The sequence below is a fragment of the Triturus cristatus genome, chromosome 9 (genome assembly GCF_964204655.1).
Source record: "Triturus cristatus chromosome 9, aTriCri1.1, whole genome shotgun sequence".
NCBI lineage: Eukaryota > Metazoa > Chordata > Amphibia > Caudata > Salamandridae > Triturus > Triturus cristatus.
This window is the reverse complement of record NC_140592.1, coordinates 1176349143-1176421231: the sequence shown is the minus strand read 5'-3', so window position 1 is coordinate 1176421231 and position 72089 is coordinate 1176349143.

Here is a 72089-nt window from a genome sequence, read left to right as displayed (position 1 = left end):
TCTTGAGAGCCAACCTGGGGCAAGGAGTGGATCTGAAATAGTCTGGAGGAACCTGGCTGAACCCAAGGCGAAAACCCTCGGAAACCACCCGAAGGACCCACTGATCTGCCACAGTCACCTTCCAGGATGCCAGGAAGAATCGAAGCCGCCCCCAACCGGACCCTTCCCCAGGGACACAGAGTCATGATTTGGAGGGAGCAGAAGCGGAGGACTGGACGTTGGAGAACCGGGACTTATCAGTGGAAGGGGCACCCCGGCCATGCCCCTACCACGAAAGGGCTGGTGAACACGGCCCCTACGAGAAGGCCCAAAGGCACGGGTAGCACCAAAAGAACGGAAACGGCCAGCCCAATCCGGAGCCAGCAGCTTCCTATCCTCCGCCGTCTTCTTCACCATATCCTCCAAAGGAGGACCAAAAAGCTTGACACCAGTAAACGGAATCTTCATAAGCAAAGATTTCTGTGCAGCATCAGCCTTCCAAGAGCGCAGCCACAACTGGCACTGAGCCGCCACAGAAGAACCAGCAGCAGAAGCCGCCGCACCCAAGGCATCAAAAGAGACGTCCGAAAGGAGACAAACCTGTTGTTCCATCATGGCCAACGTAGAGGAGACATCCTCGCCCTGGTCCAACAGTTCAGCCAAGGACTGAAAATCCTTCAGCAAGGACTGAATGGTATAAGACGAATACGTGGCAGCCCGGATGGAAAAATTCACAGCAGAAAAGGCGCGCTTCACCGCCCCATCCACCTTCCGATCCACAGGATCCGCCGGGGAAGAATCCTCAGAGACCACAGACCCTTGAGAGGACATAGCCGCCATCAACGAATCAACCTTCACAGAGGAAGGATACTTGGAAGAAAAATCCTGTAAAGGGTAATGTTTCGCCAAGTATCGAGGAAAAGCCCCTTTATCAACATCCTTCCACTCAGTCTCCAACACCTTCCCCACAGAAGAATGCAGCGGAAGATTATCAGGATCTGGACGCTGATACTGCGCAAACAAATCATCCTCCATCGGAGCCACCGATTCAGGAAACAGCAAGTTGGTGCGAATGTGCCCCAGGACGTCTTTAAGATCAGCACCCTGCACAAAGCGACCACGAACCTCCACATCCTCCTCAGCGTCAGAACCAACTTGGGAGTCAGGATCCAACCTGGGCTTTTTAGAAGGAGGCGCAGTCAACTTGCCACGCAATGCAGCAGCCACAGCAGAATCAATCATCTGCTGGAGTACAGACAATGAAAGCAAAGCCTCCTGAGACCCAGAAGCGACAGCCCCAAGGTCAGGAGCAACAGAATCATCAGCAACTTCCATCACAAAACCAAACGTAATGCAGCAAGGCGAGAATCAACCAGCAGCAAAATCAGCAAGCCAACAGCCCCTTAAATTGCCACCAGGTGCAACTAATCAAAAATGCAACACAGGACACGCCCCCAGCACTTAAAGAAAAGAGAGCCGGAAGCCCGCGCCCCTCAATGCATAAAAAAAAAACGCCACCGAGAAATCCCCAGAAACGGCGAGGAAATCCACAAACCAGCACCACAGCAAGTAAGCAAAACACCGAAGGAAGCAGGAAGTGCGATCCCTAAGAGAGCGCCGACCGCAGAAGTCCGCTGAAGCAGGACGCGCGGTCGGCAGACACCGAAAACGCGCCTCTGAAGTCCGCTAAAGCAGGACATAGAGGCATATTAACAGCAGGAGGCGGGACACAAAACGACCCGACCGCTGCCACTCCGGTTTCGCTAAAGCTGAAACCGGAGAGGCACGCTGCACAGGGGGACAATACACAATCTCAATGCATAAAAAACGCCATTATATTTCATAAAAGAAACAAAAGTCCCCCCAGCCAAGTGATCACGGGGCCCCATAGTCCGCTAAAGCAGGACCGCCGCCCCACACATACCTGACAAGCAGGAACACAGCACTCGGAGTAGTGCAGAAACAAAAAAACAGGTCGTACTGGTGGTTTATGTGTCCCTTTATGGGATTGGCTGTGTAGTCGGGGGCCATATTGGAGGGAGACTAGACTGTAAAATTATACTTGGAGTTTCTGTGGGAGCCGAAGGCTCATTAGTGATTACTGTGGCGAGGAAGACGGACGAGAAGGTAATGGAGTTTCCAAGTCTTCGTTTGCTTGGTGCCATCAGAGCTTTGGTAAAAAGCTGGGGGCATTTTAATGTTCTTACTTCTCCCTTGTTTGGACATTAAGCGGAGAAACTTAGCAGCACCACCTACAATACAGGGAAGGATGGAGAGAGGGTGCCCCCAACTGTTTCTTTCGCCTACCGCTATCGACCTGACAATGTTAGAAAACAGCAATAGCATCAGCTGTGTCTGAAGTGTGAATAGATAGATGTACACAGGTTGGCAGCATGGGTTTGAATTTGTTCCCGAGAAGGGATTGCTAGTATGCTGCATGCCTAAAGATCTTCGAACTATCATATGTGTATATATATATATATATATATATATATTCAGTAAAAAAAACATAGGTTTCACACACGTTATAGTTAAAAATTAGCATTTAAAAAACCTTGCAAATTCACTGAAAAAAAACAAGGTTTCACACATGTTATAGTTAGCTGGACATTTCACTCGTAAAAAACCATTGAAATTCCCCCGTTATAGTTAGTTCAGGTAAGTATAACTCGCGCGACCGCAATCCACTGCTGATGACGTCGCATATTACATCACTGTATTCACTAAGATACTGTTAATAAGTCAGTTATACAAATAATTTTACAAAAAAAAAATCCATTTAGATACTTATTTACCCGTTTATTCTTCCATTAACCTTTAGATATACATATATTAAAAATATTTATTTTACAGAAAGACACATATTCACTGGATGATGTCATCAGTGATGTAATATGTGACGTCATCGGCAGTGGATTGCGGTCGCGCGAGTTATAGTCACCTGAACTAACTATAACGGGGGAATTTCAATGGTTTTTTACGAGTGAAATGCCCAGCTAACTATAACATGTGTGAAACCTATGGTTTTTTCAGTGAATTTGCAAGGTTTTTTAAACGCAAATTCCTAACTATAACGTGTGTGAAACCTATGGTTTTTTAAGTGAATTTGCAAGGTTTTTTAAATGCTAATTTCTAACTATAACGTGTGTGAAACCTATGGTTTTTTTAGTGAATTTGTAAGGTTTTTTAAATGCTAACTTATGTATGTATTATTATATTTTTTATATATTTATTTTACAATAAACTACCTATGTATATAGTTATAGATTGACTGTATCCTGTAATTTGGAATGGCTCAGCTTTTTTATTTTGAATTTGGATAAAGTTGAACAGCATAGTTAATATCTTCTATAAACTTATAAACAGTTTAAAATGTTTTTTTTAAAGGGTTTTTCACCATGCGCGCACCCCGCGATTTTTTTAAAAAAAATTAAATGTTTTTTTCACCCTTCGGGGTCCTTCAGGGACCCACTGACAAAGGCTAGGGGGTCAGGAACTCTCCACCCTACCTCCTTTTCACGTTCTCCACCCTTCTTTTTCACTGTCACACACAAAATGGTGTCCGACACTTCCTGATTTCGACCGATTCGAATGTTGACTGACATCTAACCACCAATCAAAATTACGCTCGCGCACAGCATGGTGCGCGCACGGTGTGCGCACGGTGCGCGCATATAGATATTTATGTACTTTTAACTGCAATTTTCTCAGGGACTACTGAACAGATTGACACCATATATGCAAAAGGCACATGCCTGACCTGAGGGCTACCTCTTTGCCAAATTTCAAGTAATTCTGTTCAGCCGTTCGGGCTGTACCTTCGACTAAAGGTCCTATGGGAAAATGCGTTTTGGGACCCCCCTTTTTTCTCAGCCCCTGCTTGAGGAATCACCCCGAGACTTTCAGGGTAGGAGCTGAGCGGAGCGCCCTATTAGTTTTAAAAATTTCGCGAGGATTCGTCAACCGGCGCCAAAGTTATCCAAAATAGAATTTTCAGATTTCCAACGGGAACTCGGTCCTAACTATAACTATCTACTGGCGACCGCCAGTAGATAATATATATATGTATATATATATATATATGCATATATATATATATATATATACACACACACACACACACACACACACAGGAGCCTTTGGACGACTTACTTAAGGAATAAGACCAGCACACATTAAATATGACTTTTTAAAACCCATAAACAAGAATGCCCTCAGCAAGAGAGCTTTTTAAAATTCACATAAAAGACAACTACATTCAGAGTGAAGTTCAATGCTCGAAAATGTTGGGTTGTGGTGTTTCTGTAATGTTGACAGGGGGTTTCAGAACCTTTAACAAAGGCGGCCCAGTAACTCTTCTGTCGTCTTCACATTCTGCAAGGTTGAGGGGGTAAGGAAGTTGACCCTCAGCCGATTTGGATGCTGAGATAGCCGAGCCTCGGCCAGGTAGAATCGACTTTGGCGGCCATCTTGGTTTGGGGCAGCGTTTCCACGCTCTCTATTGGCCACTATAAAAACGGAAGGCAATGCCTCCGCGCAGCGGACGCGTTCAGCGGACGCGCCGAACCTGCGCCGGAGTCGTGCCTGAGTCCTGCCCGTCTGCGCCCGTCCGCGCTGAGGACGGGCTGGACGGCTGGACCACTGGCCATTACAAGGCAGGCGCCCCTGTCCTGAAATACTCTTTAAGGGAAATGCTGCGGCTTAAGCCCGCCCCTGCCCCTTGCTCACATCGCTACAGACCTGAGGATTATTTGACATGTCCTAGCTGTGCGTGCTTTCCGATTGATGCAGATGAGCCTCTGCTTTCTCTTTCCTCTGCTCCTCCGGAGTCTTGCTCTTTATCAACATCTAAAAATCCCAGCGAGTCCTGTCTTCTTCTCAATGCTCGCTCGCTCATTAAAAATAACATTGTATTCAAGGAACTGGTCTTAGATAAAACACCTTCTTGGGTTTTTATTACGGAGACCTGGGCCAAAGACTCCTCGGGTCCTGATCTGGTTGAAGCGGTCCCTGAGGGTTATTGCCTAACTCGATTTGACAGATTAGGCCGTGTTGGCGGTGGTCTGGCTATTTTATATCAGGACAAATTTCACTGCCACACTATACCCCTTTCTGACCCCAAGGACACATTCCAGGTCCTATATTTTTCCCTCTCCGATTCTGCTAATCCAGCATTTAATGGAATCTTGGTCTACCGCCCCCCTGGCCCAAGAGCAGGATTTGGGCTGAAATTGATGCAGGTTCTGGAACCCTATTTTGGCCGACAAAATCTGACCATTCTAGGTGATTTCAATTTCCATCTTGAGCTATTGGAGGCTCACGACACTATTTCCCTGGTAGAAATAATGTCAGCCTGCGGACTCACCCAGCTGGTGAACGGTCCCACCCACCGAGCGGGGCACACGCTCGATGGCATCTTTTCTAACGACCCTAGGCTGACAGCTGCCAGCCCCTTCCATCTCTCCTGGTCGGACCATCTGGCCGTTCCCTTTAATATGATGTATCCCTCACGGGGCTATATTAGAAGGGCCTCGAGCACCATGGTAGTGCGAAGGAACCTCAAAAAGATCAGGGAAGATTCCCTCCATCCATGGACAACCAGCCTGTCCATTCCTCAGGAGGCAGATACCTCCACTGCGGTCTCTATATTTGAAAATACCATTGCTGAGGCCTTAGAGGAACTTGCTCCTGCAAGGTCTTGCTATTCTGCTAGGAAAAGACCTTCAGCTCCCTGGTTCTCCGAACAGCTCCGGCTTCGGAGACAGGAAGTAAGAAGGCAGGAACGCTTATGGCACTCTAGTTGGGCCCCTAAGGATAGAGAAGCCCATAGGGTCCTGCTTAAAAATTACAAACTGGAAGTTATTAAGACCAAGCAGGAATACTTCACGGCACTCACCTCCTCATTGTCATCTCCTAGAGAACTCTTTAGGATTGTCGATTCCCTTACGACCCTTCAGACACCGGATCCTGTGGTTGCCTCTCAGGACCTGTGCAACAAGATAGCCGCCTTTTTCCAGTCAAAAATCGCCGACATCTATGCTGCTCTGGAGGTCCAAAAATCCCTGACCGCCGTTCCTTTGCTGCCTGCTCTCCCTGAGCCCAGTGTTGCTGAATCCTCTCAACATCAGGATTTGATTTCCTTTCCTCCCCTTTCCTGTCAGGATCTTGAAATCCTGCTTGATAAAACTAAATCTGGCTCTCCGTTGGATGTCTGCCCGCTAAAGATCCTCAAGCAGTGCAGAGAATCTCTCCTTCCTCCTCTGGTTGACATCATGAACAGAGCGATGAAGGAAGGCATTTTTCCCCAGCAGTGGAAGAATGCTGTTGTAAAACCTTTGCTTAAAAAGCCTTCTCTGGACCCCGGGGTGTTAAAGAACTTTCGCCCCATTTCACTGCTCCCGGCTCCCGCAAAGATGCTCGAAGCCCATCTAAATAAACATCTGGCTGCATTTGTGGAGAGCTCGGGCTGTTTGGATCTCTCCCAGCATGGTTTCAGGAGGGAACACAGCACTGAGTCTGCCCTCACCATAGTGCTGGATACCATCCGCACTAGAGTTGATGAGGGTCAGACCTCCCTCCTGATCCTTTTAGACCTCACAGCGGCCTTCGATACCCTGTCTCCTGTGGTGTTAACATCTCGCCTGAGGGAGATTGGGGTCCGCGGGCCTGCTCTGGGACTCCTTTCCTCTTTTCTCGACCATAGAGAACAAAGGATAATGCTGGGATCGTTTCTATCTCCATCCCTGTCTGTGCAATGTGGGGTCCCTCAAGGGTCAGCGCTCAGTCCTACCCTTTTTAATATCTATGTGACCCCCCTTGCCAGACTCATTAGATCTTTTGGGATGGAGGTAGTTTCCTACGCGGACGACACCCAGATCTTAGTCTCTCTCTCCCAGCCAGCTACATCAACTGCCGCCAATTTTAGATCTTGCATGGAGGCAGTTGGCCAGTGGATGATCCACAATTCACTAAAACTGAATGGGGAGAAGACGGAGGTGATGGTCTTTGGAGGAAAGGAACCGATCTGGTCGGCGGAGTGGTGGCCGAACTCGCTGGGCGTATGTCCCGAGCCCACCTTGTCAGCAAAAAACCTGGGAGTTATGATCGACCCCAACCTTAGTATGTGCCAACAGGTCAACAGGACTGTTTCGACCTGCTGGGGGATTATCCACATTCTGAGGAAAATCAGGCACTTTTTGTCACCCCAGGCAAGAAAGCAACTTGCTGTCGCTCTTTTGGGTTCGCGACTGGATTACTGCAATGCGCTGTATGCAGGGCTGAACAAGAGTCTTCTACAGCGCTTGCAGGTGGTCCAGAACGCGGCAGCGAGATTGGCTCTTGACCTACCAAAACGTGCCTCTGCCACCGAAGCCCGAAAACAACTGCACTGGCTCCCCGTTGAATACCGGATCCTTTTCAAATCCATGTGCCTGGTGTATAAAGCCTTAGCTAAACCCAGCCCTACAAGCATGGGATCCATTCTTTCTCGGCATAACCCCAGTAGAAATCTTCGCTCCAGTCACAAACTTCTCCTCTCTGTACCCCGTGTCAGAAAAGCAAGATGGGGAGGCAAGGCCTTTTCCTTCCTGGCACCTAAGTGGTGGAATGCCCTCCCTTTGGAAGTAAGATCCAGTCCCTCTCTGCAAACTTTTAGATCCGCGCTTAAGACTCACCTTTTTACACGTGCATTCCCGTAGTGGTGCTTTGTATATTCTGTTTATTGTTTATTGATTTTGATAGGCGCCTTGATACCTTCGGGTTTAGTCTGCGCGTTATAAGTTGCATAATAAATAAATAAATAAACTGGACTTTAAATAACCCATCTGTCTCGCCATTCCACAAACCTATGGCAAGATTCCTGTGCAGTAAAATGGAAGGCCGGCACTTGCAGAGGTAATCATCATTCCCAGCGTGGACTCGAGTTCACTTGGAGCAGGCAATCACAGGGTGAGTCATCTCATTGAAGTTCCTGGTGCTGCAGACTGCTTATTGCACGAGCTCGTGGTTTTACAGAACCTCTTACAGACAGCACTGAGTACCAGATACACAACGTGGACAGATGCACTCTCAACGACAGAATTCTTTGTTACTTCAAACTTTCTGGCTTATCCACACAGTATCCAATGTAAAATAGGGTAAAACACACAAATACACTGAGGTACATGCAGACACGTCTGTCTGTCCTCCAGACGCTAACAGTCTACTTTGCTAAGTAGATGGCTGCATGGAATGTTGCTCAATAATTGTGCATTACAACATGCTGATGGCAAGCCTGATAAGACACCTGCACATTTCTGCCTGCCTTTCCGCCCACCACAAAGATTGCATTCCGGCCGCAGCTGTGCTTTGACTTGTGGGAACTCAAGACAATAGGGTGTGCATCGAAAGAGACGAGGAAATTGCATTTAAAGAACCACCGTGAAGCGTGCTGAAAAAAACGGCACAGGACACGGAGACAATGGAGACCTCCGGGGGTGCATGCATTAGGGCGATACAACCCTGCACAGGGGCGATGCGCAAGCATGGTGTCCTCATTTCTACTGGTCAGCCACAGGATACGGTTGATGGTCTAAGGCCGTGACAGTAGCCAACTCAACCAGCAAGCACTAGACAGACAGTACGGGGATGGTCGAGGGGTTAGACTAAGACTGTACAATGCTGCTTGGACTGCATATGAAAAATACAAAGCACAGTGTGTCGGGGACTAGTGCAAGTATGTGCGCAAGGGACGGTGGTGGTCGTGTAGTCTCTAAAATTGCTATGGGAGCAGAGCGGTGTCCGTTATTGTGGCTAGTTACGCTGCTCAGTACTGGCAGCTTCGGGACAGTAACCAGGCAGCAAGAGGCAACCCGAGTACACAGCAAACATTAGAAGGACCGTAGGCCTCAGAACCAATGGACGTGGAGGGATAGAAAAACAACACACTTAATGGAGAACAAGCATCGGCCGCGCGGCCGTAAAAGTTACGGCCGCACAGCCGTGAAAGCGAAAGTAATCGCGATCGTGATCAAAGCGAAAGTGATCGCGAGGACGGGATGCGCTGTGTGGCAAGCACGCGAGTGGTGCATGCGTAGAAGTGATTGGCGGCTGTGCACGTGCAAGCTCGCGTGCACGCAAGCTTTAGGCCACAGGCATCACTTTGAAAATCCCACATACAAAATGTCTCTCCGAGCCAGCGCATGCGCTGGGCTCAGCGAGACCTAAAAACAGGAAGCAGTGAGGGCCAGGAAGGTGTTTATGGGGAGCTGCTGGGCCCTCAAAAAAACAAAGTTGAAATCAAAGATGGAAAGTAAGGCATGTACAGCCATAGCAAACAAACATCAAATGACAAATAAAGCACATATTGGCCCACCAGGCCATGCCAATGAAGGGGACTGTCTTCTGTGTGGTGGACGAGTTGGGCAGAATGCCTTCACCCACACAAAGGGAACCAATGGCTGTTGTGGGATAACTCATTGCCCCATATTGTAAGCTGTGAAGCATGGAAAGACAATGTGAGTGACACTACAACAGATCAATGGATGAAGAGGGCTGACTGAAAGCCGCTTTATGTATGTTTATGTATTAGTATTTCTTTTACACTGAAGGGAACTGTGTACTGTGTGGTGGACAATTTGGGGCAGAATGCCTCCACCCACAAAAGGGGAACAAATGGCTGATGTGGGATAACTCATGTCTCTATATTGTGTGCTGTGAATGGTGGAAAGAGAATGTGAATGACCCTAGAGCAGATCAATGGATGAAGACTGAAAGTCACCTTATGTATTTTTATGTATTATTATTTTTTGGACACAAAAGTCTTGTCTAACGCCAGTCTTAATAAACTATTCTCCTCATTGATTTTTGAAGTACTCAATGAACAAGAATAGACACTAAGGGGCTGATATGGATGGCAATATGCCCCAGTCCCGCCCGGCCGATAATCGTAACGATTGCCGACCAGCGGAAAAGCGGCTGCAGTATCCCCGCCATGGTAATGTGGCAGGGGTAAATCATGATGTGATGGCGGGCAGATCGCCACCGCTGGCCAGGCGGTGGCGATCTGCCCGCCATCATAATGACCCCCTAAGTTGTGGTTCATACAGACCACACAATTACACAAAATATACTTGAAAAGAACACAGAGTTGGGCTCTACTCAATTCAATCTGCACTGTACCTTTAGAGGTTCCAGATTATGCTTGTAATTTTTGGGGAAAAAAATACATTTTAGCTGCTCCTGGATAATAAGGGACAAACAATTAATTTCCTATTCACAGCGTCAGACGTTTATCTTTACACTTATCATATAGCACATTAATGGTATTTTTAAGAGCCTACTTAGCTATATCTCGCAGGACTGAGAAATTAATGGCAGCATCTGCATTAGAAGGAAAACAGACTGCAATGCATCCAAAGCACATAAGAACTCAATAGCCCTTAGCAAATCCCTTGGAAATAGAAAAGACAAATGTAGCTGTACGTCATTAGCAATGCATTGAAGGATCATTCAAAATCCCAGATCACACTATAGCAAGATTGTCATTTCTGCAGCCCGCATGGAGCCACAAATCTGCTGCTTTATGAGATGGGAAAAGAGCATGAGGTCAATCCTGTCTGTGACTCCCTGGCAGAACCTTCCTGGTACAGGGCAAGGTTGAGGTTCACATGTACCTGTTTATTTCTGTCTTTTGTGTTTTATCTTTCACGCAACTCTAAGAGCCTAGGGGCATATCAACAACAACCGGCGATAATTATCGCTGAGCGCACTTAGCGCCAGGATAATTATCGCCGGCTAGCGCCGATTTTTATCGCTGAGATAGCGTGCTATTAGCAACGCTTATCTCATCAGCGATAAAAATCCTGGCGCTAACTGGCTAACGTGAGATTATCGCTGGAAACCCAGCGATAATCTCACGTTAGCTAGTTGATAGGGACTCACAAACTTAGCCATGATATCCTCCTTCCATTGGATATCATGGCTAAGTCAGTCCTGAAGCAGGTGTTAGGAAAGTAGCGATTTCAGGGGTTATCGCTACTTTTCCTGACGCTATGCTTCATAGCGTTAGGCTTGCTGATAGGAGAAATGTCGCTTAGCGACATTTCTCCTGTCATGCCAGGTCAGGAACGCCCACTTTCCATCTCATTAGAGATGTAAAGCTGGGCGTTAGAAATCCTGACGCTAAAGCAAGGTTTCATGCGTTAGCGTGATCTTGCTGATTAGGCGATAAAGTTATCGCCTATTTTCGGCCGAAAACGGCCGCAAAAGCGGCGATAATTTTTTATCGCCTGCTTGTTGATATGCCCCCTAGTGTCTCCAGGCAAAGGCAGGAAGAGAAAATGGAGACACTGAAATGCTGAGGGTGCCAAAGTTTAAATATAAGAAATCAATTTGAAATAATGTGCAGATCTAAAGAAATCACGTGAGCACTGTACTGTATTGCATTGTCTGTTTCGAATCTCCTCCTCCCCATCACGTCAAGAAGTGGGTATTTACTCAGCCGCTGGTCAAACAGTATAACATCTCTGCTATTAACCAAGCGGCCAGCAAAACTGTACATTATTTCTGCCTGTTAGCCAGCCACAGGCTACATAGTAAAGATAATGTACAATTACATATTAGTGTAAAGGAGGATTTCATTTAGCCGGCAATGAAGAAAAAAGTCACAGCAGGCAATAGTAGGGTGGTGGTCAACCTTTAATGGGAATACAACATCTGTGAGGCATTTAAAAGGAAGTGCATATACATATGTACAATAGTTTGTACAAAGGTAGGTGCATGAAATAAGCCCAGCTGTTTACATATGAAAAAGCACTGAAATCTAATTTTCAATAAAACATTTATGTTATTTTTTTATTCAAATAGGAAATGCAGGAATCAAACTTGGATTTCAGGAGCTTCAGTATATGGCACACAGATATTTTGAGCTGCAGCCAAGGAGTATTTGGCTGCATGCAAAAAATAATGGATTCGGATTTAAAGCATGTTACATAAATATTGTATTCACTTATGAGAAAACATTGTTTTTTTAAATATTCATGATCTCATTTTGATGATGTTTCAGGGCTCAACACTCCTTGGGCTACTTATGAAAAATCTTGTACTAGCTTTAGTCTTCTTTTTAAATTTTGTTTGTGCATGGTGGTATTTCAAACCTAGCAACACAGCAGCACTCACAATCAGCAGCAAATAGGGAATGGAGACAGATAGACAATGCTTTAGGACACTTGCAGGAAGTAAAGTGAGTGACACACAGTAATGGGGCTTTTGTGGAATGTGGAAGTAAAAGCAGGAGACAGGTAAGTAATGCATCTGGGTAAACGACAGGAGGAGTTCACTCTCCTGCCTGTGAATAATTACACTTTTTCATACTATTCACCTAACAGAGCAAGTTTCAGGCATGGATGCTTGTTGGTCCTGTGTTATGAGTGTCCCCATCAGCCACACTAACATTTTAGTCATCTGCACGATGTTTCTTGAGAATGGTAGTTATGATTTTAAACATGCTAAGCAGTGTTTTACGTGAGCAAGGTCTTGTCTCTACTGAGCCCTCTTTGCTGTCTTAGCAAAAGAAGTCTAGAAGCCAAAAACAATATGAGCGACAGGCTTAGAGGTTGCACGTGGCTAAATTCATTGTGGAGGGGGTCTGGGGAAGGTTGGAGTAGGACTAGTAGTAGGAGGATGATGGCAAATGGGAGAACAAGGGGCAGGAGGGAGACCACCAGGATGGCTAGGATGACCAGAGACACTAGACTCAAGACAAAAAAAAACAGGCTCAGGGAGACCTAATCTACAAGGACATGGGATAACAATGCCAGAGGGGACCAGGAACAAATAGACAATGAGGAAAAGGACAACAAAAACCAGGACCAGTATAAGAAGGATCAGGATGGCCAGGAGAGTGTGGAGCAGGAGAATCTGGACCCAGTGGACAATGGCCCATAAGAACAGAAGGACAAGGGGTATAAGGAATTGACGGCTCTGGACCATTAAGACAAGTACGGCCAGTGAAGTACTGGGTATTTTAGACCCAGCGGTGCAGGGGCACACACCCTATGACTTCTGGGTTCACCCTGTTCCAGACCTACAGAAACACAGAGTCTTCTGGGTGAAGTCAAAGATTCGTTTATTGGCTGCAGACCAATTACAGGTATCCTAGAAGTACAACAGCGTGTATGTTCTCAGGAGACTGCTGAAAATCATAGGCATGGACTTCATCTTAAATACCCTTTTTCTTGCCTCAAGCATACATTCCTAGGTTTATGATATGGCCATTATAAGTATACATTACAAACGAAAAAGCAGAGTCATGATGACCATCCCACATTCCAGTTCGGCCAGCCCACAATGATTTACACAGTAAGGTTCAGATCCTACATCGGATGTCAATAGACCCCCCAATAAACATGAGCATCTCCTGTTTTGGGAAACAAGTCATAAAGCAGGAACAAGCAGGTGTGAAAGAGATTAGCCGGAGGATTGTGTAGAATGAAAGGGTTTTATAACGGGTCAAGCCCTGATGCTAATCACAGGTGGACGGAGGAAGGGGAGCTCGTGAGACCGGTTTGACCTGGGGCAGCAGAGCCAGCTGCCCAGGTCACAGAGAAGTCAGAGGAGAAGCCCATGTACTGTGAGGCCCGTATATACTCCATTATAGCCTATGTGAGGGCAATGACAAGATGGCCACTGCTTCCAAAATGGAACCCGCGTAGTGAAGCAGAATAACGTGTACACAGTGCATTCATAGCTAGAACGATATATAAAGCACTCGTACATGCCGCATTTACCATTTGCGGTTTGCTAATACCAAGATAGACAGGGGTAGGGCCCTGTTCCCTACGCGGTAACAAAGATTAAAGTACGACAGACCCTCCTTTTGCCCTTACATAGGCAATCACTATACTCATCTTAATCCGAGTCTAGGTCAATGTTCACAAAGTCATGGAGATGTTGCTGTAGCATCATCCTATTACTTAGCTCGTCCCTCGATACAGGTTTCCTTATACATAAGGTAGCACAGAGACCACATATCGCAGGAGCACACTGTATGCACAGACAGAACAGGAAAAGAATGGCTAAGATCATTCCAATGACCATCAGAACTTTCCAACCCCAGGCGGATATCAATTCCCAGAACCACCCCACCAGTGACCAATCTCCCTTATCCACGTGTATGGATTCAGATATTTTATGGAGTTTGGAGATGGCTTGATACACTGTTGGAGCATTATCTGGTATGAAAATGCAGCAACTGGATTGGATGACCTTGCATACCCCACCGCGGTCTGCAAGAATAACGTCTAGAACCATGCGGTTCTGTAAAGTCATAAGGCGATCCGCTTGGAGCTCAGCCGTCAGATTACTAAGGGCACCAGCCGTTACATTGACAGTGGATTCAACCACACGAGTCAGCTGTCTCAGGTTCCTACTATTGACCATAGGTCCCCAAAACGGCAGGAAACCCAAGAAGAAGTCTCCCGCTTCCTGACCCGCAGTGTCTTCCTTACTAATCACGCCTCTCACAACTCTGGTCTTGTGATAATCAGAGGCAGCAGTAAATGTTGGTGGTAGCAAGTTCGCAATATAACATGTGCCCGAGAAATCAAGGGGCAACCATGTATATGCTCGGTCATTACAGATGAAATATGTGCCCTTGGCAGCCAAAAACACAGGGGAAAACTGTGACGGGAAAGTGTACGTTTCAGTACAGTCACTTCTTCCCAGTTGAGCTCTAGGATTCTGACCATTACCCTGTAAGCAGAACCGACCCATGTGGGGTACGACCCAGATTGGAGATGAGATCTTTCGCTGTCTTTCACCCAGACTAATACTATACCCCGTCGCGTTCCATCCTACATAAGGTCTCAACTCTTCTTTGGGAATGGATGAGTATGCATCGATATCCCTACTCATATCGGCAACTCCTTTCATCAAAGCCTTATTATTGGTGATAGGTCTGATAGAACGCGGTTGGCGAGGGGAGTATGTGTCTAGAGCATAGAGAAACATGGTTTGGAATGCCCATGACGATCCATTGTAACTGTACGGCAGCACCAGGTAGGGAATACCCTTGTTAATGGTATGTGGCATTAACCCACACACCCAGCAATTGGTCGTATTCATTACTAGTTGGTGCTGGTGCAAGAGTTGGATAAACGAGTTATTTACGAACTCCGATCGTCTGGTCTGTTCGTGTTCAGGCAAAGGGTGAAAGGAGTGAGAGGAGGCGGTAGAAAGAGGTATAGGCTGTTCAGTGGGTTCAATGGGCTTTTGAGCGGAGAAAAACACAAATCCTACAATAAACATCATGATACTACACAGTGTAAAAAGGCACAAAAAGACAAAACATTTACTTTTTACAATTCTGCACATCCTTGCGTTAAAGTTCATTTCCTCAATCGGTCTCTCCATCTTAAAAAACTCCATCCTCTACTCGGGCCGCTCGCGGCGGATGAGTGTCTTCTGCTAAGGGGCACGCCTGTCAGTCCAGGGAAACGCCCTAGACCGACCAGAACCGTTGACCTAGCGTCTTCGGCCTGTACCCCAAAGTCTTAGCACCGCGACCCTGCGGCAGAACCCGGATGGTGGTTCGAAAAACAAAAATCAAGAAAGTCCTTCAGATGGGAGAGCAAAAATGTCAAAAAGGAAATAGTAAGGAAATCTTTATTTGTCCATGGGCCTTGGTCTCAAATTATAGCGGAGACGGCCAGGTGCTGTTTGGTCTTGAAACAAAAGTTCAGGCTCGGTGGTGTCCAGTCGATTTGATGGTGGCACAGCTTCCTGCAGAATATTGTCACTCTCTTGGTCTGAAACTGTGTCTCTTATGCGTGCGTCACTGAATGGTACAAAACGAGGTACAGTGTCTGCTTCAGAGTCGGCGATACCCTCCTTGACCCACTGGTCATATGGCAGAGGCAAGGGGACTACTTTGCAGTGGGTACCATGGATCCAGTGTTTCTTCCCTTTTACTCGTACCGCTGATCTTGTCGACAGGAGCACAAGGTGAGGGCCGATCCAGCGAGGCTCGTCGTTGCTCTTACGCTGGAAATTTCGGACCAGGACCCACGAGCCAGGGTTGATAGGGTGTCCAGGAGGTTCAGAAGCTTGGGGAAGAGTATCATGTACCTGTTGGTGCAAAACACGCAGTTTAACAGTCAAATCATACAGGTAATCGAGTAGTACTGGATGCTCAATCTCACTAAACTTCGTAGGCCTCGGTACACCCCATACGTTGGCCGGGCGGCCAAAAACGACCTCGTAAGGGCTAAGTCCCACTCGTGAGTGTATGGTCATTCTGGTGGACAGGAGTGCTAAAGGCAGAGCGTCAGGCCATTTAAGACCGGTGCTCGCCTGAATTTTGGCCAGCTTGAGCTTTAAGGCTCCATTGTAGCGTTCTACTAATCCAGCTGATTGGGGGTGATTTGCAGCATGGAACTTCTGCTTTATCCCTAGCCCTTCACATACATTCTTCATCACTTTACCCACAAACTCACTTCCATTATCACACCACACCATTCTTGGCATCCCAAACCTAGGGAAAAATTCCTTCACAAGGGCTTTGGCTGTGGATAGGGCAGTGTTATCTTTCAGAGGATAAGCCTCTATCCATTTTGAGAAAGCACAAACAACCACCAGTACATATTTCAGGTTGTTGCACCTTTCCATGTGAATAAAGTCCAGCTGCAAAACTTCAAATGGACATGATGGGGGTGCAAAGTGACCAGCTGGAGTTGGGGTTCCCCTACCAGGGTTGTACTTCAAGCATACTATGCAATTCTTGACCACATTCTCTGCACACTTGGGAATCCCAGCATTCTGCCATACTGGAGCCAACAACTTGCATATACCTTTCGTACTGATATGTGCCATTCCATGTGCCATAGTAACCACTGGAAGCACATATGCATCAGGCAACAACCATCGCCTATGTTCTGTCAGATCAATCCTGTTGGAAACAGCCCCACCCCCACTCCGCAGGGTGGTGGAGGGCCTTCCCGAACACACTGTGGTAGCTTGGCTCGAGTGGTCAGGAAACAGGCGCAGTGCTAAGCATACAATATACCCATACAATAACCATGCGTGCATCCGTTCCAAAAACGACTCTACACCGTAAAAATTATGAAAATATGTTCTCTTTATCTTTTTCTCTCAGTTGCTGATTGGGAAAATAAATAACAATCACAATATACAAATTCTTAAATAGAGCAGGTCAAATAAATATTTGCTGTTTGCTGAAATAAATAGGGGTGATCATAAATAACAGGGCATAAATACAAGTGCAATATATACAGACAATTAAATACTTTGAGGTAATAAATACTGTACCAATAAATACTGTTCCAATAAATACTGTACACCAACAAGTCCTGTGGACCTATAAATTCAGTGCAGCAATAAATAGATAAGAACTTAATAAATACAGTATCCCCAATAAATAATTAGAAGTATACAGTACACTTTGTGAATCAGATGGCACTTCAATTCTTAAGGGCTGATTTGGCCCAGGCACAGCTGGTAGGGTGTGGAAGGCTTGAGGGGTACTACTCCCTGGCTGAGGCAAAGGCTGAGGCCTAAACTGAGGTAGATCAAAGGGGGGAATTCCAATGCCCTGGCTTTCCTCTCCACACAACCTCTCTAGGTTAGTCCCAGTTCACCCCAGGCACAGTCAGGTGGGTTTCAGCACCTCCCTAGCCCCTTAGAGTAGTCTCTCAGGTCTCCACAGGGCCTTAGGCGCCCTCTACTCCACTTACTGCCCTTTTCTGATGTTCCGACGCCGCTGGAGTCGTGTCGACGCCGTGAGGCGGTTCCGGTTCGGTCTCGGCGGCCTCGGCACAGTGTCAGTTCTTTGTCGACGCCGGTAGGCGGTTCCGGTCCGATGTCGGTGGCCTCGGTTCGATCTCGACCTCCGATTCAATGGCGTCGGGCAGTCTCTTCACGATGTCGACTTCGGGCGGCTCCGGTCCGATGGCGCTCTCGGCTCCGATGACGTCGGCCGGCCTGGCCTCGCTGTCGACTTCCGGCGACTCCGGGGTGCGATCCTCACCCCCGACCTCCGGTGTTCCTCCTTACAGGTTCCGGGCGACTCCGGAGTGCGATCCTCACTCCCGACCTCCGGTTCACCTCTACCTCGGTCTCCGACGACTCCGGAGGGCGGACTTCACCCTTCCGATGACGCCGCTCACTCGACCTCGGTTCACCTCCTTCTCGACCCTTGGTATTCCTCTCGACCTCCGCCGGCGCCCTCTTACGACCTCAGGCGGCTCCGGGTACGACGTCTGCTACCTTAGTCAGCGCCGCTTCTCCACCTCGGGCTCCAGGTCTTCGGCTACTCGACGCCAGGCTCCAGGGAAACCAGTTCTCAGGTCAGAATCTTGCTGTCTTCTTGTTTCTAAGGCCTGTTCCTGCTGTCCAGGTCCTTAGGATGGTTTTCTTCTGACTTCTTCCCACACAGGGCTATAGGCTGGGATCCATCAGTAGGGACAAGTATCAAGGGTGGGTTTATGGACCCCACTCCAGGCACAAGTTTCCACCCCTGCTGCTTCACTCCTTCCTCCTTCTCTGTTGTGCTCCTCTCTCTTCACCAGTCAGGTGCCAACTGCCAGCTCCAACTGCCAACTGCCTCTCTTATCCTCCCAACATTCTAAACGGTTTCCAACTGTCACACAGTTCTGGAATCTCCTGGAAGGTTCTGGAAGGTGCTGGTAGGTTCCAGTGGATGCTGGTGATGTCATAGGAGGCCACCATTTTGTGCTCCAGGCCCTCAGACAGAAGTTTCAGGGGTAGCCAAAATGGTTCCCTGAATCTGTGGCAACACGAAAAAGTCTGGTGGTTCCCAAAAAGGAAAAATTCAAACAGGGTTTGAGGCAAAAGTGGGACAAAATAAATAATGATGAGGAGGGACCACCCAAAGGGCTGACAGGTCTAACACGCGTCCCCCCCAGCTGAAAGTGGGGAGAGCTACCCAACCCCTTGGGAGTTCTCATCACTAAGGCGGAAATACCTTGAGAGACCGTCTGCATTGGCGTGGTCCACTCCAGGCCGATGTTCCACCTGAAAGTCCATCCCCTGTAGGGAAATAGACCACCTCAACAACTTGGGATTCTCCCCCTTCATTTGCATCAGCCAACGAAGGGGTCGGTGGTCGGTCTGAACCAGGAAGTGCGAGCCAAACAGGTATGGCCGCAACTTCTTCAGAGCCCATACCACTGCAAAGGCTTCACGCTCTATTGCACTCCACTTCTGTTCCCTGGGAAGTAGTCTCCTGGATAGGAAGACCACGGGTTGATCCAGACCCTCTTCGTTGAGTTGCGATAACACTGCCCCAATGCCATGTTCTGATGCATCTGTCTGGACAATGAACTTCTTGGAAAAGTCTGGGGCCCTTAAGACCGGGGCCTCGCACATGGCTTTCTTCAATTTCTCAAAGGCTTGCTGACAAGCCTCCGTCCAGACTACCCGTCGAGGTTGTTTCTTGGACGTGAGCTCCGTGAGAGGGGCTACGATGGTACCGTACCCCTTCACGAAGCGGCGATAGTATCCCGTGAGGCCCAAAAATGCTCGGACCTCAGTCTGTGTCTTGGGGGGTTCCCAGGCCATGATGGCCTCGATCTTCGCCTGGAGGGGTTGCACCGTTCCCCTACCCACCAAGTGTCCAAGGTACACTACCGACCCCTGCCCGATCTGGCACTTGCTGGCCTTGATCGTCAATCCAGCTTGTCTCAGGGCCTGGAGAACAGCTTGCAGGTGACGCAAGTGATCCTCCCAGCTGTTACTGAAGACGGCTATGTCATCCAGATAAGCAGCAGAGAAACTCTCCATCCCGGTGAGGATCTGGTTTACCAGGCGCTGAAACGTGGCAGGTGCGTTCTTGAGCCCAAAGGGCATCACACAGAACTGGTAGTGGCCATTGGGCGTGGAGAAGGCTGACCTTTCCCTTGCTCCATCAGTCAAAGAGATCTGCCAGTACCCTGAAGTAAGGTCAAAGGTACTTAGATATTGGGCAGCTCCCAGCCGGTCAATCAATTCATCCGCCCTAGGGATCGGATGAGCATCAGTTTTTGTCACTGAATTCAGTCCCCGGTAGTCCACACAGAACCTCAGTTCTGGTTGGGCACCCGGTGGTGCAGCTTTCGGTACTAACACCACCGGACTGGACCAGGGGCTGCTAGAAGGTTCAATCACTCCTAGCTCCAGCATCTTAGTGACCTCACTATGAATGCTGGCCTTCACCTTGTCTGACATCCGGTAGATCTTGGACTTCACAGGTGGGCTGTCTCCTGTGTCCACGTCATGGACGCACAGGTGAGTCCTACCCGGGACAAGGGAGAACAACGAGGAGTACTGCCCCAGGACCTGGCGACAGTCCTCCTGCTGTTCAGGAGTTAGAGATGGGGAGAGAATCACTCCCTCCACCGACCCATCCTTTTCTTGAGACGCAAACAGATCAGGGAGAGGCTCGCTTTCCACGTCCTCTCCTCCGTCAGTCACCATCATCAAGATGACTTCGGGCCTCTCGTGGTGGGGTTTGAGGCGGTTGGCATGCAGCACCCGCAGGGGCTGACGAGGGGTCTTCAGGTCCACCAAGTAGGTAGCCTTACCCTTCTTCTCCAACACCTCAAAGGGTCCTGACCAGCGATCCTGGAGGGCACTAAGCTCTCCCGGTTCGATCACCCACACCTTCTGGCCAGGCTCCAACTCCACCGGGTGAGCATTGTGGTCATACCACGCCTTCATTACTGCTTGGCTGGCTTCCAGGTTGTCAGAAGCTTGCTTCCACAACTTAGCCATTTGGCTCCGGAAGGCCAGCATGTAGCTCACCACATCCTGGGGGAGCTTTCTGGGAGTTCTTTCCCATCCGTCTCTCACCAGGTTAAGAGGTCCGCGTACAGGGTGCCCATACAGAAGCTCGAAGGGGCTGAAGCCCACTCCCTTCTGTGGCACTTCCCTGTAAGAAAAAAGTAAACAGGGTAGGAGGACGTCCCATTTTCTCCGCAGGCTTTCAGGCAGACTTCTGATCATGCCCTTCAAGGTTTTATTAAACCTCTCCACCAGACCATTGGTCTGGGGGTGGTAAGGAGTTGTGAACCGGTAGGTCACTCCACACTCCTTCCACATTGCCCGCATATATGCTGACATGAAGTTGGTCCCCCTGTCGGACACAACTTCCTTGGGAAAACCCACTCGGGTGAAGATTCCCATCAGGGCCCTTGCCACAACAGGTGCTGTTATGGTCCTCAGAGGTATTGCCTCTGGGTACCGTGTGGCATGATCCACCAGGACCAGGATAAACCTGTGACCAGCTGATGTTGGCGGATCTAACGGACCCACAATGTCGATGCCCACCCTTTCAAAGGGGGTGCTAACGACAGGAAGTGGTTCCAGGGGAGCTTTCAGCTTCACCCCTGTTTTCCCACTGGCTTGGCAAGACACACATGTCCGGCAGTAGGTATCGGACGACACTTTCATCTGAGGCCAATAAAAGTGTGGGACAAGACGGGCAAAGGTCTTGTCTTGCCCCAGGTGTCCTGCCAATGGTATCTCGTGAGCCAACTCTAAAAGGAAGGCTCGATAACGTTGAGGAACTACCAAGGCTCGTGACGATCCATGTAGGGGTGCCTTGGGTTCACTGTAGAGGAGGCCATCCTCCCAGTAAACACTGTAGTTCCCTTCAACGTTCCCTGCTGCCTGGGCTTCGGCCTGTCGCCTCAGCCCCTCAAGGGTAGGGCACTCCCTCTGGCCCTGGCAGAATTCCTCCCTGGACGGGCCTCCCTCCACGTGCCACTCGGCCGGGATGGGTAGGTCCTCCAGGTTGGTAACGTCCCCCTCCGCAGACTCCTGGTCCACCACCTCCGGTGGCCTATCCGTCCTACGGGGTGGAGACGCCGAGGCAGGCTCCTCCTGTCCTCGGTTCTTCCCTTGACTGGCAGCTGGCTGGGCCTTTGTTCCAGGCTCCAGCCGGAATGAACTCCCTCTTCGGGTAGTCACGGACCTTGTGCTAACACAGGCCCAGTCAGGTGTACCCAGCATCTCGGTGTGAGTCCGGTATTCCACCTCCTTCCAAGCGTTGTGCTCCATGTCATTGCCCAGCAGACAATCGACTGGCACGGCAGGGCTTACGGCAACTCGAAGTGAACCTGCAACCCCCCCCCATTCAAAGGGAACCTCAGCCACGGGATAGTGGCCGGTTCTGCCGTCAGCCATCGCGGCTGGGTGGAGTACATCGGGAATGACTTGCTCTGGAGACACCAGTTGGCTACGTACCATAGTCATACTGGCTCCTGTGTCTCTCAGAGCCTCCCCTCTTTGGCCATTGATGGTGATCCACTGCCCATACTTTGCAGTATTTGCGGGCACCTGGATCTTAGGAACCATCTCCCGTTCTCCCAGGGACACTAAAGTGACACCCGCCCACTCCCTTCCCTTAGTTAAGGGCATCTCCTCCCCGAGCACTACACTAGCTACTCCGGGGGGCTTTCCTCCAGTGGGAGGGGGTGAGCGTTTCTGACACTTCGGATCTCCTTTATAGTGTCCAACGCCACCGCACTCGTAGCAATGGACAACCCTTGGCTGCTGACTCTGGCCAGGATTAGGGTTTCTGGGTGGGTTAGCCTTAGAGGTGAATCCTGTTCCCTTCCCTTGGAAGTTATTTTGGGGGCCTTTGGAGAACTCCTTTTTCTTTTCCCCTCCTTCTTTCTTCTGGGGGGCGCCCTGTCCGGCCTTTTGAGTATCCCCTCCAGTCCCCCTTGTGGACACCCGGGTACTAGCCCAAATGTCCGCCTCCTCAGCAAGCTTCCGGGGACTGGTCAGCTTGCTATCCACCAGGTGTTGCCGCAGTTCAGGGAAACATTTCTCGAGTAGGTGTTCCTTCAACACTAGGTCAAACAGCTCCTCGTAGTTCCTTACTTCACTGCCCTGAATCCAACCTTCCAGTGCCTTCTTTGCATAGTCCAGGAAGTCCACCCAATTCTGTGTGCCCAGTTTGTGACTACCCCTGAACTTCTGTCTGTACTTTTCCGGAGTAAGTCCAAACTTCCTGATGAGCGCCAGTTTCATGGTGGGGTAGTGGGTTTGCTCATCCTCCTCGAGGGCCAATAAAGCATCCCTACCAGCTGGAGGCATGTATTTATACAGTCCCCCTCCCCAATACTTCGCTGGAACCCCATGGGCCCTCAATGAGACCTCATAGGCTGCTAGCCACTTGGCGATGTCGTCACCCGCCCCATAACTAGCTACTATGTCCTTTGGCAGGTAAGGTTTGGGTTCCCTGGTGGACTCTTGGATTTGGCTGCCACCATTAGGAACAGGTTGTGCCCCGATTCTCAAAATCTGAAGATCTATTTCTTTCAGGCGCAATTCATGGGCCATCCTCTGCTCCTCCTTTTCCTTCTCCAGCTTTGCTAAGTCCCATGTGAGCTGTCTTTTCTCCCTCCGGTCTGCTAACTCCACTTCAGACAAGCCCCCGCTAGAGGCACGGCTGCCCCCCCTAGAAAGTGTCCTGGGCCCTGCGGACAGGTTCCCCACCTCAGGTTGGTACATCTCAGCCCCCTCGGGGTCAGGCTCTCCATCCCTGTCTTCTTCCTCAGCCTTGCTTTCCCTGCGTGCCTCCCCCCAAGCCCTTAAGCTGGTTTGGAGTGCACCCTTCTTTGCTCCTGGGGGACAGTACACCCCCTCTCGCTGGCAAAACTCCCTGAGTTGGGCCACAGTGTACGTGTCTAGATTTTCAAGAACAAACTCCATCTTGCCCACTCAGGTTAGAGGACAGGTTTTGTGCAGTAACAATGCAGGGGGGTACCTTTAGTAATACCTCCTCCCACCACCAGAGTAAATTTGGAAAAAACAAAAACCCACAATTTGGAAGGCCGCTGTGAGAAAACTCCCGGTGTAGGCCTATGGACTACCCACAGTTATTGTTGAGTATATGTAGGCACAGCTCTATCCCACCACTGAACACCAATTTATGTTGGAAACAGCCCCACCCCCACTCCGCAGGGTGGTGGAGGGCCTTCCCGAACACACTGTGGTAGCTTGGCTCGAGTGGTCAGGAAACAGGCGCAGTGCTAAGCATACAATATACCCATACAATAACCATGCGTGCATCCGTTCCAAAAACGACTCTACACCGTAAAAATTATGAAAATATGTTCTCTTTATCTTTTTCTCTCAGTTGCTGATTGGGAAAATAAATAACAATCACAATATACAAATTCTTAAATAGAGCAGGTCAAATAAATATTTGCTGTTTGCTGAAATTAATAGGGGTGATCATAAATAACAGGGCATAAATACAAGTGCAATATATACAGACAATTAAATACTTTGAGGTAATAAATACTGTACCAATAAATACTGTTCCAATAAATACTGTACACCAACAAGTCCTGTGGACCTATAAATTCAGTGCAGCAATAAATAGATAAGAACTTAATAAATACAGTATCCCCAATAAATAATTAGAAGTATACAGTACACTTTGTGAATCAGATGGCACTTCAATTCTTAAGGGCTGATTTGGCCCAGGCACAGCTGGTAGGGTGTGGAAGGCTTGAGGGGTACTACTCCCTGGCTGAGGCAAAGGCTGAGGCCTAAACTGAGGTAGATCAAAGGGGGGAATTCCAATGCCCTGGCTTTCCTCTCCACACAACCTCTCTAGGTTAGTCCCAGTTCACCCCAGGCACAGTCAGGTGGGTTTCAGCACCTCCCTAGCCCCTTAGAGTAGTCTCTCAGGTCTCCACAGGGCCTTAGGCGCCCTCTACTCCACTTACTGCCCTTTTCTGATGTTCCGACGCCGCTGGAGTCGTGTCGACGCCGTGAGGCGGTTCCGGTTCGGTCTCGGCGGCCTCGGCACAGTGTCAGTTCTTTGTCGACGCCGGTAGGCGGTTCCGGTCCGATGTCGGTGGCCTCGGTTCGATCTCGACCTCCGATTCAATGGCGTCGGGCAGTCTCTTCACGATGTCGACTTCGGGCGGCTCCGGTCCGATGGCGCTCTCGGCTCCGATGACGTCGGCCGGCCTGGCCTCGCTGTCGACTTCCGGCGACTCCGGGGTGCGATCCTCACCCCCGACCTCCGGTGTTCCTCCTTACAGGTTCCGGGCGACTCCGGAGTGCGATCCTCACTCCCGACCTCCGGTTCACCTCTACCTCGGTCTCCGACGACTCCGGAGGGCGGACTTCACCCTTCCGATGACGCCGCTCACTCGACCTCGGTTCACCTCCTTCTCGACCCTTGGTATTCCTCTCGACCTCCGCCGGCGCCCTCTTACGACCTCAGGCGGCTCCGGGTACGACGTCTGCTACCTTAGTCAGCGCCGCTTCTCCACCTCGGGCTCCAGGTCTTCGGCTACTCGACGCCAGGCTCCAGGGAAACCAGTTCTCAGGTCAGAATCTTGCTGTCTTCTTGTTTCTAAGGCCTGTTCCTGCTGTCCAGGTCCTTAGGATGGTTTTCTTCTGACTTCTTCCCACACAGGGCTATAGGCTGGGATCCATCAGTAGGGACAAGTATCAAGGGTGGGTTTATGGACCCCACTCCAGGCACAAGTTTCCACCCCTGCTGCTTCACTCCTTCCTCCTTCTCTGTTGTGCTCCTCTCTCTTCACCAGTCAGGTGCCAACTGCCAGCTCCAACTGCCAACTGCCTCTCTTATCCTCCCAACATTCTAAACGGTTTCCAACTGTCACACAGTTCTGGAATCTCCTGGAAGGTTCTGGAAGGTGCTGGTAGGTTCCAGTGGATGCTGGTGATGTCATAGGAGGCCACCATTTTGTGCTCCAGGCCCTCAGACAGAAGTTTCAGGGGTAGCCAAAATGGTTCCCTGAATCTGTGGCAACACGAAAAAGTCTGGTGGTTCCCAAAAAGGAAAAATTCAAACAGGGTTTGAGGCAAAAGTGGGACAAAATAAATAATGATGAGGAGGGACCACCCAAAGGGCTGACAGGTCTAACAAATCCAACAACCATTCTCATCCAACTTACCCATACTTTCTCTCCACTTGCTTAACTCTTCCTCTGTGGCTTCAGCTTGAAGCGACTTCACACTCTCTATTGTGTTCTCACACATTCCCACATCATTAACCCATCTTGCGGGACCTGCAACATACATTCTAGTCTTCACATTCTGTGCTGTTTCTTTCGCGGTCTCATCAGCAAACGCATTCCCACGTCCAACATCATCTGTGACTTTCCTGTGCGCACTGCATTTCATGATCGCAACTTGCAACGGTAGGGTCAGTGACTCAAGGAGATCATTCACCAACTTGCCATTCTGAATTTTAGCTCCATGCGACGTCAGGAACCCACGTTCCTTCCACAGTCGCCCAAAATTATGAGCCACGCCAAGGGCGTACTGGCTATCTGTGTATATATTTACTCTCATTCCTTCAGACAACACGCATGCTCTCGTGAGAGCGATTAATTCTGCTGCTTGGGCCGAATTATGTGGCACTCGTGCAGTTTCCACGACCGTGTGCAAAGTCGTGATAGCATATGCAGCAGTCGTGTCACCATTAGGGAGCTTGAAACATGAACCATCTACCCATAAAGTGCCATCACACTCAGTCAGGGGAGTATCTTTTAGATCTACTCTCCCTTTCGTCTCTTCTTCTGTTCTGAACAGACAGTCATGTTGCTCAATCTCATCTGAGTCTGCTGGAATTGGCAACAATGTGGCTGGATTCAGCGTATTGCATCTTTTTATGTGTATGTGATTTGCTAACAGTGTAAGTTCATAACCTGATAATCGCGCACTAGTCAGGTGTTGTGTCTTGGTCCTATTTAATAATGTGTCTACAGCGTGTGGAACCATAACAATCAATGTATTGTTCATTACCAAACCAGCAGATTGTCGGATAGACATCGCTGCAGCAGCTGTCGCTCTCAGACAGCTTGGCAATGCCCTTGCTACAGGGTCCAAGGTGGATGAAAAATATGCGCATGGGCGCGGTCTGTCGCCAAAAGGCTGTGTTAACACTGACAACGCACATCCATCTTTCTCGTGAACATACAATGTAAAAGGCTTACTATAGTCGGGGGTACCCAACACAGGTGCTGAGCATAATGCATTACGCAATTCCACAAAACTTTTCTGGCACTCTTCAGACCATGGGATAGGATTCGGTGTGTCTTTGCATGTTAAGGCTAACAAAGGTTTTGCCAGCAAGGAAAAACTAGGGATCCAATGCCTACAGTATGAAGTGATGCCCAAGAAAGCACGCACTTCTCTCTGTGTTTTTGGCACACTCAACTGTGCAATGGCTTGAATTCTTTCTGGGGTCAGTTTCCTTCCCTCCTTCGATAAGAGATGACCTAAGTAGGTCACTTCTTGTCGACAATATTGCAGCTTAGAGAGAGGCACTTTGTGATGGAAAGCGGATAAATGTCGCAACAGTGACAATGTGGCTTCTTTACAAATCTTTTCAGTATCCGCAGCGATCAGTAAATCGTCCACGTACTGAATCAGGATAGCGCCACTAGGTAAAACAAGTGCATCAAGCTGCGCTTTCAAAGCTTGACTATATATTGATGGACTTTCACAGTAGCCCTGGGGAGCGCGTTTGAAGCGGAAGCTTCGGCCTCCCAGACTAAAACCAAAAATGTCCCTGCTCTCTTCTGCAATTGGGATACTAAAGAAAGCATTCTTTAAATCAATCACTGAAAACCATGCAGCAGAGGCTGGAATCATTGTTAACAAGGCAGTTATATCAGGGACAACCGGAAACTGTGGCACAACAATCTTATTAACCTCTCTAAGATCAATCACAAATCTGTAAACAGGTGGCTGTGAAGGGTCCGTTCGTTTTAAGACAGGTAAAATCGGACTATTGCAAACGTTGCCTCTTGTCTCTTCAATTACACCCTTATTAATCAAGTCGCTGACAATGTCTAACAATGCTTTCTGGCCTTCATTAGAGATCTTGTACTGGGGAATACGTGGCAGTCTGACATTAGCCTTTAAAGTCACCACGTATGGCGGTATCTCCAAGAGGCCCACATCATTGGGACCAGTAGCCCAAAGGGCATCCGGAAGGGATGATAATTCAGGTGGCATTGTATTTTTAGACAAATACATTGGGGAAATCACTTTCTTGCCTAATGTAAGTTGTACTCCTGAAGGAGAACAATACAGTGTAGCGTACAATCTTTTCAACAAATCTAATCCCAGTAAATTCTCACCACAACCTGTTGTCAGAATCAGGGGTGCTTTCAGCTCGCAAGGTCCAACAGAAAGTGACATGGGACTAGAAATCGGGTTCCTAACTGGGGCGCCAGAAAAACCTACCGAAACATTGATATCGCCAGACAAAGGTGCGCCAGGGAGTTTTGAATGCATGATTGAACTCTTTGCAGCACCAGTGTCTAGCAGAAAAGGCTCCGTTACATTTGCTGTCGTCACCTCAACATACGGTCCACTCTGATCCACTGGCACTGAAACAACTCCCTCTCTCTGTCTACGGCTGTCCTAGTAGTCATTACTTTCTGCATCACCGTCCTCTGCATAATAATCATTATTATAATACTGGGCCGTATTACTAATCGCGTTAACTTGTTGATCAAAGCTATTGATGGTATTTTGAGGCGGCAGAGGACGCGCGTTCTGGGGAGCATTTCCACGCCCTCTGCCTCTAGGAGCTTGCTGACCACCCCTACCTCTTGCACCATACATATTGCCGTTACGCTGCATCAATTTAGGGCAACTGTATTTAAAATGACCTTCATCTTTGCAGTATGAACATTGGTTGGGACCTACAGGGACACGTGGTTGGTAATACCCATTCATTTGCTGATTGTTCTGAAACTGTTGGGGTTGGTGATAGACACCTTGGGGTTGCCTATAATTAATCTGACCTCCACGTGGCGGATAAGCCTGCTGTAAAAGGACCTTTGTCTTTAATTCCTTCGTTTTCTTTTCTGTTCTATCTTTCTCGTCTTTATCTCTATTTTCATAATACTGTGCAGTAGCCAGTATTTGCGCTGAAGAAGAAACAGCCCAAGAACTTTCTGAATCTTTTAACTTTTTACACAGGTCAGGAAGTAAATTCTGCACAAACTTATCCACAAACAGCCGTTGGCCACCCTCAGTACTCATATCCTGCCCACTGTGATCAATAAACGTTTCTTCAAACCTAGTAAAGAAGTCTGACACTGTCTCATCTTTCTTCTGCTTGCATGCAGATAACTTGTCCCAATTTACGCGCAGCGCAGGCATTATTGTCTTCATATACGTGATGATTCTACCAGGCAGTTCAGCTACTAAAGGTTCTGGTTTCGCACCACCAGTTTGTCTAGCATCAGCAGCAACAATGTTAGCCCATGTATCCCCTAGTTCTGCATTGTGGTCTACATTACGAATTGACCCCCATAGGGGCTGTGGAACAACATTACCAAACAACATGTCTATGTCGGCCAGATTCATAACGCATGACCCTGCCGTCTGCGACAACTCTTTATAATAACCTGCTGGGTTCTTACGGGGATCAGGCAAGGACTGCTTAAGCGCTAACACCTCAGAGCGCTTCCATGGAACATGCACCCAAACACGCTGGAAATGCGCTGCCACAGCGGGGTTACCACCGGCAGCTGCAACCGCTTCCTTCCATACCGGGGGAACTTCTCTCATAGGGTATTGTCGCGCTTTTACCTTTTTCCCCACAAGGACATCTTGTTCAAACAATGATTGTTGGCAATCATCATTCCTAAAGGACAATACAACCGCAACTGCTTTATCTACTCCACGGTCCACAATTATACCAGTTCCAAAATCGAACCTCACTCTACACAATTCCTGCGGGTTCGGATTTTTACCACTATCCTCCAATTCTTCACAGAGAATTTCGCACATTTTCTCAAACACATATCTCTGTTTTGGGGCATCCCACTGATGGAAAACGTTGACAACTGATTCTACATCATACAGTGAAGGGAAAACAATCCATCTACGCGCCATGTTATCTATTACCTTTTTCTCATCAGGGTTAGGCAATTGACTACGCAATTGCTTACGCTGTAAACCAGGAGTCGCACCAGATGACTCAAAGAGAGGAGACATTAATGTAGTAACCACATTAGCTAAGCGCTGTCGCGCTGAAGGAGAAGCTGAGGCGAGAACAGGGGGAAAAACAGAGGGAAGAAAAGAGGATGTAGAGACAGGTACTGGAGTGGTGGAAGGAAGAGTGTCAGGGGAGGCAGCTGCTGTATTAGGCAAAGTCGCAGGAAGTGCGGGGGCAGTTGGAAGCACAACTGGCGGTCCTTGAGAGGGCTGCACTACAGGGATAGGAACCGGCTGCAAAGCAGCTGGCGGTAGCGGCAAGGCTTGCAGTATATTCACTGGAGGTGGCATATTTACAAGCTGGGGAGGCGCCGTGGCATTTTGAGCATACGGGGGTGGCGAACTCAACAAATATGACATCAGGGGATCTTTCTCCTTTTCTTCTAACTCATTCTGCTTAGAATATGGTAAAGCTGGGTAACATTTGTCAATCCCTAACTTGCGCTGCCTGTGCAATTGCTCACTCATCTGCTCCTCCTCATTGTCTTTAAATTGTACAGCTGCTTGCATTACTGTCATACCTTTCTCTCTCTTATTCTTTTTCGCTAACTTAATTTCCTTTTGTTTGGCTTCCTTTCGCCATAAGCGGAAAGAGTCAAACATCGCCGGCCGGGCTTTCTTCTTAAACAATTTAATTTCCAAATTATCTAAAATATCGGTATCAAAACTACCATTTTGGGGCCATTTTAAAACACCATCTTTCCTGGTGTAGTGGATCCATGCTTCGTTATATGCAATGGGGCCTACGCCATGTTTTACATAGAGCTCATAAGTTGGAGTTCCAACCGGAGGAACCGGACATGATTCCTCTAGCTGGAAATCTTTTCCACAACCCAAACAGGATAATCTACCAAATAGTCCAGAACCAGGCATCTTTGCTCACTAGTCTAGATCCAAACGTCAAAGGATTATCGATTACGATAGTCTCGTGAATACACGAGTCCTCTGGCTTTGGCGTTTGCAAACTCCAAAGTACCAAATTACCAAATCAAACGATCCCGAAGGATACCAAAACAAATGGGAGACGCTCCACTTATACTTAACTGAATATTGCTGATCGATGGCGTCACCAGAAGACTCTCTCGATTGTTTCGCTCTCTCAAACTCGTCAAGGGTCCAAAACAGGTCGATTAATCAGGGCAGCAGTCCTTCGTAGCCGTCGGGACGCGGAGAACCTCGCAGAAAAGACTTTCGGACCACGTCGACACGCAGGGGTCGATGAAGTGGCGGCCTTCCTCCGGAATTTCCACACGAAGCTCCTCACGAACCTCTGGCATGGACTGGTACCGCTGAAAATCGTCCCGAGTTGGGCGCCAAACTGAAGTACTGGGTATTTTAGACCCAGCGGTGCAGGGGCACACACCCTATGACTTCTGGGTTCACCCTGTTCCAGACCTACAGAAACACAGAGTCTTCTGGGTGAAGTCAAAGATTTGTTTATTGGCTGCAGACCAATTACAGGTATCCTAGAAGTACAACAGCGTGTATGTTCTCAGGAGACTGCTGAAAATCATAGGCATGGACTTCATCTTAAATACCCTTTTTCTTGCCTCAAGCATACATTCCTAGGTTTATGATATGGCTGTCTAACGTATGAAGCTGAAACAGAAGGTTGGATAACGAAGGACGAAGCTGTGTTCCTCAGAAATGATGACCCGCGGATGCCATATTTTTATTGCCTACCCAAAATTCATAAGGGCATTAACCCTCCACCTGGACGCCCTATAGTGTCAGGCATCAACTCACTACGCGAACCACTGAGCAAATTTTGTGATGTTTTCTTACGGCCTTTGGTCACTAAGACTCCAACGTATCTAAGGGACACCACAGAAGTACTCAATTTAATAGAACAATTTGAGGAACCAGAATCGATCACACTGCTTGTCACCCTAGATGTAGAGGCACTTTATACCAATATTCCGCAAGATGCTACCTTGACGGTTTTGGAAAGTGCCCTACGCCAGCTCAACCCCTGGCCATCCTCTACTCCAATCAGTTTCATCTGTGATTGTGCCTCACTTGCATTGAAAGAAAACTTCTTTGCATTTCAAAACAAGATCTATCACCAAGTGCAAGGCACTTGTATGGGCAGCACATTTGCGCCTAGCCTGGCATGTCTTTACATGGCCAGGTTCGAAGAAGAACATATCCTCACTGACACCAATCCGTTTACCGGCAACATCCTTTTATGGCGCCGGTATATAGATGATATTATCATCTTTTGGAAAGGGGATGAGGATGCCTGTCGCTCTTTCTTCACATGGATCAACACGATCAACCCCTTCCTGAAATTTGTTGGATCACTGTCACCGGATTCCATCCCTTTCCTGGATCTTCTGATATCACTGGAAGAGGGTACTCTAAAAACTACCAATTACAAAAAACCTACAGATAGGAACAGCTTGCTCCTATTTTCAAGTCACCATCCTAAAGCACTCAGGGAGAACCTACCTGTAGGCCAGTTCCTCCGTCTACGGAGAAATTGCAACACCAGAATAGAATTCGAGAAAGAAGCCGAAACTCTATCTACCAACCTGATCAGAAGGAATTACCCATCCAACATCATAAGACAGGCTCGCAAGAGAGCAAGAAACAACCACAGAGGAGCTCTACTTGAAGTAAAAGAGAAGAAGGAAACTGACAAACTAACCTGTGTGACATCATTCACCTCCTACTCCAATAAAATTCAAAAAATTGTCAAAAAACACTGGAAGATATTAGAAACAGGCAATGTATCACCAGGACCAATACCACTGTTCGCATTCAAAAGGACTGAAAATCTGAGGGACATTTTGGTACATACACGTCCAAAAAACAAAAAAACCAATCCGCAACCAACCCTCTGGACACTACCTCCCGTGTTGGGCCATCACTCATGCGGCACATGTACAGTCTGTCCACAGACGACGGCAACCAAAGAACTGGAACTTGGACTTTCGAGACCATGGCGTCAAAATCGCCACACTAATTGCAATACCAAGAACTGCGTATACTTGATCACGTGTCCCTGTGGTTCACATTACATAGGTATGACAGCTCGACCAATAAAGATACGCATAGGAGAACATAAAAGTACGATCCGTTGCAAACGGTCAGCAACAAGACTACAGGCTCACTTTCTGGAGAAAAATCATCCCCCAGACAGCCTAAAGTGGACCATTATAGAATCTAACCCTCAATGGTCCATTACTACTTTGTTTGAACGTGAACAACGATGGGTCTTCAGACTTAAAAGTGACAGTGGTGGTCTCAACGATAACATACCCTGGGTCGATCTCACTAGGTGAACCCCTATGTGGGAGCATCACACACATCATCTGTCTTAGACACAACATATATGACATAATATGTTCCCTGAGACTACTACTACTATAACCATACAATATACACAATAAAATATATTGCCCCCTCACATAACGGTTCCACTCCACCATCTTCTTTTGTGTACTACTCCACTACTAAGACTAGACACTTACAAAACTTCCAGGAGATATTGACCTACATATCTCCAGTTTTCATTACAGTCAATAGATCTTTATGTCCCCTGCAACACATATATATATATATATATATATATATATATATATATATATATATATATATGAGAGATATCTTTACCACTTTGTCTAATGTCTGGCTCTAATACTAGCTCATAAACAGGACTTGGATTCATCTTGCTGCCCCGATATTGCCATCCCCGTCACATTGGCTATCTCACTATCCGATTCCTGTCCATTATGGCTGCCCCTTAAGAACGCCAGAGAACAGTATCGCCACGTAGTTCCATCACATGTCATGTGCACTCCCCTGCTCCAATACCGTAGGGCGCTTATATTTGGATACTGCTGCCCCGAGTTACTGCCGGAATCTCACTTTCTGATCCCGTTCCAATATGGCCGCCCTAATAGAACGCCAGACGACTACTTCGTCACCACGTTCCTACGCATGTCACGTGCACTCCCCTGCTCCAATCACGTAGGACGTGTATATTATGGATACCGCTGCCCCGAGTTGCCGTCCAGCAGCCGAAGCTACCGGGTAGGTGTTCCGGAGCACAGAAGAAGAGCACGCAGTGAGTACTTTCTCTAATTAGAATGACATTATCCGTCATAGTGTACTTTGATCGATACCGGCCCACCTTTCCTGACCGCCTCGATCTCGAGGGGCTTTAAGCACCGTTACTGTTCTTGCTAGTTGTTCAGGGCAGTTTGAGTATTTCTCTGTACTGTTACTGGTACCGGTCCGGTTAACCAGCCGTCTCCACATCGACCGGCCCAAAAGATCATAGCCATTAACCATATCCTGAGCGGCCTATATATCAGAGCCATACCGCCTGTGTGTATTTATTTCTTCCTGGCATACTGTACTATTAACGACATCGGTCCCGATTTGCGGGCCGTTTTTTCACAGCTGCCTTCACTGCTATTTGGCGAAGCTGACGAGGCCTGACCTGGAACTAGGGAGGGTAGGCACAGCGTTGTTGTGTTTTACGGCATACTCACCCTCATAGTACATGTGGCTTTAAGAGCACAGCAGATCACTTTTGATCACACTCATTAGTCATGATTAATGATATTTGGACACTTCTCCCTTATGCACACTAGTCACACCATAGACCCGCGATGTCACTTTTTAGTGAGCATTCTTGCCACCTAGTCTAGCCCTACACATGGACCACTTGACCACTACTTATTCTAGTTTTAAGCATTCCAGGGACATCCTTGCCCCTCTCCATCCACTTGCATGCTTGTGTCTAGTTAGGTTCCCCACCGAGGCACTTTCCGACACACCAGCATGCAGAGATATACTATCCACATGACTTTAGACTGTTATTAACGGCCTTGGACTGTGTTCTCTTTCCCTTCTCTCCCCCTATGTGTGCTTTTTGTCTCCTCTATAGGCCGTAACAAGGGACACGCTAGACGACGTGTCTCTTATCTCTTGTTTTGCAACTACCTGTCCTACAATTAGGACTCATGGGTTTATAGGGTGTCTCTTTCCCGACTCCCATTTGACATACCTTACTCTTTTGGTCCTGATGAAGCGCCCCCAGATCCACTAGGGACTATCTATGGCGCGAAACATGTCGACCCCTTGACACACTCACTTTATTCACTACACGGGTGAGAGAAGAGGGATTGTATTTTTTCATTTTCCCCTCTCACACAGGCAACTGAGATCGCTTCTCCATCCCCGTGATATATTTTATCCGGACCCCGAGGACACCCTTAATAAATTGCAAGTGTTCTTGGGCTCTTTTTAGAACTCACTCACCACACCACTTACACTTAGCCCCACACACCCCCATGCACAAATGCGGCAAACTCCTTGAAGATCTCCGACAAAGAGCCCTGTCAAACGGGCCCGTGAGGGACTGCAGCGCCACCCCCACGAGGAGCACCAGCCCGATGATGATGCTATACACCTGTTTGGGTGTGTGAGGGCACTTACAGATCCACATAGGAGTACCTTCACTCTTTCTCGGCACACTCTAACCATCTTGGAGACACTGCACATTCTTCTAAAGCCTAACTGGCTTTCTGAATCTCTCTTACTTTATTCTTTAGGAACTGTTACCATCATACTGCTGTTGCATTATAAGTATACATTACAAACGAAAAAGCAGAGTCATGATGACCATCCCACATTCCAGTTCGGCCAGCCCACAATGATTTACACAGTAAGGTTCAGATCCCACATCGGATGTCAATAGACCCCCCAATAAACATGAGCATCTCCTGTTTTGGGAAACAAGTCATAAAGCAGGAACAAGCAGGTGTGAAAGAGATTAGCCGGAGGATTGTGTAGAATGAAAGGGTTTTATAACGGGTCAAGCCCTGATGCTAATCACAGGTGGACGGAGGAAGGGGAGCTCGTGAGACCGGTTTGACCTGGGGCAGCAGAGCCAGCTGCCCAGGTCACAGAGAAGTCAGAGGAGAAGCCCATGTACTGTGAGGCCCGTATATACTCCATTATAGCCTATGTGAGGGCAATGACAAGATGGCCACTGCTTCCAAAATGGAACCCGCGTAGTGAAGCAGAATAACGTGTACACAGTGCATTCATAGCTAGAACGATATATAAAGCACTCGTACATGCCGCATTTACCATTTGCGGTTTGCTAATACCAAGATAGACAGGGGTAGGGCCCTGTTCCCTACGCGGTAACAAAGATTAAAGTACGACACCAGTGTGAACCGATTAGGACCAGAAGGGATGAAGAGTGCCAGACCTGGAGAGACAAACCAAAGAGGACCACTACCGGGAGACCAAGGATCAGAGACAGGAGGGGCAGGACCACACAGACCAGATCACGGAGGACCAACGGGCCAGAAGTGAATGGACCAGGACCGGGAAGACTACAACCAGAATGGACCATGGCCAACAGGACCTGGAGACCCTAGATTAGAATTACTAGGTTGGGTATGAAGGACAAGAAAGTCTAGACCCAGGACCAGGATCAGAAGGTCCAAGGGGGCCATACTTAACGGGATCCTAAATCAGGGTGACAAGGACAACATGTACCAGGGTAGCCCATATTATAGGAATTAAGAGGGCCAGTGCCAGTGGGATAAGGAAGACCAGACTCAGGAAGACCATTACAAGGATGACCATGATAGAGGAGATCAGGATCAGATGGACAATTACAAGGTGGGACAGGCAAACAAGTAGACCAGAAGCACTAGTTGGACTAGGATGGGGCAGGAGCACAGGGGGGTTAGGAGGACTAGGGTAACCAAGGCCAGTGGGTCCAGCAACAGAAGACCTGATACATTAGGAACAGACAAAGGAGTTTTAGAACTAAGAACTGGATTACATGGGCCAGGAGAAACATGAACAGAAGGATTCGGAAGAGGCAAACCAGGGGAAAAGATAAACCAGGTGGCAGGACCAGGAGAACTGATGGACAGGAATAAGGGTGAGGGAAATAAAAAGGTCCAAAACCAGGAGCCTATGAAACAGTAGGCCCATAATACAAAGGACTAGGTTCATGGGAATGATGTCCAGGCAGACCAGAAAGTACTGAGTCAGGAAATTCTAAGGCCATTATGAGCCGGAATTCAAGAAACATCATAACTAGGAGAGGGTAGGGTGAGCTGTGGCTGGAACAAATTATTACAGAACTATTAGGGCAAGGAGCAGGAGGACTAGGACATTGAGGATCAGGACCAGATTGAAGAGGACTATGAGGATCAGGACCTAGACTACGAAGACCAAGGTGGCCAGTACCAAGAGCGCCAAGAAGATCAGAGTATTGAGGAATGGGTGAACTAAAAGGACCCACATCATGGCTAAGAGGCCTATGAAGATTAGGACCTAGGAAACATGTCGGATTACAAAGTGGGGCAGAGCAAGGGGACTAGACAATGCTGTCCAGGAGGAATGGAACCAAAATGACCAGGTCAGGAGGACCCGAGCAAGGAGAATCTGGATCAAGTGGGCCAGGATTAATGGCTGCAGTATCAGTAGGACAAGGAACAGATCCAGGAACACCAGGACAAACCAAACTAAGAGAACAAAGACAAAGATGGCCAGGACACAAGAGGCCAGATGGACCAGGACCTGCAGTACCAGAGCTAGCAGGTTCAGGATGAGAAGAATCAGAAAAAGATGACCAGAGCCTGTAGAATCCGAATGGAACAGACCCAGATGGGCCTTGACTGGGTCAACTAAGAAGGCCCAGGATGGCAAAAGGCAAAGTTTATGATAACAAGCACAATAGTGCAAGACGGACCTGACAATCAGGACCAAGGAGACAAGGCTAGGATGGTTGGTGAATCAGGTCCGGGAGAAAGAAAACTATAAGGACTAGGGCCAAGTGCATTAGGGTCTATGGGCACATGATCTGGAGAAAGGAACGGAGTATGAAAAGCAAAAATAGCACAACCAAGGCCAACTGTGCCAGGGAGGTGAGAACAGGGACACAGGCAACCAGAGTCAATAGGAAATTGTTACACTTGAACCCTTCAGCTAGTGGTTCCCTAAACCTTTTTGCTTTCTCCTCCCGAGTTTTGCTGATTCTCTTGTGGTGGCCTTAGGGCCTGGGGCACTTCCCCACTGTAAATGCAGTGTGAAACTGTGCGCACCCTTCCTACACATATTAGGAAGTGGCTCTTACCTGATGTTTCCAAATGAGTGGCAGGCCTGCTATTGAAGGCTGGTGTGCGCTTGGCACGGATAGTATAAATGTCCAGCGTGCCATTGCAGGCTGGCATGCGCTTTCCATCAACGGTGTTTCTAACTATATGTCCGGCCTGTCATTGCAGGCTGTTGTGTGCACTTTCACCAATGGTATTTCTAAATTTGAGTCTGCCTGTCATTGCAGACAGTTGTGCGCAGTTACAGCAATGGTGTTTCTCAACATGTGTCCAACCTGCCAGTGCAGGTCTGTGAGTGCGCTACTGCACAACTACTGCTGATCTAAATCACTAACCATACTGAGGGGACCTTTCACTACCACCCGAGAACCCTGAGGATATGTCTTAAGGGATGAAGCGGTAGTAGGCAAAAGACAGGGTAGAGACGCTTACATGTTCCCTGCCCAGTTAGTGAGGAATACCAATGTGCGTCTTCACTACCTTCGAGGGTTGCTCTTACCGTTGGTTAACATGGGGGAATAGTTGAAATGACTACAGGTTGCAGTAGTGGAGTGCAGTGGAGCAGCCTCATGATGTTTCATATCATTGCATTCACAGTGGCAATCCCTTTTCAATGATAAAGGACGCTTTGTCATGATTCGCATAAAATGCCATTATTAAAAAGTGAACATTTCTTTGCTCTAAACCTCTTTGTATGCCTTAGTGCTTGACTCTAGTCCATGCTGGAGGTTGGTGGAGCACATCTGGGCATTCCCCACTGACAGATATAAAACACTGGGCATGCAATTGGAATGACAAGCCTCTGCCATTTGAGGGCCTGACTACAGAGATTGTAGGAGGAAGTGTTGACACTTGGCCTCCAGAGCCAGATCATGGCCCCACTAAAGAGTAAGTGCCAGATTCACAGAACTAACTTAAGACAAAATCCTAAACTTACCACTTTTGGTATTCACAGAAGTTAGGATTTTGTCTTAAGTTTGTCTTAAGACAAACTTAAGACAGACTTAAGACAGACTTAAGACAAACTTAAGACAGACTTAAGACAAACTTAAGACAGACTTAAGACAGACTTCAGTTAGGATTTTGTCTTAAATTTGTCTTAAGTCTGTCTTAAGTCTGTCTTAAGTTTGTCTTAAGTCTGTCTTAAGTCTGTCTTAAGTCTGTCTTAAGTCTGTCTTAAATTTGTCTTAAGTCTGTCTTAAGTTTGTCTTAAGGCAAACTTAAGACAAAATCCTAACTTCTGTGAATACCAAAAGTAGTAAGTTTAGGATTTTGTCTTAAGTTAGTTCTGTGAATCGTCCCCCTAGATCTGCATTCCAATGGCTCATGGCAAACAGGACTGAAATTTATGGGAGACATCTGTTATGTTATGTTACTTGTATTTAATATAGCGCACAACTCACCCAGGGGCATCTCAGCGCTGTAACGAAAACAAGTATCAGTGAAGGGGAAAAGAGTTTAAAATAGATGAGCTTTAAGTAATTCTCTGAATTTACAGTAGTTCGTACAAGTGCAAACTTGAAGAGGAAACTTGTTCCAATAGTAGGGAGCAAGGTAGGAGAAAGCCTTTCCTCCGCTATGAGTCAAACGAATGCACAGAACACACAATAAGGCTTTATCACAGGATCTTAGACTACAACTAGGTATGTACGCTTTAATTTTTAGTTGCAGATATATCGCCCTTTTCCTTTCAGCGCATTATAAGTAAGGCAGCAGATCTCAAAACAACACCTTGTTTCCACTGGCTTCCAGTGCAGTTCCTTCAGCAGGGCTGAAGAAGTACCTGAAGGACAATTGAGAATGAGCCCGGCTGCAGTATTTTGGACTACCTGAAGGTTGGCAACTACGGTCTTGTTAGCAGCCGCCAAAAGGGCGATGTCATAGTCTTATTACTAAGTCTTGGACTAGAGTCCTTCTGGAAGAAGTCTGGGGATAAGGAAATATTCTGCGCAGAAGGCGTATGTTATGATAACATACTCCAGTAGTGGTTAAAATGTGTTCTCTCATCGTTAGGGCTTGGTCTATTTTCATACCAAGATTCTTTAACGATTGTTTGGGCACAGGAGTAGACCCCAGTTGGTAAGGCCACCATTCATCTGTCCAGTTGGAGGAAGCCTTTCCAAACAACAGAATCTCCGTCTTGTTTACATTCAATTGGAGATTGTTCTCATTCATCCAATTGGAGATGGTTAGCATGCCCAGGGCGAAGTGCTTTTTTGTAGCAGTCAGGTCAGACACAAATGTAAACATCAACTGGGTGTCATCCATGAATGAAATTATTTCAAAGCTGAAGCACTCTGCGATCTTAGCAAGGGGAGCCATATAGATATTAAGTAGAGTAGGGCTCAAACAGTAGCCCTGCGGGACACCCTTGTCTAATATTGTCTTACGAGAGGAATATGGGCCCAAGATGACAGTTTGATGTCTATCTTTCAGAAAGGGGTAGAGCCATTTGAATGTGGGGCCTTGTACACTGATCTCCCACAGCCTTCCCAGCATCCTAGCGTGGTTCAAAGGAAGACCCTTTGAACCACCTCCAACTTCAAAGGCATACTACAGTATCACTACTTTTTCCACCCTTCAGCACTGGTGAGATAAGCTTGTGGGGAAGTGGGACCTGAGAAATAGGAACAACGTGGTGCACACTGCCAGAGGAATCTGTTGTGCACAAGGGGGATTACTGCCATCTGAAGAGACTGCGTGCCCTTCCTGAATAGTGGCTGGCCTGGGCCGACTAACTGCTGCTGTGTGGCACCCTGAAATGTGCTCTACAAGGGCTTATTGAGCTTTTTCCCAGTTATTTTGGAGGTCTCAGGGACATCAAAGATCTCCTGCAAGGGACCCCCACCACCTATCTGTGACACCTGGAGAGCAGTTCCCTCACAAGTGTCCACATCGTCTGCTGGATCCCAACTGGTAGTGTGGCATGAGAGTGGAACAAAGAATTGTGCCTGTAGACCGGACTACCTTGTGTGGAACCCTGAAGTCTTACTCCCATCTAAGGTATGTGGCCCCTGTCTTGTGGGGACCTCAAACGCTTAAGCGTCTTGCTGGTGACGAGCAGATTTACCTGTTGCAGGATCCAGCTTGGCCCACTTTGTCGATTGTGTTACATTTCTCTTGTGCGACAAGCCGACTGCATGCTCATTATGTGTGGTGTCTGATTCATAGGTTACGACCCTCAGAGGTGGGGGCATAACCGGAGTAGTGCCTTATTCTACCTCATGAGGAATTGCTGTACTTGCGTCTTTGTGTGTGACTGAAATATCAACATGCATCGGACGTTGTGCCTCATTTCCAGTGAGGTACAGAATTTGCAACTCTTTGCTGTGTGTGTGACTGGAGTTCTCTAGTGCGATCAATGTTGGTGTGTACCAGACATTGTGCCTCATTTCCAGGGAGGTATGGAATTTGTAACTCTTTCTTTTGTGTGACTGGTATGGTCTTCTACAACCCGTATTATCATGTACAAGATGTTGTGTCTGCATTGTCTGGGTTCGACTCTGATCGGTGTGTACCTGATGGTGTACCTCCTCCTTCCAAGAAGCCCATCTCCTTCATTCCCCATTCATCAATTGTTCCCTTTTTGGCACTTAGTGTGGAGAACCAACTGCACTCTCCTCACTTGGCCTTCCCCGACATCGTGTTGCCAGGTAGTATTGCCCGGATCGAGCCTAGGTGTTCAGAGTGATTGACTGGGCTTGAGGAACCCTCCAGAGAATGATCAGAAGCGGGTCAAGAGACTGTGTAAGCCCCCCTGTGCTTCGTAAAACTGGGCTGGCCCCTTAAGGCCCATGTGGACTACCTTTAGTGTGACCGACGATTGCCCTCTGCCCATTTCTGCTCTGCATCCTGTGGGTGAACTTCTCGAGTGACTGCCAAACCCGCTTTGACGACTGCCTCCTAGTTAATCCTGCTACCTACCACTACCTGCTTCCTTGGGACCCTATCTAAGAGTAACTTCGGCCGCGTGCAGCCTAATGCCTGGTGGGCTCAATGGGGTGTCTCCAATTAGGGGGTTTAGGATAGTCAGGGAGAACTGGAGGGTAAAAGGGAGGCTTGAGGTCACAGGGTGTGCAGTGTGTTATCAATTGACCTGCTGGGTAACAGTTGCACCGCATTAGGGTCCTGAGTGTCTATGTGTGCGAGAACATTCCGTACGGACTTGCTTGATATCTGTTGCACTGTGTATCGGTGCAGAATAAGTGTGTGTGTGGGAGTGACAGTCGGTAACCCGCCTGTGATTCACGACACAGACCGGCAGTTTGCATTATACATTACATTTGACATTGATTTGATCCGCGCGGCCCCAGCCTGCGGTGCTGCTAAAAAGTGGTATAATTCTGTATATATGCAAATTTTCCAATATCGTTGTGACCCGGGGTGGCACCCTTTACCTGTGAAGTACTGAATTAAAGAATAGCTAGGATAGGACTAGGGTGGACACCATGTTGCAACGCATAAGGGTGCTGGGGGGGTGTTGAATAGGATCTTTCCCAAGTGTGCGTATTGATTATGTCATTCGAACAAGGTTGGGCCTAGTACTGCTAGTAATAATTCCAAGATTTTTGCCCAGAAATGCATGATGTTCATATTGTGTTGATTATTATATGTGTTGAATACAAACGTTATTTACCTGCACCATGTGTGAATTCTCCTTTGTGACGCTCAAGGTATTTATCATGAGTGAGCGCTGTGCCAATACTTTACACATTGCCTCTGTGGTAAGCCTGACTTCTCAGTGCCAAGCTACCCAAGGGTGAGCGCTGGTTATACAGTGTGTGTAATAACCCGACCCTGACAGGAGTGCTAGGTTCTGCCTGGCTTGGGTATTACCTCAGTCACTCAGAAACTGCCAGTTTCAATTGATACGCTCTAAAATGACCAAGAAACAAAGGACCAGGGGGACCAGGAAGATCAAGGCAAAAAAGATCAGGATCTTGAGTACCAGGACTAGGAGGACCAGTGTGAGGAGGAAAAGGAGTATCAGGTCGAGGGAGAATAGGACCCGGATGACCACACCCTGGAAGTCCAAGCCACAGGGCTAGGAACAAGATGGCAAGGAAGATGAGGAACACAATTACCAGGCCCAGAACAACTAGAGCAAGGAGGACCATGATCAGTTGCTGTAAAAGCACGAGGACAAGGAGCAATAGGATCAGGACCTTACTTGAAAGACTAGGGAGATTAGGAGCATGAGAATTATGCCCGGTGTGACCTGGAACACACATAAGGAGAACAGTACCAAGGATACCAGTAGGACTAGAGTCAAAAGGACCAGAGCAAGGAGGAATGGAAGGATCAGCACTAAGAGGTTCCAGAACAGGTCTGAGAGTGCTAAGGGACATGGAAATACAACCAGGGCCCAGAGGACCTCGTGGAGCAGAAAGACCAAGACATGGGGGTAGCACAAACAGGATGAGGAAGATCAGAAGGACCATAACAGCCAGAGTCAGGAAGACTAGGGGGACTGGACTTAGATGTTCAGGAGGACCAGGACCAAAATGAAGAGGCACAGGAGGACCTAGACAAAGAGAACCAAGACCAAGATGTCCCAGACCATTGGGGACAGTGCCAGAAGGGCCATTAGGACAAGGCTCAGGTGTAGGAGGACCAGGATTATCTAAACCAGTAAGTCAAAGGCTAAGTAGGTAAGGCTCCTAAGAGGACCAGGACACGGAGGTCAGGTGGACCAGATGAAGGGGGATGAGACAGATCAGAATGGCCAGTTCAAGGGGACAAGATCAGGAAGAAAGAGCTAAGAAGGATCACAATGGCCAGGAGGACTAGGCATACAAAGACCCAAACATGGAGGCGCATAAACTAAATGATCAAAGCTAGTGGGCACAAAGCCAGGAAGTGAACACAGACTGTGGGGACCAGGAATAGAGAGATCAGTGCATGTCAAACCAGACTGAGAGTGAGGAACACTAGGAGAACTGGACCAGAAGAGTCAGAACAAGATGGCTAGGCAACCCGAGCCAGCAGAACAAGGACTAAGAGGACAGGGCCAAGAAGGACTAGCTGAGACTACAATCAAGGGGAAAAGGAAGATAACGTTGTGGAGGCCCAAGTGTGCCAGGACCTGGCATACCAGGACAAGGAGGATGAGGATGAAAAGGAGGACCTAGACAAGGATGGCCAGGATAACAGGGGCCAGGATGACAAAGCCAAGTGACTAAGAACAGGATGACTTGAACAAGACTAAGTGGACAAGTTAGTGTAAAATCAGGATGACAAGGAGCAGGAGGACCAGAGGCAATATATCATCACAGGTTGAAATAGGACCAAGAGAACTAATCAGGGCAGGAGCAGATGGATCAGAGCCCTTAAGACCATGGCCCAGATTGAGTAGGATTAGGTGGGCAAGAAGAATCAAAAAAGCAGGGCCAGCAATAAGGGAATGAGGACCGGAGGGTTAGTAAAACGCTATTCCATTCTCAGTAAGTATGTAGCAAATTGCAACAACATTTTGCAAATGAAATAATTTTAGAATAGTGCTATAACTTTTACATAAGAAGATGGATGCCAATTATATTCACTCCTTATTTGCAGTTCTACCTGGTGGTAAGCCCGTGTTTGAAATCTGCATTCAAGCTATTAGGTACCAGCTGGGTAAATAGCGAAGTGTGTCTGTTATTTGCATGGCTACTGGTCAAGTTGTGCACATTGCTTGCTATTTAGCAGGTCACCCGGTCATTAATTAAGTTTATTTTCTATTTGCAAGGCCACTGACCGAACAGTACATTTTTTCTGCTGTTTAGCCAGCTGCTGAGAAAATATTGAAATATATTTGCTATTTTCCAGGATCCTGGCGACATTGTTGATACTATCTGCTATATAACCAGCAGCCAGGAAAATAATTGTTTGTTTGCTATTTGCATAGGTGCTGGCCAAATTGTAAATAGTGTCTGCTTTTTGTCAGCAACAGGGTAATGAGTCAAGTTGCTTTAATGTTTGCTTGACTGCTGGTCAAATAGTGCATAACTTCTGGTAATTAGCAACTTGCCACATAAATAGTGAAGTTTCCTTATTATTTATACGACTGCTGCCCAAACACTGCAGAATCTCAACTAGTAAGCCAGGTAAATATTTTCTGCTATATGCATGGTTCTAGGCCAAACACTGCGGAATCTCTATTATTTAGCCAGCAGCCGGGTAAGTAGCAAAAGATTCCTCCCATTTTCCAGGCCTGCAGTCAAACAGTAGATAACTTCTACTTTTTAGCCAGCGGGCAAGTATATTACAGAGAAAATTCACTATTTACCTTGTGACCGGCTAAATAGCCACTAACTACTGTTGCTATCATGCTCAATTTAACAATCTAGAAAGAACGAAAGGCTGGCCATCAATTTTCCTGTAATAATTATAGTCATCTCCTGCATCACCCATCCACCCTCACCACAAAGAATGGGATTCCAAGTATGAGGTAGGGGAGCTTACAATCTGGAAAAATCAGGAGACTGAAGGGGATAAGAGGTGGCCTGTACAAGCAAAAACAAAGTGTCATATACAGAGACTACCAGGTACAGACTGAGATGGTAAGGAGCCGGAAGGAGCCTACAACTACAGGAGCATTCCAATGAACAAAGACTGAGGAAACCATGGGGCACAGACTGCATAGGAAAGTAGGTGAAACAGAAATAAAACAATAAAACTGTCATAGATAGGCTGGGACCTCACAAAAATGTACAGAGATGGCCAGAGGCTGGTGGGAGCAGAAACAGACAGATGCCTGCAGAGGAAGAGCTGAGACTGAAACAGGAACAAAGAACCAAAGGCTGCCAGTTATGTGCATCATGCCCCAGCATATTAAGAACCATCCATGTGGCAGTCTCCTAGCACTTCCACAACATTCTTACTCCACCAAGTCACCTAATTTAAGTTTTCTTCACTAAAAGGTACTTACTCTCTGCAATATTGTCGGTGTCAGGGTAAATAGTGACACTTCTTTGCTATTTGCATGATTGCCGGCCAAATAGTACATCATCTATACCTTTTAGTCGGTGCTCAGGAATAGTGATTTGTTATCTGCATGGCAGCCGGCCATATAGTATGTGGTCTCTGCTAACTAGTCAGTGGCTGGGTAAATAGTGAAACTGATGCTTGCAGCGCTGCCGGCCAAATAGTTGTCGGTCAGATAAATAGTGAATTTTCTTAGCTGCAGTACATGATCTCTTCTATCTACGCTTCTTTGCTGTGTGCATGGCTGCCGGCCAAATAGTACATGATCTCTGCCATTTGGTTGGCGGCAGGGTAAATAGTGAATTTTCTTTCGTATGCACACAGCCACTGTCCAAAATGAACATCAGAGACCGGGTAAACCGTGAAGATTGTTTGCTACTTGAAAAGCTGGAGCAAATAATACATAATCTCTGCTATTTATTCAGTGACCAGGAAAATTGTGACGTTTATTAGCTGTTTGCATGGTTGCTGGTGCTGGAGTGAGAATCCATTTAAATAAGATGGTTTAAAATCTCTATCTCACACCAACAGGGTTGATCTCCATCAACAGCATTTCCATTTACATCTTGTGTAATTTATGAGAAGATCAGGAGCTATGCATCAATACATTTTCTAAGTTCAGTCAGTAATGAGACTTTTGATAAGTTTTCAGGGTTTTATTTTCATATAAAAGTTTTAGTAAGTTTTCTTTATCTCTTTATTCTTTATTCAGTTAGTTTAAGTATCAGTCACATTACAGATTTCATAGTTAAAAATGTGGTTTGAACAAGTCAAATAATGCAATACAGCGCATTCCATAAATAAAAGAGCTCACCATTCTAGAGAATTGGGTGAAATGGGTGTGAGCAGGAACCCATAAAGGGCCTAATTACGCGTTTGGTGGTGTGGTGGTGGACTGCCCCACCGGCGGCCCACTTTCGCACCGCTAAACCCTTAGTTGCACCCAATGCCAGATCACGAGTTTCCCCGTGTCTGGCATGCTGCTTTTGGCGATTCCACAGTGGTGCCTCTAAAAATAGCTCCGCAATGGGAACGGCAAAAACAGTTCCTGCACGATATGGACTGTAAAGAATGGGAGAGAGCATCAATCGATATCAGCTGAACTTCTCATAAAGAGAGGTTCATCAAAGCAAAATAATCATGCAATAGAACTAGAAACTGCAAACAGGTCGGATAGGATGGCAAATAAGCTTCCAGCCATCAGTATAAAGTCGTAAGCATTCATCTTCAGTGCGGACAAATGGCATTGGTCTGGAAAAGCATCAAGGAAAAGCGATAACATACTCTAGGTACACTCACTAATGTAAGCAGTTGAAAGAAATTGTTCAAATCGTGTTGCTTCTTCTCCTCCTCTTGTCCAATCATCTTTCAATTCTTCTTGAGAACATTCTCATACCATTCTTTCCCACATCTACTCACAATGGGTTTACTAAGAATTATCTTGAAGTATGAAACCATTTTTAAACTAAGTCTACATGTTATGTTATATGAGGCTTTTTTTTATTCTTTGACCTCATTTCCGATGGGAATGAGAACATTCTTAACCTTCTAATAAAATAAATTGTATGTTAGGCTAAACAATAGGCTAGGTGAAATAAAAACATCAACTGCAACGAATATTATTCAGCACCACATTTCCTCATTGTGTAATGAGGAAAATTAGATGAAAAGATCAACATTTTCTATTAATGCATTCATTCCATTCAATGATAAATTGTTTCTAGCATAGCATTTCAAAATGTTATACTAATCAAATACATTCTTTAGTACAATATGAAGTCTTCACTAAAGGCATGTCAGGGTGAGGTCAATTCTAAGCATTGTGTGCACATCTCAGCCGAGTACTAACACATAAAGTTAAATATTTCTATTGCATTTTTTTTGCACCTTTAACCCCTTCCCCGCTCATGACGGAACCGTTCCGTCATGAGCCACGGTTGCCGTGTGCTCATGACGGAACGGTTCCGTCATGCCACGACCGTTGGCGGCCGCTCCGCCCACGCGGCGCTGTTTCCCCGCCTGTGCGGGGGGACAACGCAACTGGGCGGAGTCATGACGGAACCGTTCCGTCATGAGCACAGCTCAACCGTGGCTCATGACGGAGCGGCTCCGTCATGAGCACAGCGCCACCGCGCTGCCCCCCCGCGCCGCGGCGGAATTCCCGCCGCGGCGAAGGGGTTAAATGTCGTGTCAGTTCAATATCAATTTGCACGGTAGCATAACACATGTTTCTTTAACTATATTATTTAGCGTTTTAGTAAAAACTTTCTCTAAGTGGTGAAATAGTCTGTGATCTCTACTATTAGTCGGAAGCGGGTTAAATAGTGGTCTTTTTGTTGTTGCGGCGGAATAAACACACCGCGCGCTGTTTGCTGTTAAGGGCATTTTAATCAATTTTAACTTCTTAGGCTGCATGCTATTTTACTTTTAAAAACAAAAGCTTTCAGTCACATTTTAACGAGGCTCACCTCACGTTCGGCTCCTCCGGTGCCGATCGGATCTCTGCCGCATCTTACCTCCTACCGGCTCTGGCTGCTGACCCCTCCCCTCGGGCTCTGACGCCTTTAGGTGACGCTATTTAGGACGCTGGACGCACGGCTGCGCAGCGGAATAAACACACCGCGCGCTGTTTGCTGTTAAGGGCATTTTAATCAATTTTAACTTCTTAGGCTGCCTGCTAGTTTACTTTTAAAAACAAAAGCTTTCAGTCAAATTTTAACGAGGCTCACCTCACGCACGGCTCCTCCGGTGCCGATCGGACCTCTGCCGCATCTTACCTCCTACCGGCTTTGGCTGCTGACCCCTCCCCTCGGGCTCTGACGCCTTTAGGTGACGCTATTTAGGATGCTGGACGCCCGGCCGCGCAGCGGACGTGCGCAGCGGGAGCGGCTGCGATGCGCCGAAGGCAAGCCCGTCTGCGCCCGTCCGCGCCCGGAAGTCGCCCAGTGCCAGAAACCCTACATCTTATGTAATTTCATATACTGGGACTGAGTTGTTCGCCTTAAATACCGGTGAGTGCATTCCTCCTGTAAAATTGGCACCTAGTGATATTTGTAAAGCCAATGGGTGTGGGCTATGCTCCCTGAAATACCTTAATCAACCTGTTAGATGCTATCAGCAATATGGAGCTGTAAACATGGAGGGACATTTGTGTCTCACACACCATAATCTTGGTGTGGGAAACGGCATGCAAGGACAGCACATCCACTCAGATGTATCTCCCCATGACCTTCAAGCCTACAATTCCCATTCCTCATTTTTTAGTGGCAAGGTAATTAAGGGCATTTTACTAAATACAAGATCTATGGGAAAGCATAAATATGAACTAGCGGACCTCATTCTGGCTGTCCATCCTGACCTGGTGTTCCTTACGGAAACTTGGACCAGTGAGATTTCTGACCCTGACTGGAATGTTGCGGTCCCCGCTGATTATTCAGTGGTTCATGTAGACAGGATTAACACCAAAGGTGGAGGGATTGCTATTATATATCGATCATGTCTTAATGTACGGATACTGCCTCAGCTCGCGGTAGAAGCAGAGGCTCTAACCTTTGTCATTAAGTACAAAGATCTAGAACTTTTTAATGGGTTATTAATGTACCGACCACCGGGGGAAAGGTCCAAGTTTATAAAAGCTCTTCAGGTATTTTTAGAATCCTGTTTGGACTATCCCACTTTCACCATTCTGGGTGATTTTAATTTTCACTTAGAGGCCAATAGTAACTCTGATACCTCTAATCTGGTGAATAATCTGGCAAGTTATGGCCTTAAACAACTAGTTGAAGAACCCACACATATAGCAGGACATACCCTGGACGGCATTTTTACCAATCACGAGCAGCTTCTAGTTGAGAGTGTTTTACCCACTCTGTGGTCTGATCACTCAACTATCCATTTCAGTATAAAACTTCCGTCAGTGTTGACAGGTCGCAAACGAAGGGCTCGTCCTTGGAAAGAAATCAGAAAGAATGAGCTGCTGACTACTTTGGAGACTGTGTCACCTAAGATGTCGCCCGACATCAACACCTCAGCATATAATTTTGAAGAATGGCTGAGATAAGCTGTGAATTTACTTGCTCCGGAAGTTATTAAATCTTCCCACAATAAAAGAGTTACTTCACCTTGGTATACGCATGAGCTGCGGCAAATAAAAATAATGTGTAGACGTAAGGGGCGATTGTGGAGATCTGATTATAGCTTGGAGCATAAGAAAGGGTACAGTAGTATATTGGAAGAGTATAAGGCAGCGATAAAACAGGCGAAATCTGTGTATTATACCACAAAGATCTCAGAGGCTACCAGCTCCTCGAAAGAGCTGTTCAAAACAGTAGTTGAGCTAGCTAAGGGTCCGGGTGATGTGGGGTTTCTGCCAGACCAAAGCTTTGTGGAACAACTGTCTTTGTTCTTTCAGAATAAAGTTCAGATGGTATACAATTCTTTGTTGAGTACCGTAGGTGCCCAACAACACCTGACTGTTCCATCCCCGAGTAACCGGGATCTTCTACATAAGCTAGCTCACTACGTCCCCCAAGTGGTCAATCTGCTGCTCCAGACGAAGTCTGGCTCTCCATTGGACCCTTGTCCCCTGTATATCTTACATCTACTGCCTTACAATATCAGTTCCTTTTTGACACCTCTCATTAGCGCTGTCATTGCTTCTGGGGTCTTTCCTACGCCGTGGAAAACTGCCTGTATTAGGCCTATTCTGAAGAAACCCTCTTTAGACCCTTTAGATGTAAAGCACTATCGGCCAATTTCTTGCCTTCCATTACCTGCCAAAATCCTGGAAAAAGCTGTGAATTTACAACTAACAGAATATCTGGATAGGAACAACCTGTTGGATTCCACACAGCATGGTTTCCGCTCGTCTCACTCTACTGAATCTGCATTGCTCATGGCTACGGAACAGATTCGGAAGGTGATGGATGGGGGAGGCAGAGCCATACTTATTCTGCTCGATTTGACCGCGGCCTTCGACACGGTAAACCACTCGGTGTTGGTGCAGCGGCTGAAGGAAGTGGGTATTGTAGATAAAGCCTTAACCTTACTCACCTCCTTCCTAACATCGCGTGAGCAACAGATTCATTGGAATGGTGTCCAATCAGGATTATTTAAGCTCCCGTGTGGAGTACCGCAGGGCTCTGCGTTGTCTCCCACTCTTTTTAATCTGTATGTCAGACCTCTGGCACAGATTATCACTGAACATGGCTTAATGTTGGTGTTGTATGCTGACGACACTCAACTAGTGGTCTCCATGTTTCAGAATGTAGAACAAACAGCAGAGAGGTTTCGGAACTGTCTTACCGACGTAATGGCGTGGATGACTGGTAACTTCCTGAAGATAAATACTGATAAAACCGAGGTTATAGAGTTTGGCCAACTTCCTTCCATCTGGAGCCAATCCTGGTGGCCCCCTGAGGCAGGATCTTGTCCAGTTCCGGTAATCAGGGCAAGGAACTTGGGAGTGGTACTGGATAAAGATCTAAAGTACGCCTCTCAAGTCAACCAAGTTACTTCAGCCTGCTTCTTTACTATGAAAATCTTACGGAAGATTCTTTTGTGTTCAAAATATTTTATTGAAATTTTATAATGAACAGCAACAACATAGACATACAAAAAAGAGTAATAATAAACTAAAATATCTAATACAATTTGTACAAAATCATTATCAAATTCATTTCAATAGAAAAGAAAATAGTCATATTCTTATAAACTTAAAAGGAGGGGGGGAGGGAAACATCTAATAACAAATTATTGTGTAAGCAATAAACAGAGCTACTATGACATATTGATTAATATAAAAATCGTAAAAAGCAGTACAATACATAAATATACCCTTAAGATGCAAAATAGATATCAACAGGAATCCAAAAAGAGTGATAGGAAATAGGATTATGATTAACCCCAGACAAAGATAACTGAGCACCTCTTCTTGTAAAGATAACCCAAGACCACCAAGCATGAACTGATAACTTAGAAACATCTTTCCAACAAAAGGTAATAGATTTTAACGCAGCAGAAATCAAAAAATCAAAAAGCCTACATTCAAGATTACTAAGAGATTGTGATAATGTAACTGATTTGCAAATTAACATTTTATATGATAAGTCTTCATGTATATTTAACAACTTCTTAATAAAATCCCAAACTTCTGTCCAAAATTTTGAAATTAAAGGACAATCAAAAAGCATATGTCGTAACGAACCAGGATGTAATTTACAATGCCAACAAGTGTCAGATTGAAGGAGTTTAGCCTGGAATAAACGTAATGGAGTCCATAAAGAATTAAATAAAATATAGGAATTGGTTTGATAAAGTGAAACAGGTAACCAACCAGAAATATTTCTAATCCATATAATTTCCCATGAATCATTAGACAATGTAAGTGAAAGTTCATTATTCCAGAAGGTTGCAATCATCGTTATGTTACTTCCTAAAGTGTTAGATAATTTTTTATATAAAATGGAAACACCATTAGCTGTCAACGATATAGTTTGAATATACACGGATAGGTCAGCTGTAACATTAGTCGGAATAGCTTGCGGAAAGGAATCTAAAATTGAATTAATTAAATATTCATATTTAATAAGATCAGATTGAGTTAAACCAAACCTTGTTTGTAGATCCTCAAACGGTATGAAAGTATTGTTGGAATAAATGTCTTTAAGATAAAAAATACCCGCCTTAATCCACGAAAACCAAAATCTAATGTTCCTATTTAATTTAATGATATTGCTATACCATAATGATAATTCAACAGTGTTATACATGGAGTATAGAAAAATGGAATCTAGATCATTAAAAACCATTTTAGTGGATTTGAGAATGATAGATTTATGAAAAAATGATGAGTTGTTAGACATAGTTAACGGAGTTGGTAATGGGAACAGCTTCAAAATAGATTTTTCAATTTGGAGCCAAGAAGGTGGATTATGTAAAGGGGAATGAATAAACCATATGGCACTTTGTTTTAAAATAAAAGCTATGTGATAAAGAAAAAAATCTGGGATACCAAATCCAGCATTACATTTAGACATTTTTAATTTTTTATAACTAATGCGAGGTGATTTGTTATTCCAAAGAAATTTGGAGAGAAGTTTATCAATATCTTTATAAAATTTTAATGGAAACTGAGTAGGAATCATGGAAAGAGTATAAAATATTTTTGGAGCAATATTCATTTTAATAGATTCCATTCTACCCCACCATGAAAGATGCAGTGATGCCCAATTAGACGTTGTATCTTTAATATAATCTAAGACAAAATTACAGTTTAAAGTCATTGTAGATTTTATGGATGAGGAAAATAAAATACCAAGATATTTTAATTTATTCTTTTGCCAGACAATTTCATTCATAGGTATCATATCAGGAGTACAATACATGTTTAAAGGGAAAAATTCAGTTTTATTAGTGTTTAATTTGTAACCAGACACCATAGAATATTTTGTTATAATCTCTAATAAAGAAGGAAATGAGGATAAGGGGTCACTAATAAATAAAAGTACATCATCAGCATACGCTAAAGTTTTAATAATAATCTCATTAATAATAATTCCTTTAATATTATCACATTTTCTTATAGAAGTAAGGAAAGGTTCAATGCCAATTAAAAACAATAGCAGGGAAAGGGGACATCCTTGTCTAGTACCTCTAAAGAGGGAAAAATGATTTGAAACTTGGCCATTAATAAATAGACAAGCAGTAGGAGCACAATATAGAGCTGAAATCATACGAATAAAATTATCGCCAAAGTTAAATGATGATAAAGCATGGAATAAAAATTGCCAATGCAATTTATCAAAGGCTTTTTCAGCATCCAGAGCCATAATTCCTGAAGGAGTAGTTAACGTATGACCCTGTTCAATGACATGTAATAAAGTTCTTGTATTATTTGCAGAGTGTCTATTTTTCATAAAACCAGATTGATCTGAATGTATAATAGAATCTAGTACAGGGGATAATCGTGTGGCTAATATTTTGGCATATAATTTACAATCTTGAAAAATTAAAGAGATAGGGCGATAATTAGATACAAGGGTGGGGTCTTTATCAGGTTTGGGAAGCACGATAATTAAAGCTTCAGTAAAGGATCCTGAAGTAATTCCCGTAGAGCCAAACGTTGTGAAAAGTTGAAATAATAAGGGTAAAAGATGGGATTGAAACTCTTTATAAAACTCCGCCGGGATACCATCAGGACCCGGAGATTTATTTTTTTTAAGAGATTTTATAGCAGCTAAAATTTCATCCTTAGTAATTGGAGAGTCAAGCCCCATTTTATCTGATGGAGAAATTTTAGGTAGACCACATGAAGATAAAAAAGAATCAACTAAAGATTCATTATGAAAATCAGGTTTATCATATAACTTAGAGTAAAAATCCAAAAATTCATTCACAATCTCTTTATGAGATAAAGCAATTTTACCATTGGATCCGTGAATAGAAGTGATTTGAGTTTTATCTTTTTTAATACGCAAGTAATTCGCTAACAATCTTCCAGATCTGTTTGCATTAAAACTAAATTTAGCTTTGGCCTTAGAAATCTGAACGCCAGCTCTTTTACTAAGAATTGTATTAAATTCATATCGAAGCTTTTGCAACTTAATTCTATATTGAGGATCATTAGACGAAATAAGAAGTCGTTCATTTTCCGCTATTTGCTTTTCTAGCTTTTTAATATTGGCATTAAAAATCTTATTTTCGTGAGCCATAATAGAAATAGTAACCCCTCTAATATAAGCTTTAAAAGCATCCCATCTATTAACCATTGAAGTAGAACCTTCAGGGTTAAATTGAAAAAAATCATGAATGGCAGAGAGGAGCTTTGGTTTATTAAGTTCATTGAGAGCTATACCAGAATTCATTCTCCATCTAGGCTGGTTAGTAAAGGTTGAATTTAAATTTAGAATACACGAAACCATAGCATGGTCAGAGACGTCAATGTTGCCAATCTTAGGGGTACTAACACAGTTGATCAGCTGTTTCGAAACTAATATGTAATCGATCCTGGAATGAGAACTATGTGGGTTAGAAAAAAAAGTAAAACATTTTTCTGTAGGGAAGTGTAAACGCCAAATATCAACTAACTTAGTGGTTTGAAGAAATAATTTAAAAGCAAAATAAACCTTAGGGGGGTGGAATTTAGTACGAGATAATCTATCTAATAAAGGATCAGATATGACATTAAAATCACCTGCAACAATTAAAGGTGCATTACCAATTTTTACAACCTCCGTTGAAAGAGTAGACCAAAAAACAGGGTCATCTGCAGTAGGGCCATACACATTTAATAAAAATAAGATAGAATCATGAACTTTAACCTTAACAATTAAATATCTCCCATCCGTATCTGTAATTTTGCTCAAAATTTGGCAATGCGCTTTTTTCGCAAATAATATAGCTACACCATTTTTCTTGCCATTAGCAGGAGAAGAAACAATATTGTCAACCCATTTTTTCTTCATATAGTCTAAAATTGTATCATCTATATGAGTTTCTTGTAAAAAACAAAAATCAGCTTGGCAACTACCCAAATAATCCAAAATGTTTGTACGTTTCACAGGATGGCGTAAACCTTTAACATTCAGTGACACTACTTTAATATTAGCCATGACAAAATAAAAAGAGAGAAGGGTTAAAAAGAAAAAGGTCAGAAAAAGACACAAATGTTAAGAAGAAAGTAGCTCCAGAACACACAAAAGGGAATGGAAGAAATAAAACATAGCAAAAAAGACAAACAAAATACATAAATATGAACATTGAGACGCACACATGCTCTACAAGCATGGCCAGAACCGCTGGAGCCCAAAATAATATGAGTTATATAAATCTGTCAAAGAAGATTATACAGGAAAGAATCAAGTGGTAGGATCCTGAGTGTCCATAGTTTGCTGTAATTGTTGATCCAGAAATTGTCGCAGATCTTCAGGACGCTGAAAGGATTTTGAAAAATTATCTTTCCAAATGCGCATAGTTTTTTTTTTTTTTTTTTTTTTTAAGTTTTTATTGAACAGTAAAAAGGATACAAGCATGGGCCTACAACCACGAAGGCCGGCCGCTAGAATCAAAAAAGGATCAAACAGTGTTGAAGTCATTGACCGGCCCATGGGGCCCAGTCCGTTACAGAAGCTCCGGTTACACATAAGGGAATCAGGATACATACATTTAACATAAATAACAACTAAAAAAAAAAACCAAAAGGCGAGGCGTAATGACATGAAGTGGGCGTCAGACTACAGCAGGGGGACTTCACATCCGACCACCAGATGGCGGTCAAGGGGAAGGAGGACCAAGAGGTCAGGGGGGGTCCACGGGTGAGCCAGGTCTACACTCGGATATTCCAAATACGCAAGGAACCATCACGGGTCAGGGGGACAAGGCAACCTCGGAAGTGTCCACCAGGGGGGGAGCACAGATATTCCCCCGATACTCATTCCATTGCCCCCAGATTCTGCCCCATGCCCCCGGTTTACCACGAGCCACATACACAGTCTTCTCCCTGAACATGCACCAGTCCATGTTCTCCATCCATACAGACACGGTGGGAGGCCGCTGGGAACCCCAAAGCTGCGCTATATCTCTCTTGGCAATCATGTTCCCCAGGGCCGCCCACCGAGTCTGGGCCGCGTTATAATCATTGGGCTCCCACACATTCAGAACACAGCGACGCACCTCCGGCAACAGAGCAACCCCGGTGACTCGTCCCATAACCTCATGCACCCGGCACCAGTATTCCGCCACCTCGCGGCACTCCCATAGGATGTGGAGAAAGGTGGCACTAAGCCCACAGCCCCGCTTACAGAGCCCGTCGTCAGAAAATCCCATCGAACCCAAACGGGGACCCGTCATGTAAACCCGGTGGAGAATCTAAAGCTGAACCAGACGGAGACGGGCCGGGATGGCCACCTCCTTAGGGGACAACAGTGCGGATTGCCAGTCCTCGTCGTCCAACTCCACCCCATCTCCCGTCCATGCCTCCCGAAGACGCACCAAGAGGTCAGCCCGATTATTAATCAGTTTTTTATAAATTAGAGAAATAGTACTGTCGGGCACGTGACCATCGAGTATGCGGTCCTCGAGGGGCGAAGAAGCCGGGACCTTGGTCCCTTCCCCAAAGACAGAGAGCAGGGCATGCCGAACCTGGGCATAACGGAAGAACTCCCTTTCAGTAAGCTCGTATTCGCTCTGGAGCGCCGCGAAGGTTTTAACCGCGCCCTTAACCCATAAGTCTCCCACTCTGCTAATACCGATCGTGTCCCAGTGCTCAAAGCCTTTCGTTGTCCAGAGGCTACCCAATCGGTCGGAGGCGAATAAAGGAGTAGCACACGTTAAACGCTCACTCCAGCCCATGGCTACATTAGCTGCCTTCCAGATCCTTACCGCAATCTTAGTAGGGCCCGTAAGGGTCCTTCCAGCCAAGCAGGAGTAAAGCGCCCTATTATAGTTACCGCCGGGAAGCAGAAATTTATCCATCTCATACGCCGGGTTCAAGCCGGGCGCATACGTGGCATGGTTAATGGCCGATAGTTGGGAGGCCCAATAGTACCTTCGAATGTCGGGAAGCGCGATGCCCCCGTCGTACCAGGGGAGAGTGAGCTTTGCCAGAGCGATACGCGCCCGCCCGTCCCACACCAGTCTCCTCTGCAGGCTCTCCACCTCCCGAAAGTAGGCAACCGGAATGACATCGAAGGAGTTCTGAAGTGCATAAAGGAATCTGGGAAGGGACATCATCTTAAACAGAGCTGCGCGACCAAGCGGGGACAAGGGCAGTTTACACCACCGAGCCGTATCCTCCCTCAAACGCCGAAGTGGAAGCAGGAGGTTCTGCTCATAGCGAACCGCCGGGTCCAACGAAACGTACACCCCCAGGTATTTAAAACCGGACAGAGATAGTTGGATCGGAAGCCGAGGCGGCAAGAGGAGAGGGCCACCAGAGATAGGATACACGCAAGATTTAGACCAGTTAATCGTCAGACCCGAATTTCTCCCAAAGGAAGTAAGGACATCAAAGAGAACATTAAGCGACTGCCGCGGCGAGGTGAGATACAAAAGAATGTCATCCGCATACAACGAGACCCGGTCCTCGAAGCCCGGGGCCCACCGGATCCCTCTGATCGAGGGCTCCCAGCGGAGCCAGGCAGCGAGCGGTTCCAAAGCGAGAGCAAAGAGCAGAGGGGACAACGGGCACCCCTGCCTCGTACCCCTACCGAGAGCGAAAGGCTGAGAGACCCGCCCATTGACGACCACCTGAGCCATTGGTCCAGCGTAAAGAAGCTTCACCCAGCCAAGAAATCCCTCCCCAAAGCCGAATTTGGTCAGGACAGCCCAGAGGAATGGCCACTCGATGGTATCAAAGGCCATCGTGGCATCTAAAGAAACCAGTACGGCTGGTTCGGAGAGGTACTCCGCCCTAGCGAGGGCGCCGTGGAGACGCCGCAGGTTAAGAGCGGTATTACGATGAGGGATGAAGCCGCATTGATCCGGATGGATCAGATCACAGATAACGCTCAGCAAGCGAGTGGCGAGGACTTTAGCCAGTATCTTAGGCTCGGCGTTTAATAGAGAGATAGGCCTGTAGGAGGCACAGCGGTCTCGTGGCTTACCATCCTTGGGGATCATGACTATAGTAGCCAGACGCTGGTCGGCGGGAAGGGAACCCGTTACGAGGGACTCCTGGAACATACGACGGAGGAAAGGCGCGATTTTATCCGGGCGCAATTTATACAACTCAATAGGCAGGCCGTTGGGACCCATAGCCTTGCCAGAGCGGAGGGAGCGAATCGCAGTTGCAATTTCGTCAACAGACAAGGGGGCGTCCAGCTGTTCACGGTCCTCGACGGACAAGCCGGGCAGAGCAATATCCCGCAGCAGAAGGCGAGAGTCTTCCTCATCCCTATCAGTCACCGGGGAGTACACGGCCCGGAGGTGGTCGGCAAAACACTCCACAATCTCACCAGGCTCAGTCACACACGCTCCATCCGAAACCCGAAGCTCCGGGACCACACGGTTCACTCTCTCCTTCCTGTCCAGCCAAGCAATCAATTTACCCGCCTTGTCCCCGGCGTCATACAATCTACCCTGCTGCTCCCTATACATAGTCTTGGCAGCATCTGTAACAAGAGACCTGTATTCAAACTGCTTCAAGCTGAGGGCATGGAGCCCATCCGGAGTGACACCCGCCTCCAAGGCCGACTCCAGCCCCGATATGTCAGTCTCCAGCTTCACCACTGCCTCATTCTTGAGCTTCTTAGCCACCACTATCTGGGAGAGGGCTTGTCCGCGGAGCACGGTTTTAAAAGCTTCCCACAGGGACATTGCGGACGACACCGACCCCTCGTTTTCAAGGAAATATTGGTCAATCGACTTGACCAGGCTGTCGCGAGTCGTGGGGTCTCGCAGGTACCAAGGGTTAATGGGAGCGATCCGCCCTGCAGACCGCGACCCGGTGTCAAAGAGCAGCCACAGCGGGGAATGATCAGAGATACCCCGTGCCAGGTGCCTAACCTCTCGAATCCGGGCAGTCTGGGCCGCGGGCATAAGAAAATAGTCTAATCTGGAAAGACTCCCATGCGCCCCAGAGTGAAAGGTGTACTGACATTGTGCCGGATGCATTAATCTCCAACTATCTACCAGACCAAAGGTCTCCAAGAGTCCGCCGAGCCATGCCTGGGCAGCGGGGAGGGCCCTGGGCGGGTGACGATCCAGGTCACCCGAAACCACCGAATTGAAGTCCCCGCCCATAAGCAAAAGACTGTCCGGAAGTTCAAGCAGCATTCGACCCAAGTCCGAGAAGGTGGAATTCTGGAGGCCCGGGGGAACGTAAACTGAGACCAAGGAAAGTGACTGCCCCTCCCATCTCCCAGTCAAAGCCACATAGCGCCCTCTATCATCCGGGACTATCCTGGTGATCTCTAACGGAAGTGAGGATCGCAGGAGAATGCCCACCCCTCTAGAACCAGTGGTGAAACCAGAATGGGCCACGAGGCGGTATCCCCCCCTGTTCATTGCATGACAAACATTACCAACCAGATGCGTCTCCTGTAAAAACACCACATCAGGAGCCAGACGACGCAAATACTGAAGCACAACACCCCGCTTGATACGGTCCCCCAACCCATTGACGTTCCATGACATCAATCTCAACCCGTCCCCCCCCATCCCCTCCAGTAGATCAAAGGTCCCCCAGCCAATAGCGCAGGACCCGAAACTGGACAAAAATCAGTACCTCGCCCTGAAAACAAAAAACACACATCAAAACAACCCCTCCCACCCCCCAACCCCCCCCAACTCCAACTCCCCCCACCCTGCACCCCTGCGGGCCAAAAAACCACCCCAACTTGCAGTGTGCCTGTCGCCCTACAAACCCCATTCTACGAAAAGACCCCGGAGGAGGAAAGGGACCCGTCCCCGCCCGCCCCCCACACAGGTCATAGTGAGACAAAATGAACAAAAGAAGTAAAACCCAGCCGAACAGTGCAAAATGGCAAAGTCAAGGACCAAAAGTCACTCCAAAGGGGACCCGTCACCTTCGGTACCGGCAGAGGGCCCCGGCCGGTCACCCCTGTCCGGCAGCGAGTCCAGCCAGTCACTCACAGTCGCGGGAGAGTCAAAAAAGACAGTCCGATCCTCGTGTTCCACTCGGAGTTTTGCGGGATAGAGCATAGAGTACTTAAGGCCCAGGTCACGGAGACGACGCTTCACCCCCTGGAAACCCATCCGCTGTTTCTGGACAAGTTGGGTGAAGTCGGGATAAAAGTTAATTGACGAGTTCTCATGACGAACCGGGCCGTGGACCCGTGAGGCCTGCAGAATCGCATCTCGGTCTCTGTAGTGGAAAAGTTTGGCTACAATAGGCCTCTGGGGGGCCCCCGGCCGCGGCCGACCGCCCGGAACTCGATGGGCCCGCTCCACGGCGAAGAACTTGCTTAGGCCAGCGGGGGCCAGCTGTTGGAGGATGAGTTCCTCGACCAGGAGGTCAACCGGGCGGCTGTCGGAGGACTCCGGTACGCCTATGACACGGATGTTATTGCGTCGGGCTCGTCCCTCGAAGTCCTCCAGCCTCCGGGCCATCTGATCGTTGGCCATCTTGATGTCGCCAAGAGTGGTCCGCAGGTCCGACACATCCGCACCGAGGGTGGAAGTCCGCACATCGAGCGCTTGAACCCTCTCGTTGGTTTTAGAGAGATCCGCCCGAATTAATGTGACATCGATAGCCACCGTGTCGATTTTACGGGCCAAGGCCTCGTACTGCGTGGCGATGGTCTCCCTGATGCCGTTAATGGCGCCCATGATGTCCTGCAGGGACAGCTCCGGAGAGACGGACGTGCCACCACCGGCGTCGTCTGGGGGGGCACCGGCCGCTCCAGGGGACCCTCTGCCTTGAGTGTAGCGGTCCATGTTGTTCGCCTGGACCGGTCCCCCGCGGAGGGAAGCCTTAGTCTTACGCCCCTCGGGGCCCCCTTTGCCCCCATGTGGGCCACGCTCACCGATGGGGACCGTCGATCAAGGGTCGAATGGGCACCGGCACCGCAGACGGGCGCCTCACCAGAGTCCGCAGTATAGCGGTGCGAGGGGACCAAAGGCAATGGATACCCTAGTAGCAGGCGGAGACAAAGGCCTCACGCAGAGGCCAAGGAAACACCCAGCCACTCCAAGCGATTCCGCCGTCCAGCCCCTTTGAAGTCCAAAAGTGAAACCGAAAGTGTTGGAGCGGCCCCTGGCACAGCTCTGCAGCCGCTGTTGTTCGATTACGCCCCGGCTCAACAGTTCACCCTCGCACCGGGCACCGCCGTCGGGTGGGTCTCAAAAGTTCAGACCACGATAGATCAGGATTCCCAGGTCCGATTCGATTTCTGAAAGGAGATCCGTGTTCAGCCAGCCTTCATCTTCCAGCTTCCGTAAACCATATCAGGATAAAATCAGGATAAATTCCGAGGAGCAGCGAGGGTCCGGGGAGACCTGTGCTCACGCGACCATCTTGGATGCGCGCTAGGCTCCTCCTCCCAAATGCGCATAGTTGAAGGGTCAAAAAGGCCATATTGGTATCCAAGGCTTCTTAATTGTGGGCGAAGATCAGTAAATCCCTTACGTATTGCAACAGTTTCCTTGGCAAAATCTTGATGAATAAAGATTTTGTGACCATTGACCATCAATGTAGGAATTTCTCTAGCTGCTTTTCTGATCATAACCAAATGATGGTGACGAAGAACTTTAAATATCATTTGTCTAGGCTTGGTATGCTGAGGATTGCGACGCAAAGGAATTCTATGAGCCTTATCAATTTCAAATTTTTCTGGAAAAGTATAGTCGACAGTTAGTTCCCTCAACCTCTTCTGGTAAATTAAATATGCGAAGGTTGTATTGTCTATTGCGATTTTCCAAGTCCAAAAGATGTGAGCACAGAGGTGATATTTTCGCCACAAGTGGAGTAAAAGCGTCGACTTTAACTTTATTGTCCTGTATTTTAATTGAGTTGTCTGAGATTTTCATCGACATACTCGCCATTTCTTTTCGTACATTTTTTATTTCAGTCGCAATAGTTTCTGTATTAGCACGAAGAGCCTGAATTTCCTCCAAAATTAAAGAAAGCAAAGGTTCAGATGACTCCACCACTTTTGATTTTATTGGAGGCGGTGAAATCTGCTGTTTCCTTTTATTGTTGAGAGGATTTTTATTATCCATTTCTGAGAAAAAAAAAATAATAATGAAATTTGAATAAAAATGAACAGTTTATGAGTAAAAAGAGCAAAAAGATGCAAAGCAATCCTCAAAAATACTGGTGCAGCAGCTAAACTGGACTAGGGGTGTGGCTAGGCACAAGCCAGGCCCTTTCCTGAAGTATGCTCCGCCCCCCTGACAGACTAACCAGGCAGAAACCCAGTGCAGAGCCCGGAGCAGGAACCAGGGAGCCAGAAACACCACTTCCCACAACCAGATAGGCTTGAAATCGCTTCCCAGTACAGGTAAGCGTATTAACACCGCAGCGACCTCTTTTTAAATAAAATTTTGACAGATTTTCGTCGTAATATGCTCAAAAACGGGCGGAGGAGCTCACCGGGTGGCGGCCATCTTGAATTCACGCGCTCGCACGTCTCCTTACGGAAGATTCTACCTTTTATCCCGTTGTCTCTCCGTAAAACGGTGGTGGGAGCCCATGTCCTTTCAAAAGTGGACTATTGTAATGCGCTCTATCTCGGGATAGGAAAGGGACAGATGAAATAACTCCAATCCCTCCAGAACGCGGCAGCCCGATTACTTTACGACCTTCCCAAATATCATCTGACCTCAGCAGCAATTAAACAGCTGCACTGGCTTCCAGTTGGCCAGAGGGTAAAATTTAAACCTCTGTGTCTGGTGCATAAGGCAATTTGTGGGGGCGGAGCCTTGGACATTCAACTGATGTTTCCCATGTACTGACCTGTTCGTACCCTCAGATCTGCCAATGCAGGGCTGGTCTGTGTCCCCAGAATTAAAAGAGCTAGATGGGGTGGAGCTGGCTTTTCATATCAAGCCTCCAATCTATGGAACTCTCTTCCGGAGGCTGTCAGGCTCGAACCTAACAGGCTTCTCTTTAGGAAAAAGATAAAGACCTTCCTTTTTCCAAGACCCTAGTACTTCGCGCTGTGTGTTTGGTCCTCTCAGTGCCAAGACGCCACGGCATAAGCGCGCTTTATAAATGTTTCAGTCAGTCAGTCAGTTTCCACGGTTACTGGCCAAATAGTACATGATTACAGCTATCTAGCCAGCAGCCCATATCGTATATGATTTTTGCTATTTAGTCAATGGCTACATCAATAGTGAATCTTCTTGGTTGTATGAACATCCGCCAGCCAATTAGGCATAATCTCTATCAACTCGCTAGCTGGGTAAATAGTGAAGTTTCTTTGCTACTAGCACGGCCGCTGGGCAAAAGGTACATAATCTCTGCTATCCAGTTGGCATCTGGGTGAAAAGTGAAGTTTCTTCGCTGTTTGCAAGGCTGCCAGTAAAATATTACATAATCTCTACTATTTAGCCAGTAGCCGTGTAAATAGCAGAAGAAATTCACTGTTTGTAAATGTGCAGATATTTATATAGCGCAAATCACCAACTGGTCTCTAAGCGCTTGCTTAGGGAACCTGTCCTGGTATTCCCCTGTGAGATAACCCAGCAGGGAATCCACAAGGTGAAAGCCAGGCATCCCACCGCAAGGGGCCATTGTGGAGATTAAGCAAGCTATTGCCCAGAGTCGCAGAGTGTGAACCCATGAACTGAGTATGCACTGGAGCGAGAATTATCGAGTCCATGGACAATTTATGCACTCAAGACCCAGCCGAGCCGGGAATTGAACTCTGGTCCCGGGCTCACCTCTGCTTCCAGGTCTGCCTACTCTAACCAGTGAGCCACACTTCTCCAGACATACGAGTACATAGCCTCTACCTATCAGTAAAACGCTTTGGTGTTCATGGACTCCTGCTTCACAATCTATCAGGAAAATGATGCCTGATTTAAAAATATACAATTATTACACTTGACATGTGCTTCATTAATTCAGAGCATGCAATAACAAGCATTGGCAAAAAAAATAGGTCTTAGCTGTTAAACCAATTAAGTTAAAAAAAAAAAAAAAATAAGTTACCCTCGGTTTTTCACCACACATTGCTTACAGTATTACTGCCGCCACCGTTTTATGATAACGGACCCTTTCTGGAACCTAGCTGCAAGATTTCTGTTAGAAATGGTCAAGTACAAAATATATGTAAAAGAAACAGAGTAAGAACAAATGTCGATTTTCTTGCTTAATCAGGTCAAAATGTCAGCCTTTCAAAAACCTGGTGCACTAGGTGATGAACACATTCTTCTGTAACCTCTCCCAATCATGTTCAGCTTGAATTAGGATTAATAGATGTGGCCTAATGGCCAGAGCCCCAGTTTTGGGAAGTGAGAAACCCTGTTTGAGTCCAACGATCAGCTCAATATTCTGTGGCTCTTGCCAAGTCACCTGACTTTCCCATGCCTAAAGAAAAAAACACACACAAAAGTGAGCTTGACCTTGTGTAGGGTACTTTCTTACTTATGTAAAGGCCTCTAATGCCCTGGGGCCACATTTGCGTAAATAATAACTACCAAATAATTACCCACAGAGGTTAAGGAGGATACTAGAACAAAGGAATTGAAACTGCATTTTGACTACTAAGGGAGGAACAGGATTATTAAATATTTGGTACAATCATTAGAATGCGGGGAACAAAAAAGGCCATCTTCTTAGCCTACCACTTACTCTCACTCACACTTTTCATCTTACCCACATTCAACATCCCTCTTTATGGAATCCCACAATGAGTTCAGCGCTCATGAAAATGCTGTGTAAAGCAAACCTGCATGTACAAATAGATCTCTTGTATGTTCAATGCTCTTTTTTAACTTTCCTACTCCAACGCAGGAGCAGAATCTAAGATAAATGAAGTATGATAGATTTGTTTTGTTTTGTTTTTATAGGTACATGACATAAGTTACCTCTAATCACAAAACCAACATACCACTGAGTGGCAGATCTGGAAACAGGGAAAATGATGTCTGGTTCTGGCAAGACCAGGTTAAAGAACCTTTCTGTTTAGGATATTTTCACTTTGTATGCACAATTACAAGCTAACACCGCAAGAGCTCTCAAGACACCCACAACGCTCCATTTTAAAGCCATGCAAATATATAAATAGCTCTGCGGATTCTGTAGAGTAAAATGTTGTTGGTGTGGAGAAACCTGTTTTTTCATAACAAAAAAGCAATCACCTTGAAGAAAATACATTTTAAAGTTTTCAAATTAAATGCACACTCATTACATTTTCCTGTGGTTTGGGCATAAAGTGGTCTTAACTCATTCTGTATGTCTGACGCGTGTGAGCTGTCAAACGCAACTGTGCTCATGTGCGTCAGACAGCTACTGCATGTCCGAGCACATGGCACAGGAAATCCCTCTGGTGCAGGTACCAGAGGGATTCCCTTTATTCCAAAACAGCCTCATTAGCTGGAGAATAGCTTCCCCAGCTCCTGAGAATCTACCCTTTCCAATGGCACCCCCTTTTCTAGTGGATCCCAGGTTGGGAATTGCCACAGGTGGGCGATCTCCAAGCAGGGATCTACCCAGTAGATACCAGGGATGGGGAGAGGCCCCTAGGGCATGGGCTTTTGCTTCCTCCCAATGTTTCTGGCAATGTTCAGTCTTTCTGCCTCACCTGGGGGTATATTGGGGCAATAGCCCCTGATCTGCCCCCCCTGGGCAGACAGAAAGCCCACAAATATGCCTGTGACTATTATTTTTTATAGCACAGAGGTGGGGGCTGCCCAGAATGGGAATACTAATGCCATCACACCCCCCCAAAAAATAATTGCCAGTCTTTCTGCACCCCCTGGGAGTCAGAAAGCCCACAAGTCACCAGGGATTATGTTTTTGTTTTATACGTAGGGGTGGGGGCTGCCAAAAATGGGCATGCCCATGCCCCTACACCCAAAAAAGATTTGCCATAGTCTTTCTGCCTCCCGGGGGGGGGGGGGAGCAGAAAGTCTACTAGGCACCAGTGATTTTGTTTTTTTATATGTAGGGGTTGGGGCCACCCAGAATGGGTATGCCAATGCCCCTACCCCCAAAACAATTGTCACAGTCCTTCTGCCCCACCCCGGGAGGCAAATGTGTGCAATAACTCCTGATCTGCCACCCAGCAGAAAGCCCAATAGGCACCAGAGATTATGGGCTTTTTTATACGTAGGGACTGCCCAGAATAGGCATGTCAATGCCCCCACCGCCCCCAAAAATTGGGCAAGTCTTTCTACCACCCCGGGAGGGAGATCGGGGCAATAGCCCATGATCTCCCCCCGGGGGGGCAAAAAGGCCACTAGATGCCAGGGATTTTGGTTTTATTTATTCCTAGGTGTGGGGCCTTTGCAGGAGGAGCACGCCAATGACCCTACCCCAAAACACAAATGGGATCTTCCTGCCCCCCGGATGGCAGATAGGGGTTATTATCCCAACTCTGCAACTCTGCCCCCCACCCCCCCGGAGGTAGAAAGCCCACTAGACAATAAAGATATATATTTTATTTTTATAAAGGACGGGTAGAGGCTGCCCATAATGGGCTTGGTCATTCCCCCACTCCACATAAATGAGGACCAAAGTCTTTCTGCCTCCCCTGGGGGTAGGTGAGGCAATAGCCCCAGAGACTGGAGGGACAGAATGTCCACTAGGCTCCAGGGACTATTTTTGTTTATTAGTGTTTATTAGTGTAGTGCTAGGGCTGCCCAGAATGGTCATGCCAATGTCCCCAGCCCTCCAAAAAATGGCTACAGTCTTTCTGCACCCCTTGGGGGCATATCAGGGCAATAGCCCCTGCCCCCCCCCCCCCCCCAGCCTAGCTGTGGATTTTGGACCCTAGATCTACCAGCACCAAAGGAAATCTAGCAAACTTGTAAAAATGTTAAACCGGACACGCAGGGGAATCCAGGATGGGGTGACTTGTGTGACTCTCACCAGGTTTTGTTTTCCAGAATCCCTTGCAAACCACAAACATTTGTAAAAAAAAAAAACGCGGAGGCCCCCCTTTGTGATTGATAGGGGACACCTGCGTTTTGGTCCCAGGCCATCTAGGAAAACCTACCGAACCCAGACATTTCTGAAACCTAGACACCTGGGGGAGTCCACGGAGGTGTGACTTGTGTGGAACTCCCAACGTTTTCTTACCCAGAATACTCTGCAAACCTCAAATGTAGCTAAAACAAAATCACATTTTCCTCACATTTCTGCCTGGGATTACCACGCCGGCACATTCTTAGAGGATCTACACAAATGACCCCTTTCTCAATTCCAAATTGTATCTACTTTGCCTAAACATATAGTTTTCTGGGATCCATTATTGCTTTCACACCCATTTCTACCACTAACTGGAAGGGAGCTTGAAAGCACAAAGTTTGGGAACAATAGGCTGTGTCCCAGTAAAATGCAAAAACTGTGTAGAAAATTGTGGTTTTCTGACAAAGGTCTGCCAGTTCTGGAAAGCTGGGAAGATGGTGATTTTACCCCCACTAATTTTAGCCCCACAAATGTTAGCCCCACAAATACTGCTGTTGAAGCCACTTGCAAGGAAACAAATCAGTCGCTTTCTTCTGCAGCACATTTTTCCATAAAAAAAACAAAATGTATCTGTATGTTGGCAACTTTCTCGGTCCCCTCAAAGGAATCCACATATCCTGGGTACCTTTAGAATCCTCAGGATGTTAGAAGAAAAAGACACAAATTTGGCATGGATACCTTATGTGGACAAAAAGTTACCGGGGCTTAAGCGTGAACTAACCCAAATAGCCCGAAAAGGCTTAGCACCGAGGAAAAGGCCAAGCAGTTAAGGGGTTAAATTAAACCTTTTTCTCCACCAATAGCCAATGAAGGACAGCTGTATGTATCTCTTTCAGAAAGCACTTATGTGCATAATGGCAGCTGCTCACACTGCAAATAGTAAAGTTGCTTAAAGGTCCTGCCATATTCTAGCTGTTCCCATAGTCAATAAAAGAACGTCTGATGAGTTAAATGCACTCACTTTGAGAATGAAATAGGGAAGTGCTAGGATTTTACCTCTTATTTTTAGGTAGAGAAGGCATCTTCTCACCACTTCACTAATCTGGTGGGCAATAACGTTTATAATTCAGAATTAAAACCTGGATTGTCCTTCTTTTCTGAGATGGTGCAAACACTTCCCAGATTTTAATTTCTCAGTCTTATACTCATGACTGCCAGTTAGCAGGTGGGAAATGAGGAAATCAAAGGATGCTAAATTGTATTCAGCACAGTTCGGCAGTCATCAGCAACCATGACCTCAAAAGATCAAATTATGTTTTCAAAGGGTGAAGCAGACATTAAACAAAAGTAGAGTAGTAGCACAGAACTATGGGGCAGATTTATGAAGCCCTTGCGCCTCATTTACGCCGCCGTTGCGTCACTTTTGTGACGCAGCAGCGGCGCAAATCCTGCGCCATGGTGCGGGGTATTTATAACGTGACGCATCTGGGAGATGCGTCACGTTGTAAAGCCCTGCGCCACATGTAGGCGTTCCAGGGCAGGTGGGGGCGTTCCGGCGCAGGAACGCCTCCTAAATGTGGCTGAGTGAAATCTACAAGATTTCACTCAGTCACTTTTGAGCCCATGCTGCGTCAAAACCCTGCGCCTGCTTGAAGCAGGCGTAAGGATTGACGCAGCATTGTGCAGATAGGGCACCCCCGAGCCTTGCTGGAGCTGCGTCGCGCTTGCGACACAACTCCAGCAATGCGCCACTTTTACGGCACAGATGCGCGACGCATCTGTGCCGTTTTTGCCCCATGGTGCGCCGCATTATAAATGCGGCGCATCCATGATGGCGGAGCTGGGGCGCAAAATAACTGGCGCATCCCTGCTGATATGCAGGGATGTGCCAGTTATTATAAATATGCCCCTATATATATATATATAGACAATCCAGGAGAATTATATGTAGAAAATGATTGAGGCAAAATCCAGGGGTGAGTACTGTTCAATGTCTCTGTGAATTCCAAGTCATCACGTAGAGAAAACAACCTGTTTCCCATGCTACAATCAAGGTGAAATCGAAATCCACAGAGATACAAAGGACCCCCCTCAAATCAGCAAGTGGCGATTCCAACACAATTTCCAAATCAGGGCCGGGGAAATGCAAGATTGGCAGGGGTCTAGGGTGCCCTGCTTCTCTATGTAGCCCTTAACTGTGTGTGGGTGCTAATTTTAGCCACCAGGGGAATATGACAGGGTGAAATGCACAAGGTGTGGGACCTTAACTAGAGTTAAAACACCCACCACCTCCTTTAAAGCAGAAGCACAAACAGTTGTCAGGGAGTGATTGCTTTTTCCAATAATCGGATTGTAGAATTTATTTATTTATTTAGAACTGCCATTTTAATCTTTCTAGCACTAGCAGCACACAAGATAATAACTTGTTCTCATTGCGTTGTATTTTAAGGAAATGCTTTCCAGCTGTTGTGAGAGAGAGACAAAGTGTAAGAGACTAGGAATGACGTAGAGCTCCAGTCATGCTCCGTGGTTGAGTCTGCATTCGGGGTGACAAGGGCACACAGCAAGATGGCAGATGAACAAACGGGCTGCAAAACTCTCAGCCCTATAAATGAGTATCTAAAATACTGCGTCACTGGCTCTGGGGAAGGAGAGAGAGCCTTACAGACATTATTTATTCAACCGGATTTCAGCCTTTATTGCGTCCAGAACGGCGGCCACTATAGTGCGATACGCTGCAGTACCAGGGGGCATATTAACAAGCCAGGCGATAAAATTATCGCCGCTTTAGCGGCAGAAAACTGCCGCTAAAACGTCGATAATGGGCTTGATAATATGCTCTATGGAATTCCAATTGACGCACAGGTTAGACGTCCTTCACATCTAACATGGGTTTCAATTGGAATTCCGTAGAGCATATTATCAAGCCCATTATCGCCGTTTTAGCGGCAGTTTTCTGCCGCTAAAGCGGCGATAATTTTATCGCCTGGCTTGTTAATATGCCCCTAAGTAGGGGGCAAGATGCTTTGCATCGGAGCTCCCAGCTCCATCTTTCATAAAACCACCCCTCCCGATTTACACATTGGATTGTGCACGGCAGGTGACCCCTATGTGCCTCAGCACTCATCTGCATCTGCATCTATCGCTAAACCACCATGAGTCATCAAGAAGCGGTTTTGATACCCCCTCTATTTCCTTGCACCAGGAAGGGAATATGAGTGGTGAACATTTCAAAATACTCATCGCAACAGAAGGAGACGGATGCCGGACATTAGTCACACCTGAATAGGGTAAGACATTTTCATTCAAAAGCATTTCTGGATATAGCCCTTTTAAGGCTACTTGCTAGCCATGCCTAGGTCCATCTATACTGTCAATAGTTGGAAATCTCAAAAGGGCAGCCAAGGGGGTCCTCTGATCTTCTTGTGGGTAGATGGCAGAGGATACTGAAGTAGCAGAGTCAGCCAAGCACAAGGTCAGAAAAAAAGCATTGCCATTGTGTACAAGGAGGTACATTCTGGCATGGTGTTATAAGTATTATATGTTAACACCTACAGTTGTGGGCTGAGGAAAAAGCAGCCTGAGGGGGTTCATTAGGATCCCTCACAGTGGAGGGGATTTTGAGGGTGCTGCAAAAGCTGTCTATGTAGCATAGATGTAACTTGAGGCCTTCTTGTGATCCTCCAGCACCTCCCTTTCAGCCCCAAAGTTTCGAAGAAACACTATATAGTCATTCCTTGCGAACCCAATGAAATAACCCTCACAAGACATATCAATGAGAACGCGGGCACCAGGCCAAACTCTAAATGACAGCAAGAACTGTAATCATCCTGCATCTATCCAAATGTATAGTGCTTGGACTCCTAGGGCTGTATTACACAAAGTGCCCCAGGGGTGCAGTGGGCGTTTGCGCCCACTTTGCACGCCCTCAGGGCACTTTGGTATTACAGAAGGGGCTGCAGATGCTTGTGCATCCCCTTCTGTAGTACCAATAGCGCTGATGCACATAAAGTGTCAGTGCTATCTTCAGGAATCCCTTTGCCTCTGCACCCACGCCATATTACAGACGCGGGAGCAGAGGCAAAGAAGCTCTCAGGAGGCACACTGACAGTGCGCCACCTAAAAGGTTGCACATTGTCAGTGCGACCCCTGAGAGCAGCCCTCTGGAGGGGGGAAAGTGGGCCCTATGGACCCCCCAAACATCCCCTTGCAGGTGGGTGCAGTTCCTGACTGCACCCGCCTGCAAGGGGATCTCTAATTCCCCTTCAAAGTGCGGGCGGGTTGCCGTCTGCACTGTGAAAACATTGAGGCTTCAAAGCAGCCGTACCATTTTTCACGGAAATACAGTGCATTTTCATTGTTTGAGGTGGGTGCACCTTTTAAAAGGTGAGCCTGGCGCAAACAATTAAAATGCTCCTTTGGTGTAAAACGAACTCTGGTGAAGCAACAGCAAAACATCTCTCTAGAAAAGCCACCGCAGGAGATGCCTCAAC